The sequence below is a fragment of the Musca domestica genome, unplaced genomic scaffold (assembly GCF_030504385.1).
Source record: "Musca domestica strain aabys unplaced genomic scaffold, Musca_domestica.polishedcontigs.V.1.1 1029, whole genome shotgun sequence".
Taxonomy (NCBI): domain Eukaryota; kingdom Metazoa; phylum Arthropoda; class Insecta; order Diptera; family Muscidae; genus Musca; species Musca domestica.
In genome coordinates this window covers 4,345-76,433 of record NW_026712118.1, presented here as the reverse complement: position 1 = coordinate 76,433, position 72,089 = coordinate 4,345, and the positions used below count along the sequence as shown (strand labels likewise).

At 31.3% G+C, this 72,089-nt stretch overlaps 1 protein-coding gene, 1 non-coding gene and 1 pseudogene across 3 annotated transcripts; 1 reads left to right on the top strand and 2 right to left on the bottom strand.

Moving 5' to 3' along the window:
* Nucleotides 1–43: 43 nt before the first annotated feature.
* Nucleotides 44–1,208, bottom strand: LOC131804850 (succinate--CoA ligase [ADP/GDP-forming] subunit alpha, mitochondrial-like; annotated as a pseudogene).
* A 1,753-nt stretch (nucleotides 1,209–2,961) lies between these two features.
* On the bottom strand, nucleotides 2,962–3,498 carry LOC101889755 (ligand of Numb protein X 2). Its single transcript, XM_005184903.3, has one exon. It carries the CDS (start codon nucleotides 3,415–3,417, stop codon nucleotides 3,019–3,021), a length of 399 nt encoding a protein of 132 aa, XP_005184960.1. The 5' UTR covers nucleotides 3,418–3,498; the 3' UTR covers nucleotides 2,962–3,018.
* Nucleotides 3,499–28,044: 24,546 nt separating this feature from the next.
* LOC101888595 (uncharacterized) lies at nucleotides 28,045–54,345 on the top strand. 2 transcript variants are annotated; one of them, XR_009343364.1, is made up of 4 exons: nucleotides 28,138–28,182; nucleotides 28,562–28,722; nucleotides 49,001–49,039; nucleotides 52,871–54,320. It is a non-coding gene; the product is annotated as an uncharacterized LOC101888595 (transcript). The 2 variants fall into 2 exon arrangements; XR_002194703.2 differs by having other exon boundaries at nucleotides 28,045–28,722; nucleotides 52,871–54,345.
* The last annotated feature ends 17,744 nt before the right edge of the window (nucleotides 54,346–72,089 follow it).

Sequence of the window (72,089 nt, the reverse complement as noted above, 5' to 3'; positions counted from 1 at the left end):
AAGTTCCTTTAATCTTCTTTTCTCTAAGATATGATGGCCTTCAAATGGAACATATCATACGGCTCTATAAATGGACATTCATTAGAAATTGAAAAACTATCCTTAAAGCCGCTATATTGACTAATTTTCGAATTAATGGATTTGACTTCAATTAAACATTTCATTTACATTTCATGTCCTCGAATCTTTTTCTAACAAAATTCTTAAAAATACAAAGAAAAAAATTATTTTCATTTTTAAATTACTTCATTTTACTTACACTGGCGAAAACGGGCAGGCCCAAATGGGTGGTACCGCCTTTCTTGGGTGAAATACCACCAACCAATTTGGTGCCGTATTCCAAGGCCTGTTGGCTGTGGAAGGTACCTGTTTACCGGTAAAACCTTGGCAAATGACACGAGATTCACCGGTCAACATTAAGTTGGCACGTGTCTGATTGTATTGGGAGTTGTGGCGGACGGCGGCAACAAGTCCATCTGAAACAAAGGAAAGCAGAAAAAGGAAAGGAAAATTAATTAAAATCTAAAAATATGTTTGAAAAACAACACACATCTCCCTTTCTCTGATCTGTTGATCACTCTCAGGGTAAAACAACAAATACACAATCACTTTCAATTAGTTTGCTTTCCCACAAGCAAACAAGAAAACTAACAACAACAACGATAGCAAAAATACAAAAAAATTAACAAAAAATCACGGTCATTGGATATTTGACATTCCACTTGTTTTTTTTTTTTTGTTCGCTATTGTATCATATGCCAACTATATAGAGGCCCTGTAGAATCCAACGAATTTCCACATATTATTGGAGTTTGCCACCAAATTTACACCTTGCCCACTTTTGCTTATCTTCCAATAATTATTTTTAATTTACTTTTAATTAGCCACCGGTTATGTTATCACAAATATTTCTCCTATGACGTTATATAATTTCTCTTGCCAAATTCATTGGAGATTTCATCTTTTTTTCTTTATCATTTTCTATTCACTGTTACACTTACCGCGTACTTTGAGCAAAACTCTCGAGCTGGCAGCCATTATTTGTTTTGCAAAATGAGTTTTTTTATATGGCCCTTGGCTATTGTTTTTAAAAAAATATGCAAAGTTATGCAAATTTTCTTTTCTACTCGTAAATTTCGCCTCTCTGCCTCGTTCGTCGTCAAATCGAACCAACTTTTTGCCACAAATGTCAAAATCGTTGGAGGTTAGAGATGAGTAAGTGGCTGTGAGAGAGAGAAAAGGAGCCGAGAAAACGGGTAACCGTTAGTTATCGATAATGATGGCACATGATTAAAGTAGCTGGTGGGAAAAATAACAATTAGTTATTTTGATAATAAATAAAGATTATTTAACATTCTTATAACAAATATATGTATTAAAATATATTCAAGTAATTTATCAAATACTCTAAAAATAGAATACCGTTAAACCATAAATAAATCAAAATGAAAAAACTGATTACTCTCAAAGTGGCTGTTGGTTCAGTTAACCGATAGTAGAATAATCGATAGCAAACATTGACCTGCAGTCAGTTAATCGTTAAAAAAAAAATTAAAACGCGAAGCTTCAGAAAAGACTTTAAACAATTTTCTGTGTTTTAAATACATAATTTCACCAATTAAAGATAAAATATTTAGCATTTATTATTTTCCCAGAGAAAAATAGGCAATTGTGAACTTCCGTGAGTTATAAAACATTGATTTTTAGTGCATAAACTTGAGCCTTGATTGGGAAACAATTTAACTCTTGCCTGGCAAGTAGTTAACAGTTTTTTTTTTTCAATTGTGAGTTGTTAGCCGAATAAAGCGTTCTTCAAATGGAGTGGTTCTTTATTGCGCCAAAAAAGGTAAGTGTTTTTTTTACAGAGAAATTTACAGAAACCAATTTATAATTCATGTTTAGTTAAAAGCTGATTATATTTTTAAGCTGCAATGTTGCACAATTGCCTTTGAACTAGCCGTTAAGTGGGAATACCTAGAAATGCAAGACGGTATTGATGTATTTCAACACCCTCGACAACATGCGAAAACAAAATAATGCCAGAAAGAGGTGTACGTTTAATACCTTGCAGTACTTTGGGCAGATGGAAGAGGTGCGGTCTCAAAATGTCCATGAATACATTCTATGCAAAAGGTAGATTTCAACAAGAAATTGTGTTTTGAGGGGCTATTTCAAGAAATTATGCTCTTAAATTTCCTCTCTGTACGATAGTATACCATAACTTGAAATGCAAGAATGTATTGATGGAGTTCAACACCCTCGAAAACATACGAAAAATACATCAATAAGACATTTCATATCAGAAAGAGATGTACTTTTGATATCCCACAAATGTCGATAAGAATCTTTTGCATCTTTGCTATAGACAAAGTCTACACAAATTTTCCAATCATAGAAATTGTTGTTGCGGTCCGCATTAATGCATCATCATTCATTGTTTTCACTTGGTTATCTATCCACAAACGTTCCCATCTAATGTGTGGAAAAAAATTCTTATAAAATTTTTTTTTTTGGTGTGCACTGATTAATCTTTGATCTCTGTTGTTTTTTTTTCTGTTTGTGTTACACATCTGACCGATTGCAACAAAATCATCATTTGTTTTACACCCACAAAAAGTGTCATTTGGTGGAACACACACACTAATGATCATGATTATCATTACAAAAATTAACATGATTATTATTATCGTCGTCATCATCAGCGTCTAACAAAGTTCAGCAAACTTGGGGAGAGGTAGCAGTTGTAGCGTCCAGTCTCTTGCACATTACAAATTCATAGTTATGATCATCATCATGAATATCATTGTCAATGGTCGACAGCGAATGTTCTACTACAATCTTTAAATAAAATCTATTTAATTTGCCAAAGAAAATTGAGGACATCAAGGATTCTCGCAACCTCTTTTACCACTAAAAGCTACCTTTTTACAACTTTCTCATGGATTTTTCAAAAATAGCAAATTTTACATAAAATGAATAACTGATTTTAATTCGAAAAACAAAATATATGCATGACCATTAGACATAGATACGAAATAGATCCAAATTGTTAATTTTCATTTTACAAATGGGACATTTGCTATCCACATGTATAAAATGTTTAATACATTTCTCACAAAATATATGACCACATCGCGTTGAGGTGGGCTGTTGCTTTATACAAGATTCCAAACAAATGGGACACGTGAGAGTTATATAGGGACCGCTGGGGTGTCTATAGGATTTTCTTCTTTCTTTGCCAAATGGAGATTTGCAGAATTTGATGGGTTGCGGTGCCGGCAGGGTAGTGGATACCAAAATTACATCGTCATCGGCTTCGTTTTTGTTTTTGTTTACTGGGGATGTTGTTGGAGTTTCAACACTATTTGTTAAATCAATTATGTTCGGAAGACGATGAGGCGACTTTTGGTTATTCATGTTGGAAAGAAATATGAATGGAAAACAAAAAAACTACCGGAAAATTTTTGAAAGGAAGGCAATTTGATTGGAAAAACTTATTGATATTTTTAATTTATTGTTTTTAGATTTTGAGGTGAAATTTAAATTGGAGGTAGTTCTATAAACTGCAATTAAGTATAAATACCGAAATACCAAGAAGAATGTGGTTGGGCACAAACCACAGTTTAAGCAAATTTGAACATTCCGAAGAGAAGGTGTAGGGGAAAAAATAATTGTATTTTACTATGGCCCCTTACCTCACCATTTTTTTCCTTGCCACGCATTTGTCGTGACAAATCGCTAACAAACCGCATATGTTTTTGATAGTTTGGCTGAGATGTAATTCTATAAAACTTTGTTGCAATGCGTGTTTTTTCAACAACATATAGTGGGTGTCGAAATTAAGTATGAAGAATAGCCACGATGATATGGTATCATGTGACATAGAAAAATATTGCCGTGGACTTAAAAAGTATTTTTCCAAAGGAGATCAATGTTCGTGGATTTAAAAAAAATTTTTTCCAAAGGAGATCAATGCTCGTGGATTTTTAAAAATATTTCGAAAGGAGATCAATGCTTGTTGATTTAAAAAAAAAAAATCCAAAGGAGGTCAATGCTCGTTGATTCTAAAAAATATTTTTCCAATGCTCGTGGATTTTTAAAAATATTTCGAAAGGAGATCAATGCTCGTTGATTTAAAAAAAAAATCCAAAGGAGGTCAATGTTCGTGGATTCTAAAAAATATTTTTCCAAAAAAAAAAATTTCAATGGTCGTGGATTTTAAAAATATTTTTCCAAAGGATATCAATGCTCGTGGATTTTAAAAAATATTTTTCCAAAGGAGATCAATGCTCGTGGATTTTTAAAAATATTTTTCCAAAGGACGTCCTGATCAATGCTCGTAGATTTTAAAAAATATATTTCAAGGACGTCCTGACCAATGCTCGTGGATTTTAAAAAATATTTTTCTAAAGGAAATCAATGCTCGTGGATTTTAAAAAATATTTTTCTAAAGGAAATCAATGCTCGTGGATTTTTAAAAATATTTTTCCAAAGGAGATCAATGCTCGTGGATTTAAAAAAAAATTTTTTCCAAAAGAGATCAATGCTCGTGGACTTAAAAAAATATTTTTCCAAAGGAGCTCAATGCTCGTGGATTTAAAAAAAATTTTTTTTCCAAAAGAGATCAATGCTCGTGGACTTAAAAAAAATATTTTTCCAAAGGAGCTCAATGCTCGTGGATTTAAAAAAAAATTTTTTCCAAAAGAGATCAATGCTCGTGGACTTAAAAAAAATATTTTTCCAAAGGACATCAATGCTTGGGGATTTTAAAATAATATTTTTCGAAAGGAGCTCAATGCTCGTGGAAGAAATAAAATACGTATTATTCCCAAGATGCTATGGACCCCGGACGTTGTCTCATGGGCTTATTATAATTAATTTAAGATGCTGGGAACACGTAAAGGGTGATGAAAAGAACATTTCGAGTTGGAATGCAGAATAAAATCAAACCTGGTATGATGTTGATGAGTAAGCTTTTGATTTTTTTCATAATCTGTGGGAAGCCTTTCCAGCTGAAAAATACAAGAATTGCAGGACGTCAATAGAGGCCTTGGAAAGGCTAAACAGTGTGTAAAAGCCTATTGCTCCAATGCAAAAAGTGTCTTCACCTAAGAAACTGTTAAATTTCAATTCGAAGGGCTGCAAAAAGATGACTAAATATTTGAAACAATTCTCTGGCATTGGCAGAGGCTGGGATATAAAATCCAAAAGGAATTTTGGGGAATGTAATTGTCATGGAAAAAAGGGAGAATCTCTCTTCGATTTTTTCGAGGACCAATTCAAAGTGGATTTTATAAAAAATATTTTTGGAGGACAGATTAAAAGGAGATTTTTTAAAGAATATTTTTTCAAGAAACAGACGCAACGTGGATTTTTTAAAGAATGTTTTTTTCAAGGATTTGTGCAACGAGGATTTGCTGAAGAATATTTTTTTATTTGGTTATCAAATCAAAGCGTATTTTTAACGAATATTTTTTGGTGGGACCAACTCAAAGTGCATTTTTTAAAGAATATTTTTTCAAGGACCAAATCAAAGTGGATTTCTTAAAGAATATTTTTTAAGAACCGGTGCAACTAGGAATTTTTAAAGAATATTTTTTTCAAGGACCAGAGACAACGTGAATTGTTTAAAGAATATATTTTCAAAGGACAAAAACAAATTTGAGTTTTTTGAAGAATATTTTTTCAAGGACCAGTGCAAGGTAGATTTTTTAAAGAATATTTCTTCAAGGACCAGAAACAAGTTTTTGAAGACCATTTTTTCAAGGACCAGTGCAATGTGGATTTTTTAAACAATATTTTTTCAAAGGACAAGAAACAAATTTGAGTTTTTTTGAAGAATATTTTTTCAAGGACCAGAAACAACGTGGATTATTTAATGAATATTTTTTTAAAGGACCAGAAACAAATTGGATTTTTTAAGAATATTTTTTTAAACGACCAGAAACAACGTGGATTTTTTAAAGAATATTTTTTCAAGGACCAGACAAAACGTGGATTTTTAAAGAATATATTTTCATAGACCAGAAACAACGTGGATTTTTTAAAAAATATTTTTTTAAGGGATCAGGAGCAATGTGGACTTTTTAAAAAATATTTTTTTTGGAGGACCAAATCAATGTTGATTTTCTAATGAACATTTTCCAGGACCAGAAAAACGTGAATTTTTTAAAGACATTTTTTTTTCAAGGTTCAGAAACAACGTGGAATATATTTTCAAGGACCAGAAACAACGTGGATTTTTTAAAGAATATTTTGTTGGAGGACCAGTGCAACGTTGATTTAAAATTTTTTTTTTTGGAGGACCGAAGGAACTGGTATTTTTTAAAAGAATATGTTTGTGAAGGATCAAATCTAAGTGGAGATGGACTATCAATCAATAATAAATTTTAATCCTTCACTTAATATACCCTCCACCATAGTATGAAGGGTATATTAAGTTTGTCATTCTGTTTGTAAAACCTCGAAATATACATTTTAGACCCCACAAAGTATATATATATTCTTGATCAGCATAAAATTCTATGTCGATTTAGCGATGTCCGTCTAGCTTCCGAACGAAATGAAGTAGATTGATAACATTTTACTCAAATGTATAATATGTCTGCAGAACTTTTGCTATAGAAAATGGGCCATGTAGGTCCACGTTTTGGTATAGCCCCCCATATAACGGTACCTCCCGATATTCGGTATTTTGTTGATTTTAGCGACATTATTCACCGGAATGGTTTCAAATTTGGTATTGGAAGTTCGAAATGAATACTACAGCCTGTGACAGAAAATTGTCTGTGCAGGACCACGTCTTCGTATAGCCCCTGTATAAAGGTACCTCCCGATATTTGGTATTTTGATGATTTTAGCGACATTATTCACCGGAAATGTTTCAAATTTGGTATTTGAAGTTCGTAATGGATACTACAGCCTATGACAGAAAATTGTCTGGACAGATCCACGTCTTCGTATAGCCCCCGTATAACGGTACCTTTCGATATTTTGATGATTTTAGCGACATTGTTCACTGATTTTTTTTTCAAGTTTCGCATTTGAATATTGTAATGGTTTATGACAAAAGTTGCCTATGCAGGTCCATGTTGTCGTATAGACGCTAATATAACGGCTACATTCGGTATTTTTAAGATTTTAACGGATTTAACGGATTTTATTTTGAAAATTGCCAAATTCGTTCCAAATGTTGGAAGTTATTCAGCTTTTTATTTATTTTTTCGACCTGGCCGACTTTACTGCTTTCTTATTTATTTTTTTTTTTAGAATCGGAAAATTTCATATGATTGTTCTGCCTTATTGCGCCCATGTGCATACTTTCCTTTGGCACTTATGGAACACAATATTTTTCCCACCCAGCCAAAGGGGTGTAGTAGACTGGGTGTGTGTGTGCGTCTGATTGTTTGTGGTTTTCCGTTGTGCTGGCCTATATGATCGCGTGCCCACTTTTTAGACTTAATGTGTCAACGTTAGATGATGCTGCTCCTGTCGCAGCTACTGCCACAAAATGATTTCACTGATAATGAAGACAACGATGATGATGATGATGATGCCTCAGACTATGGCAATAGAATTGATGGTGATGATAATGATAATGATGAAGATGATTTGTTGTTGAAATTTTTCGTGTTTTTGCTCAGCCCGAGCGTAAAGCAGATCTTGTATTCTTTTTTATTTTATTTTTTGTTTTGTTTTATTTTATGCCTGCCTGCCGTTTGTTTTTTCTGTTTCAAATATTTTTTTGTTATTTTATTTTAGTTGTCTCGTGCACTTAATAACGTCGATGGGTCGGTTTGTTTTCCATTTGGTTCGATGCGGTACTGAAAATTAACAAAAAAGAATTAAATATATTTTTATTTTTGTTTACTCGTCGTAGTGACAAAAATATCGGTGGAGGTGATAAAGAAAAGGAGTTCCTTGGGAAAAAAATCCAACAAGAAATATTTGAAATTTTGAAAATCTCAAAAAATTAAAGGAAAAAGTGTGCATTCGGCAATTGAAAAAATTGTTTAGAAAATCATTTGAAAATTTTTCAAATTAAAAATTTAGTGAAAAAATATCCTTTAAATCTCCTTACCATGGCGGAGCAACAACAGGAAAATCTCAATCCCTTTGGCGTAAGTTAATTTATCAATTTATTGTTTTTAATAATTGATCTTTCTTTGCTGCCAATTTGTTTTGCCCCTCCTCAAGACGACAAGTTGAACAGCTGGTTTGATGGGGGAATCCGTACTAATTTTAGATTTTAACGTTAGTTTTTATATTTTTTCTTCGTTTATTTGTTGTTATTTTCAACAACAACAACTACAAAAGGCGAAAATGTCATGCATGTCATGACGTACGTTATGTAATGAAGTGTGTCTGTGGGAATTTTGAAAGAGTAGCAGGTTTATATATATATGTTGACAAAGTTTTCTTCACTCATTAGCGTAGAGCATCGGTATTTCATCGGCAAAGAGGTGTATAACACTAGGCAACAAAGATTATGTGGACTTTTTATAAACAGGGTAAAGAGACCAAAAAATGGAGGGTTTTAAAGAATATTGTTTTCTTATCCAAATTCGACCAATAAACGTGGATTTTTTAAAGAATTTTTTTTTCGACCAATAAACGTGGATTTTTAAAGAATTACTAAAAATACGTGGATTTAAAAAAAAAATAATTTTCGACCAAAAAAAAAGTGAATTTTTAAATAATACTTTTCGACCAAAAAAAAGGAACGCGGATTATTGAAGAATATTTTTCCAAACCCAAACCAACCAATAAACGTAAAGATTGATTTCGACCAAAAAACTTGGATTTTTAAAGAATATTATTTCGACCAATAAACTTGGATTTTTAAAGAATATTATTTCGATCAATAAACGTGGATTTTTAAAGAATAAACGTCGATTTTTAAAGAATTACTTTTCGACAAAAAAAAAAAAAAACGTGAATTTTTTAAGAATACTTTTTTAAACTCAAATCGACCAATAAACGTGGATTTTTGAAGAATACTTTTTTTAAAACAAATCGGCCAATAAACGTGGATTTTTGAAGAATATTTTTTTAAACCCAAATCGACCAATAAAAGTGGAATTTTAAAGAACTAGTTTTCTACCAAAAAATATGGATTTTTAAAGAATTACTTTTCGGCCAAAAAAACTGTTTTTTTAAGAATTATTTTTCCACCAAAAAATATGGATTTTTTAAAGAATTACTTTTCGGCCAAAAAACCTTTTTTTTTAAGAATTACTTTTCGGCCAAAAAACCTGTTTTTTTTAAGAATTACTTTTCGACCAAAAACCCTGGGTTTTTTAAAAATTACTTTTCGGCCAAAAATCCTGCTAATTATTCCAAACCCGTTCCCTTTGCTGTGGTTTCGCTAGACCAAAAAACGTAGATTTGTAAAGAAAATTTTTCGGCAAAAAAACCTGGATTTTTAAAGAATTACTTTTCGACCAATAAACGTGGATTTTTAAAGAATATTTTTTCAAACCCAAATCGAAAAATAAACGTGGATTTTTAAAGAATTACTTTTCGACCAAATAAACGTGGATTTTTAAAGAATTACTTTTCGGCCAAAAAACCTGATTTTTTTAATAATTACTTTTCGGCCAAAAAACCTGATTTTTTTAAGAATTACTTTTCGGCCAAAAAAACCTGATTTTTTTAAGAATTACTTTTCGACCAAAAAAAACGTGGTTTTTTAAAGAATATGGATTCGACCAATAAACGTGGATTTTTAAAGAATGTGATTTCGACCAATAAACTTGGATTTTTAAAGAATATGACTTCGACCAAAAAAACGTGGATTTTAAAGAATATTTTTTTCGACCAAAAAAACGTGGATTTTTAAAGAATTACTTTTCGGCCAAAAACCCTGGGTTTTTGAAAAATTACTTTTCGGCCAAAAACCCTGGGTTTTTGAAAAATTACTTTTCGGCCAAAAATCCTGCTAATTATTCCAAACCCGTTCCCTTTGTTGTGGTTTCGCTAGACCAAAAAACGTGGATTTTAAAACAATTACTTTTCGACCAAAAAATTGGATTTTTTTAAGAATGACTTTTCGACCGAAAAACGTTGCAAAAAAAAAAAACTTAGAACTTAGATTTTTTTCGACCAAAAAATGCGGATATCTACAAAATTACTTTCCGATCAAAAAAAAGGAAAATTTTTAAAGAATTACTTTTCGACCAAAAAATAAAAGTGGATTTTTAAAAAAATTTCTTTTTGACCAAAAAAAGTGAATTTTTAAAGAATTACTTTTCGACCAAAAAAAAGTGAACTATTATAGAATTACTTTTCGACCAAAAAAAAAAACGTGGATTTTAAAAATACAGGGTGAGATAAACAATTAATTTTATTGAATGAAAGCAAAAACTTTAAAGAATTACTTTTCGACCAAATAAACGTGGATTTTTAAAGAATTACTTTCGACCGAATAAACGTGGATTTTTAAAGAATTACTTTTCGACCAAATAAACGTGGATTTTTAAAGAATTACCAAATAAACGTGGATTTTTAAAGAATTACCAAATAAACGTGGATTTTGAAAGAATTACTTTTCGACCAAATAAACTTGGTTTTTGAAAGAATTACTTTTCGACCAAATAAACGTGGATTTTTAAAGAATTACCAAATAAACGTGGATTTTGAAAGAATTACTTTTCGACCAAATAAACGTGGATTTTTAAAGAATTACCAAATAAACGTGGATTTTGAAAGAATTACTTTCGACCAAATAAACGTGGATTTTTAAAGAATTACTTTCGACCGAATAAACGTGGATTTTTAAAGAATTACTTTTCGACCAAATAAACGTGGATTTTTAAAGAATTACCAAATAAACGTGGATTTTGAAAGAATTACTTTTCGACCAAATAAACGTGGATTTTTAAAGAATTACTTTCGACCGAATAAACGTGGATTTTTAAAGAATTACTTTTCGACCAAATAAACGTGGATTTTTAAAGAATTACCAAATAAACGTGGATTTTGAAAGAATTACTTTTCGACCAAATAAACGTGGATTTTTAAAGAATTACTTTCGACCGAATAAACGTGGATTTTTAAAGAATTACTTTTCGACCAAATAAACGTGGATTTTTAAAGAATTACCAAATAAACGTGGATTTTGAAAGAATTACTTTTCGACCAAATAAACGTGGATTTTGAAAGAATTACCAAATAAACGTGGATTTTGAAAGAATTACCAAATAAACGTGGATTTTGAAAGAATTACTTTTCGACCAAATAAACGGGATTTTGAAAGAATTACCAAATAAACGTGGATTTTGAAAGAATTACCAAATAACGTGGATTTTGAAAGAATTACTTTTCGACCAAATAAACGTGAATTTTGAAAGAATTACTTTTCGACCAAATAAACGTGGATTTTTAAAGAATTACTTTTCGGCCAAAAAACCTGATTTTTTTAAGAATTACTTTTCGGCCAAAAAACCTGGGTTTTTTAAAAATTACTTTTCGGCCAAAAATCCAGTTTTTTTAGGAATTACTTTTCGGCAATTAACAATTACTTTTCGACCAAAAAATTGGATTTTTAAGAATGACTTTTCGACCGAAAAACGTGGATTTAAAAAAAATCCTTTTTCACCAAAAAAAACTTGGATTTTTTTCGGCCAAAAAATGCGGATACCTACAGAATTTCTTTCCGAACAAAAAAAGAAAAACAAAAAAACAAAAAAAGGAAAATTTTTAAAGAATTACTTTTCGACCAAAAAATAAAAGGGGATTTTTAAAAAAATTATTTTCGACCAAAAAAAAAAAAAAATGATTTTTTAAGAATTACTTTTCGACCAAAAAAAGTGAATTTTTAAAGAATTACTTTTCGACAAAAAAAAAAAACGTGGACTTTAAAAATAGAGGCCGAGATAAAAAAATAATTTTATTGAATGAAAGCAAAAAATGTCGGAAATAGCATAGGTTTAGATTTGTCCGAATTGGTCAACATTGACACGAATTATGGCCTTCAAACGTCCAATGAAACCGTTACACGCTGCCCGAATGTTGCTCTGCGGTATTTTGGCCCATACCCGTTGAAGTGCTTGCTTGAGGTGATCGACACTTGCTTTCTAAAATATTCCAGACACAATAGGCCAACAGAAGAGTATCCGGAGATTTTGGTGGCCATTGTGCGCTGGAAATGAAGCGAGGAACCTCATTTCGTAACCATTCTTGGGTGGCGTGTGCTGAGTCCGATGTTGCTGAGTCCTGTTGGAATGACCAAGGTTTGCGGCCAAAATGTTTGCGTGCCAAATACACCCTTCAGAATAGTTTCGCGATAATATTTGGCATTTATTCTGATGCCACGGTCAATTAATACGAGTGGAGAGCGACCATCGTCCGTTATGGCGACGCACATCATCACCATGACCGCCGGCGCTTAAGTTCTGGTGCCCAACTGAAGGTGCACATTTTCAGCTGACCTCTTTGGTAAGTGAACACCGTCATTTTGTTTGTTTACAATTTGCTGGACAACGAATGTTTTCTCATCGGAGACGGAGAAAACCACATTTGGCAGTTCACCACATTCGGCCAAGCGAAGCAACTCTTTAGCTCTTTTCAGTCTATTTTCTTTCAGTTTCGGTGTAAGTTCTTGCACTTTTTGGAATTTCAATGGCTTTACCCCGAGCTCATTTTTGAATATTTGCCGAATGGAATATTTCGATATGTTCAGCTCACGAGCCACTGCGACGCGGGTTTCGATCAAGTCGCTTTTTTACTTTTCGAACCATTTCTGCTGATCCACTTCTGTTCACTTCCTTGAAGTCGGGCTACGCTACCAGTATCACAGTAACGAGTTATGGCCCGAGACACAAAAGATTTATTCACACTTAAATGCTGGAGTACTCTAACGATAGCCACTTGATTGGTGGTTTTCCAGCCAAATATAAAGAAATCATCCTATCACGCTTGACTTCCGAATCACGAATAACTTTTTTTTCTGGAAAATTCTCACCAAAATGCTTTTGTACGCTTGTAAACAATATAATGAGCTGTCACTGGAATAATTTTAACAGATGTCGGACGAGTAGCAGTCTGAAGTTGGTTGAAGTTTTTTCATCTCACCCTGTATACCATCTTTCTTTCTTTGAGCGTTTTGTTTTTCAAAAATATTGAACTCTATTTGGATGAGGTACCAGAAGAAATGCTTCGATCTCTACCATCTTTATGACAGATCTTGTATTGATGGAAAAAATGAGATGTGCCAAGTGTGAATGGAATTGGATGTTAATTTGATGTTTTATGAGCTTCATGAATATTCAAAATGTTGACCCTTTGTAGGAGAGGTACAAGAAAGAGTAGACCGATATATTCCAACTTCACACCAGACCTTGGGTTAAAAAAAATATTGTGATGTGCGTAATTTTATGAGAGTTAAAATTATTCAAAATTTTGACCCTTTGTGGGGAAGGTACTTGATGGAGTGTACCGATATTGTCCATTTTCGCACCTGACCTAGCACTGATACAAATATTAGGATTTGCAAAGTTTGAGCAAAATCGGATTATCCTTTCTCTTCCTGTGCAGAAAAAATATATTTTTTGAAAATGTTGACATTTTTTTGTGGGGAGGGGGGTACAAGAAGGAGTGGACCGATATTGCCCATCTCCGAACTCGATCTATGTTTGACCATAATATTCCGATGTACCAAGTTTGGAGTAAATGGGATACACCCTTCGAGAGTTATCGTGCACACCAGCCAGACAGACAGGCGGGCGGGACATCGCAAGATCGACTCCAAATTCCTGAAACGGATTTGGTCCAAAGAGACCTAGGGACCATTATTTCAATGAGGCATTATTATTTGGCCTTATCAAATGGCTGAGGGTATAAAAATGTGGGTTTTAAAAGAATTACTTTTCGACAAAAAACCGTGGATTTTTTCGACCAAAACATTTAATTTTTTGAAAATAATTTTTTTGTAGCACATTGTCGTTTTCGTCTGCCATCCTCAATCCCAATATCTCTCGAACATAATTATTTCAATAATTTAAAGTGACTTTTGAAATTGTTTTGATGCAATTTTCCTCTTTTGGCCAGAAAACAAAACAAATGAATCGCTTAATTCTTTGTTGGCAAAGGTAGGTAGGTACTTTGCCGCTATTTTGTCAATTATCCGCTTTCAGAAATAATTTTCAAACAAAATTTCCCAGCATTTTGATCAATTATGTCGTATGATTGGCACTTGGCTGTCAGTTCGACGGTCTCTCTCACTTCGTGGTCTTCCTTAAATGTGTCGGTAAACGAACTGCCTGCTGCTGCCGTTGCTGTTGGTCGTCGGTGTAGGATTGGTGTTTATTTTTGGTCGCCTGATATAAATAAAAGAACAACAAATTTTTCATTTGAAAATTTTCATAATTTTTCCTTTGTTTTTCCCCAAACGTGAACTGCTGAGAGGTGCTGGGGGGAGGGGTAATGGTATGGCTATACTGCATAAATATTTGAATTTTTTTTGATGTTCTCTTTGTAAATTATTTTTTTTATCACACTTTCTTGGTTGCCAAAAATTATTACGCCTAAATTATGGCGATATTTTCGCCCAGATATCATTCGGTTATAACTTTTTTATGGAGGGAATTTTTTATGTGTGAACAGATTTTTTGTTGGCAAATAATGCAGATACTCAGAGGAATTAGTAGCTTAAATTTGGCTGTTTAATTGCCAACAAAATAAATCACCAGAAATCCTGTGGGTCTTTGAGACAAAATTTTTTTCTAAACAATGCAGGTTGATTGGACCGGGTGAATGGGTTAGTCTGGGTCCTTGAAAAAATTCTTTAAAAAATTCACTATTTTTTTTTAGCCGTATGGCCAAAGAGGGTATATATCTTTGATAAGGCGAAAATATGTCTCTTTGAATTAACGGTTTTAGACCTTCACTTTGGACCAACTCTGTTTCAGGACATTTGGAGTCAATCTAGGGGTGTCCGTCTATATATCTGGCTGGATGGTGCTCGGGAAAACTCTTGAAGGGAATATTATTATCAGAATATTATTATCAAACTTACATCGAGTTCGGAGATGGGCAATATTGGTCCACTCCTTCAGGAACCTCCCCCAAAAAAACGTTAACATTTCCACCAAAGATAATTTGCCTCACAGAACAAGAAAATATTACCAGATGTTGTGCAAACTTTCCAAATCCTTATATTTGCATCAGTGCTGGGTCTGGTGTGAAAATGGACAATATCGGGCCACTCCATCAAGGACCTCTCCCTCTTTAAGGGTCAAAATTTTAAATAGCCACCACGAGTCCGATTCCAAAATTCTATTTTTTTCATATTCCAATAATTCTACCAAATCAATCTTTGCATGAAAATGAAACAGATCAGATCAATCCTCCTAGACCACTCCTACCTGGACAATATCGGCCCACTCCATCAAGTACCTCCCCCACAAAGGGTTAAGATTTTGAAAAAGTATAAATTTTATAAAAGTGGAATTAACAGTTCAATTGTCTTGAAATTTCTCACATCCCAATATTTTTATTTAACCAAAAGCTGGTGTAAATATGGTAGATATAGGTCCACTACTTTTGGTACCTCTCCCTCAAAGGGGTCAACATTTTGAATAACCAAAACGCTTATAAAATGCGAAATGAGCTTTCAATTCCTTTCAAATTCAGCACATCTTAATATTTCTTTTAGCACAAGATCTGGTGAGAAAATTGGATGTATCGGTCAACCCCTTTTGGTACCTCCCCCACGAAGGGGTCAAAATTTCAAATAAAAATGAAGCTCATATAACGAGAAATGGGCATTCGATTCCTTTCAAACTCGACACAACCCAATATTTCTATCAACACAAGATCTGCTGTGAAAATGGAATATATCGGCCAACCCCTTCTGGTACCTCCCCCACAAAGGGGTAAAACTTTTGAATAACCATGAAGCTCTTAAAACACGAAATTAACATTCGATTTCATTTAGACTTGGCACATCTCAATATTTCTATCAGTACAACATCTGTTATAAATATGGTGGAGATCGGACCATACCTTCTGGTACCTCCTCAACAACGGGTCAAAATTTTGAATAACCAAAACGAGCATAAAATCTGAAATAAGCCTCTGGTTCTCTTCAAATTTCACACATCTCATTATTTCTACTCACACAAGATCTCCTGAGCAAATGTGATATATCGGAGCACTGCTTCCGGTACCTCTCCCACAAAGGGGTAAAAATTTTGAATAACCATGAAGCTCATAAATTGCGAAATTAACATTCGATTTCATTCAGACTTGCCACATCTCAATATTTCTATCAGTACAACATCTGTTATAAATATGGTGGAGATCGGACCATACCTTCTGGTACCTCCCTCACACCGGTCAACATTTTGAATAACAAAAACAATCATAAAATCCGAAATAAGTATCCGACTCTCCTAAAATTTCACAAATCCAAATATTTCTATTAACACAAGATCTGGTGGGAAGATGAGATATATCGATCTACACCTTCTGGCACCTCCCCCACAAAGGGATCAAAATTTTGAAAATCTAGGAAGCTCTTAAAACGCGAAATTAACATCCGATTTCAATCAGACTTGCCACATCTCAATATTTCTATCAGCACAAGATCTGTTATAAAAATGGTAGTGATCGGACTTCACCTTCTGATACCTCCTCCACAAAGGGGCAAAAATTTTGAATAACCAAAATCATAAAATCCGAAATAAGTATCCGACTCTCCTAAAAATTCGCACATCCCAATATTTCTATTGACACAAGATCTCCTGAGAAGATGTGATATATCGGAGCACTGCTTCTGGTACCTCCCCTGAAAGAGGATTAAAAATTAGAATATCCATGAAGCTCTTAAAACGCGAAATTAACATCCGATTCCATTCAGACTTGGCACATCTCAATATTTCCATCAACACAAGATCTGTTATAGAGATGGTAGCGATCGGACCATATCTTCTGGAACCTCCCCCATAAAGGCTCGAAATGATGAATAATAAATACGGATGTCAAAATATGTTTAAATAAACGGACAGTAGCCAAGGGAATAGATCCGTCGGCAAAACCCGGCTGATACTTTTTAACTTGTCTAAGGTTTTTTTTAAAGCAGATCTTTTTCCAACAAAAAAAAAAAAAAAAAAAATAGGACAGCTTAAACAATTTTCACCAGAATATTAACCATTCTTGGACTGTTGTTTTTCTTAACTAAATTGCTATGTTTTTAAATTTCTGAGAACATTTTTTTCGCTACAAAAGATTTCTCAGCCCACAACAAATAGTGGTTTATTCATTTTCCAGTCTATTCCGAATAATCCATCACCTCCCACAAACGGAATGTCAAGACGTTGGCGAAAAATCACCTCTGTCAGTTGTTAATTTAATTCCTGTGTCATCTATTAATTTTTTCCTACGAAATTTAAATGTCTTTTGTTTAATTCCATCTGAGTTGCAGATCTTCGTCATCATCATCATCATCGGTGTGGCCATAAAGTGAGACCCACATTCACCGGCCAAACGATATTTACATAGACCTCAGAGTAAAGTAAATATTTGCAAAGAAAATAAAAAAAAATGTAAATAAATAGCGGGTGGAAGATCACCGTTGCCCACGCCTCTCTCCCTTTCTCTCTCTTTTACTCACAATGTTGACTGATTCAAATGAAATGTTATTTTCTCCCCCTCATCAAACAATTCTCCCGCTCTCTCTCTCTCTCTCTGAGTGATTATTTGCCAACTCATTTGTTTGAGAAGTCAGACATTTTATTGCCTCAATGTATTTGGAATTATTGGTCATTTGTTGTTTCGGTTTTCGTGTTTTGTTTAAATTGTTGAAAATAATTTCTTTGTCATTTGTGATAATTAATTAATAAATAAATGGAAATGAGTAATTAATTAACCAAACGGACAAAAGGTACATATTGGTGCATATTTATTCTAATTTGAGACGGAAGGCAGTAAACAAATATTGTTGAAAGATCCAAATTGGAATATGTTTTTAAAATTTTTACAAAACATTTAAAATATAAATTGGAAAAAATATTTATAAAAAAACATTGAAAAATTTTTTTTTGCAAAATTAAGGAATAAGAAAAAAATACAGAAAACGTCAAAATTGAAAAAGAATTAAATATGGAAATCTACGAACAAAAAAAAAAATAAAAAAAATGTTTAGAAAATCCAAAAGTATGAAATAAATTACAAAAAAAAAAAAAAAAAAATAAATAAATAAAAATAAATAAAAAATAAAATCAAAATTGAAAAATATTAGAAAGCACACGAATAAAAAATAAATTTAAACAAATTTAAAATTAAAAAAAAAATAAATAAATGTTGAAAATCCAAGAGTAAGAAAATAATGTTACAAAACAAGTAAAACAACCTATAAGTTCGTCTGGGCCGAACTTTGAATACCACCTCTTGGAAAGAATATGGCCATTTTCAAAAAAAAAAAAAAAAAAAAAAAAAATCCGTTAAAAATTCTGTTAAAATCTTAAAAATACCGAATGTAGCCGTTATACATCATCAAAATACCGAATATAGGGATATACTATTATATGGGGATATACCAAAACGTGGACCTGCACAGACAATTTTCTGTCAGAGGCTCATCGAAATACCGAATATCGGGAGGTACCGTTATATGGACCTATAAGAAGACGTGGACCTGCACAGACAATCTCCTGTCATAGGCTGTAGTATCCATTACGAACTTCAAATACCAAATTTGAAATAATTCCGGTGACTAATGTCGCTAAAATCATCAAAATACCGAATATCGGGAGATACCGTTATTTGGGGGCAATGCGAAGACGTGGACCTACCCATTTTTAATACTAAAAGTCCTAGACATAATGTACATTTCAGTAAAATTTTATCAACCTAATTCATTTTGTTCGGAAGCTATAGTGACAGGACGGGCGGATAGACGGACGGACATCGCTAAATTGATCAAGAATAGCTTGTGGGGTCTAAAATGTAAACAAACTTAATATACCCTCCATATTATGACGGAGGGTATAAAAATCAAAATTAAAAAATCTGAAAAAAAAAAAACAAAGCTAAAATATATCAGTCGGTTTTACCGAAAGATGTATACCCTCATCCGATATTTGTTTATTTTACTTGCGTTTTGAATATTCCAAATTTTGATCTTTTATGGAGGAGATTCCGAAGGAGTCCAACATTTTTTTCCAATTTTATGCCAATAATTGTTAATAAAAATTTTAATCTTTTGTGGGGGAGATAACAGAAGGAGTGGACCGATAAATTCCATATTTACATCAGACCTCCGGTTGAGCGAAATATTTAGATACATCAATTTTGAATTCAAATTTGAGAATTGCTGATTTGTTCCGTAATGTATGCGAGATATAAATATTGAAATTTATTTTGTGGAGGAGGTTATCCAAAAATGTAACACCTTTAAGAGGGAGCTACCAGAAGGGGTGGGCCGATATCCATCATTTTCACACCAGATCTTGTGTTAATAGATATATTGGGATGGCCCAGATCGAAAGGAATCGAATGCTAATTTTCCATTTTATGAGAGTTATAATTATTCCAAATTTTAACCCGTTGTGGGGAAAGTTCTACAAAAAATTGACCGATATATCTCTTCTTTAAAGGAGATTTTGTGTTGGGCTGTATGAAATACAAAGAGAGTTGGATGCTTGATTAGCGTTTTATGGGCGTTTTGGTTGGATGGTTTTTTATGGAGGAGGTACTAGTAGGAGTTGCCCGACACATATACCACGTTCACAGCATATCTTGTGTAAGTAAAAGTATCTGAATGTCTGAACTTTAGAATGAATCGGTGCTTATTTCGGATTGTATGAGCTCTCGAAGGGAGAATCCGATTTGGTCCAAACTTTGCATATTGTAATATTATTGTCAAACTTAGGTCAAACTTAGTGGGGAGATGGGCAATATCGGTCCACTCCTTCTGGCACCTACTCCACAAAAGGGTCAACATTTTCAAAGAAAATATTTTGCTGCACAAAAAGAGAAAGGATCCTCCGCCTTTGCTCCAACTTTGCAAATCCTAATATTTGCATCAGTGCTAGGTCAGGTGCGAAAATGGAAAATATCGGCCCACCTCCATCAAGTACCTTCCCCATAAAGGGTTGAAGTTTTGAATAACCAGAACGATTATAAAATCCGAAATAATCATCTGCTTCTCTTCAAATTACACACATCATTATAAGATTTGGCGTGGAAATTGGATATATCAGTCCACTCCTTCTGGTCCCTCCCCCACAGCGGGTCAAAATTTAGAATATCCATGAAGCTTATAAAACTGAAAATAACATCCGATTCCATTCAAACTTGGCACAGCTCAATATTTCTATCAACACAAGATCTGTTATAAAGATGGTAGAGATCGGACCATTCCTTCAGGTACATCCCCCACAAAGGGTCAACATTTTGAATAACCAAAACGATCATAAAGTCGGAAATAAACATCCGGCTCTCTTCATATTTCACACATCACAATATTTTTAATAACCCAAGGTCTGATGTGAAGGTGGAATATATCGGTCCACTCTTTCTGGTACCTCCCCCCACAAAGGGTCGAAATGTTGAATATCCATGACGCTCATCCTATTCCATTAAGATTTGGTATATCTCATTAAGATTTGGTATATCTCAATAATTCTATCAGCACAAGATCTGTTATAAAGATGGGAGGGATCGGACTATTCCTTCTGCTTCCTCTCTCACATAGGGTTCTAGATTTATGGAAAACAAAACGCTCAACGAAAGTGAAATAAACATCGAACTCTCTTCAAATTGCACACAACCAAGTATTTAACGCAGGATCTGTTGTGAAGATGAAATATATGCGAACCCCGTTTGGTACCTATCTTCCCCATAAGGGGGTCAACAGTTTAAATAATCATAACTCAAGGCTGGAGCTATACATCTGCCAGCAAAACTGACTGATACTATTTTACTTGTTTTTCACAAAATTAGGTCAATTTCTCCCTCTAAATATTATTCGCAGACCATCATGTTTTATAGGCTTCTGCCCTGTCATAAACTCTTACCTCAGCAAAATTTCGTCGAATACGGTCTAGAATTTTGACATATAGAGCGATTGCAAAATCAGTAAAATTTTCGATTTTTAGTCCATTTCAATCCCGAATCCATGCTAATCCCAACCCCATGCTAAATTTTGGATCGAAGGACGGACACACATTTCTATATCGGCTAAGCTCGGCAAATTAGGAAGATCGATATTTAACATCGTAGATCTGCGACAAATATTTCCAGGTGTTACAAACTTTTTGGCCCAATCAAACTTGTAATACCCTCAAACACATGTAGGTTATAAAAGCATGTCTTTGCAACTTTAGATTTTTTTTTTGAATTAGAAAATTAAGACTTGTCTGGATTTAAAATTTTGAAATTTTCCACGTTTAGTTAAATCGTCGTCACATATTTTTATGCCTTCCGTACCAACGACGAATGAGTAATATTTTGCAATTAACAATTATCATTACTCATACGCCCTGGAACACTACAATGCAACCCCGAATATTTTCGTTTAATTTTACTAATTATTTTAGTTCATAAACAATTCTAATAATAAAAACTCAAATTACCCTCTCTAGGCGAGACAGATAATTTAAAATTTTCATCAGCATCTCACCTCATAAAACATTGTTGCAGGAGGTGCCCAACATCAACGGCCCGCCACAGGCCATAAATGCAAATGCAAATCGGCATCATAAAAATTTTGCCAGTTGCCATAAAAATAAAAACACAAAAACATAAAGATATCACAGCTAACTGGGTGCTGCTGCTCTAAAGATATGCTCCACTGATAGTCGACGGCGGCGTGGCTTATTAACCCAAAATGCCACAAATAAATGATGAGAAATGCAATGAGGCAAATGAATGCAAAGAATTTTTTTGGTCGGCAATTTTGTGAGAAATATGATATGAAGGTGTATTTGTGTGAAAAAATATATAAAGCCGAGAGGGACTTCATATTCGGTTGTGTCCTTCAGGGTTCAATAGCCTTGGTATTTACAAAATATTAAAGAATTTGTTAATTTTTTTTGTTTAATTTTGAAAAAGAAATTTAAATCCTTTAAATAAAGATGGCACATAGCAGAGTCAAAATATTTACAATGCAAAAATATTGTCAAGGTCAAAGACTATACGGCTGAAGCAAGAATTTTTAAATTTGTACCCGAGGGCCAGTCTTGGTGCGTACGGTTGTGATAAATTTGGATTTTTGGAATCTCGTTCGAAAGGATACGAAAAATTAAATGCTTTGTATTGGACGAATGGAATGAAAAGATTTATGATATTTGGAATGAAAATACTGATCAAGAGTAGAAGAGATGTACCAAAGGGTTTTTGGAAATTCGAACTTTAAAGTTACGAAAAGTTAAAAAATGGCACTAACTTCTAAAATAGTACCATTTTGTACTGTGCGAATGGTTAAAAGCTTGAAATTTGGTATAAGAATTAAGGTTGGAAAGTATTTTAGTACAAAGTGTGCGAACTATGCTAAATGGCACCAGATTTGGAACAGTTTGATTTAGGGTGAACGGATAAAGCTGGAATCTAGTTGTGAAATTTGAAGAGAATGGGATGCTTATTTCGCTTTCTGTGAGCGTTTTGTTTTTCAAAATCTTGAACCTTATGTGGGGGGTATATTAGAAGAAATGGTCCAATCTCTATCATTTTTAGCTCTACCATATAACAGATCTTGTGTTGATGGAAATATTGAGATGTACCAAGTCGTGGATGTTAATTTCGTGTTTTATGAGCTTCATGATTATTCAAAAATTTTACCCTTTGTGGGGTAGATACCAGAAGGAGTGGACAAACATTGCCCACATCCGAAATCGTTCTAAGTTTGACAATAATATTAGGATGTACTAAGTTTGGATCAAATCGGATACTCCATTTGAGAGTTATCGAGCCAGACAGACGGACGGACGTCGGCTCCAAATATCCTGAAACGGATTTGGTCCAAAGTGACCTAGGATCTTAAACGTTATTTCGATGAGACACATTTTGGCCGTATCAAATGATATATACCCTCTGTAGCCATATGGCAGGGGTCCATATCCCTGATAACCTGCCACGTGTTGGATTTAAGAAAAAAATATTTCATTTTTTTACCAATGGATTTTTTAGAATTTTTTTCTGGCGATATTCCAAGAAATTAATTTCATTTCATTTTTCTGGAGTCGTGTATTTTTAAGATTTTGTAGATACTTTGATTTTTTTATAACCTCCACCATAGTATGGGGGGTATATTAAGTTTGTCCTGCCGTTTGTAACACCTCGAAATATAAATTTTAGACCCCACAGCGATGTCCGTACGTCTGTCTGTCCGTCTGTGAAAATCACTCTGGCTTCCGAACGAGTTATAGAAGGTTGATACAATTCTTTCTATAGCTCCCATATATATTGTTCATTCGATTTGTTATATTTGTTACCCAATATCGTCATATGCACTCCGTATCAACGATATTCAGGGAAATATATCAAATACAGTTCAGAAATATTTTTGCCAAATTTTATCGAGATCGGTTCAGATTTGGATATAGCTCCCATATATATATCTTTATCTGATTTCAAATTAGTTGTGCACCAAATGGGCAATACAAGTCCGAATTTAAAATATACAAATGCTTCGGCATATTTAGTCCTTTCAACTTTAAATTATAATTATAATCATAGCGTGTATGATTAAATTCTCCCATAACAATTTTTAATTGTTATACGGAGCTCTACTAAATATTCAAAATGGTGTAGGGTATCATAAAGTCGACCCGCCCGACTCTAAGACATCCTTTACTGGTTATTAATTTTTTAATGGAATTTTTTTGGTATATTTTTAAGGCATTTCAAATAATTAAAAATCTCAAATTGTTTTTTTTTTAAATTTTTAAATATTTTTTTATTATTATTTTTTTTTTTTAAATTTTTAAATATTTTTTTATTATTATTTTTTTTTTTTGAAAAAGTTGTTTTGAAGCCATAAAATTTTTTTTTCCAATTTTTCATTTTGATTTTTAATATTTAAAAAAATTTAAATAACTCACAATCATATCCCCCCACACGTATACGTGCCGTCATTACGCATACGCGCCCTACCCACATAAAATAGAGTGTGCATGCATAGCCAAACATTTAATTTTTTAATAATCTTCCAAAAATAAACAGAATAACAATATTTGCCTTGATTTTATCATTTCTTTTCCTTTTTTTTTTTTCAATTAACATTTGAACTTGTTCGGGCGATTTTTTATTGACCGAAAATTTGTAAATTAAAAATTAAATTGCAATTTTATTGGTGTGTGGTGGTGGATACCCGCAACAACAACAAAAATAATAACCCAAACAAATGACTAACCAAATGGAAACAATTTATCTCACTTTCGAGTTCATATGGTTGATGAATTTACCCGGCTGTTTGAATGACTGCCTGGCTGCCTCTCTGCCGGATTGGATGACTTCGTTCTCTCAACGCAACCATATTTCCAAGGCATAAATCTTGGCATCAAGATTTATAATAGCTTTGCTATTGCGGCGCAAATATCCAAGGAGTACAAAAGAAGTATCAAAAAAAAAGCACAGAGACAACAAACGACATCAAACGGCGCAAAAAGCAAATACGAAAAAAATAATAACAACTGCAAACAGTCATAACGAACGATTTCGAGGAAAAGATATATCTGCCATAGCAGATATTTTCTTCTTGAACACAGACGGACTGGTGGGAGCAAGTCAACAAAATGAAATGCAGGCCAGCCGCAAATAAATGACAAACATAGAAAGCAAATAATTCAAATATAATCACCATAAAAACACTCTTAGATCTCCTCGAAAAGAGTCGAAGAGAAGAGAGCTAAGAGACAAAGAGTTGGAAAAACAAAATATGTTTCCTATAAGAGAACATTTACTGTATTAACAAATCAAAAACAAAGAGACAATTGTTTTTTGAATTTCAATAAGAGTTTTTCCGAAGAGAACAAGAGAATAAAAAATACACATTTTTTCAGAGTAATGATAATGAGAGAAAATATGTGAATTTATCGATCTCTTAAGCGAAGCACAAAAAACGTAATGATTTGTGCACCAATGATTTCCGTCATGCCGGTAGTTTATCGCATCAATGCAGTGTTGCCATTTACTTTAACACTCAATGCGGCCCCTTAAAATAGCCGCCACAAACCCATATTTTTTTAGGAATTAAATTTTTCATAAAAATCGAAAAAAGAATTCGATCTGTTTGAAATTTTGAAGACTGTAAATTTATATCCGACTTGAACATTTCTTTATGTCATTTCAAGACGTGATTTGTTATTATTATTGTTTTAATCTTTTTAGGGCATCCTAAATTTAAATTAAAAAATATTTTTTTAATTTAAATGGATTTTCTAAAAATATAAGAAGGCATCTTAATTGAAATTTAAATAAAATATATTTTAAATTTTTCCATGTCGTGTCATTTTTTAATTTTCTTTGAAATATTACAATATCTAAAAATATTTTTTTGAGTCCATCTAAGTCATTGAATTATTTTTTAAGTCCACCCAATTTGAGCAATTTTTATACCCTCCACCATTCTATGCAGGGTATATTAGCTTTGTCATTCCGTTTGTAACTCCTCGAAATATTCATGATAGAACCTACAAAGTATATATATTCTGGATCAGCGGCACTAAACGGAAGCGGACTAAAATTATGCACACATATGCATTTTGCCAGTAGGGAAGATAAGTTCGTAAATGGATGCCCACGTCTTCATATAGCCCCTTCCAATATTCGGTATTTTGATGATGTTTCGCCAGAATTGTTTCAAATTTTGTATTCAAAGTTCGTAATGTTTACTACAACCTATAATAAAAAATCGCGTACGCAGGACCAAGTCTTTGTAAATCCACCATATAACGTTACCTCTCTATATTTTGTGTTTTGATCATTTCAGCGACATTATTCACCGAAATTGTTTCAAGTTTGGTGTATGAATATTGTAATGGCCTATGACAAAAATTGCTTATGCAGGTCCACGTCTTGGTATAGATCCCAATATAATGGTAACTCCCAACATTCGGTATTTTTAAGATTTTAATGGAATTTATTTTTCACTTCTTTTTTTTTGAAAATTTTCAAATTTATTTTAAATGGTGGGTGATGATGCTTTTTTGCTTGTTTTATTTGGAATATTTCTTCATTCATTCCAAGTAATGATTTTTTTTGTAGATTTTTTGAATGTATATGGATTTTTTAATTTTATTTTACGAATATTATTTTAAACTGGTTTAAGTTATCCTAAATTGAAATTTAAAAAAATAATCATAAATTTTTAAAAATATCAAAGTCTTGAATCCAGCCAAGTCATTGCCATTCCAAAATTGAGCGATTTAAAAAAAAAAATAGTTTTAATTATATTTTATGAACCCATCCAATATCGCAGACTATTAATTTTTTTCAATTTTTAAAAATATTTTTGGAGCCTTGTGTTTTTATTAAAAACAGTTTCTCAACTCCACACTAATTTTTTGTCGTTATTTTTTGTTTTTTTTTTAATGTATTTTTAAGGTTTTTTTTGAAATGTAATTTTTAAAAATATTATTTGAATATTGCATAATTTTTTAAATTTGAAGTAAGTCATTCTAGGTCTTGAAATATTTATAAACATTAAAAAATGTCTTTGAGGCCATCGAATTTTTAAAATATTATTTAAAAATATTTTTTAAGTTTGTCAGATCTTTGATTTGTTTTGAAAATTTTTTTGCTAATGCATTTAAAAAATATAGTGGATTTTTAAAAATATTTTATACCTATGTTTATTATAAGTTTGATTGGGGTAAAAAGCTTGTAACGCCTAAAATTATTTGTCCTAGACCCTTCATGTCTAGGACTAACTTAAAAAATAAGAGTTTCTTATAGTCTTAGCTGAAAATCGTGTATTTTATTAAATCACTTTTGGTAAAAATATCAGGATTTTTTAGTTCCAATCACTTTTGGCCAAAAAATAGGTATACTTAGATTCTCTTTGCAAAATTTTTAGATTGTTATAAAAGGTTATAAAAATTTGCCATGAAACTCCTGATTAAAATGGTGAATTTATTAAATATTTTTTCAAGGGTTAAGATCCGACGCATTTTTAGAATTTTTATTCTTATATTAAAAATAGTAGATTTTTTAGGAAAAATGTTTATGAAATTCTTGTCAAGATATCGTTTGTCTGATATTATTCAAGATTTTTTCCGGAAAAAAATCCTAAAAATCTTAGATTTGTACAGTGATATTTTTTTGAATATATATCGCGGATTAAAAAAAACTAAGGAAATTCTTCTAAAATTTTTTAATTAAAAAAATCTTTTGTTGGCAATTCCAAGAATTTTGAACGTTTTTCGAAAATTTCAAATATTGTAATTTTTTAAAATTTTTAATGGTCGCAGATTTTGTAATATAAAAATGTTTAGTATTTTTTTAACAACACATTTTTGGTCTATTTTTATTCGCAAACTTTCCAGCCGAAAAATAAACGTTTTCTAAGGACTTCGGAAATATATCAAAAATTTTTCGAAATTTCTAATTACTGATTTTTTAGGCATTTGAAATTGACAATTAAGGATATGGATAAACAAACCTATTTTTTGTGGAATTTCAAGAAATGTGTAAAATTATTCGAGAAATGCGTGGAATTTTTTCGGACTTTTGTTTTAACTTTTTTTATAACAACTTTTGCAAAGCATAATATTAGAACATAGTTTTTGAATTTTTAGAATATATTTTTAAAATATTTAGATTCTGTCATTTTTGTTGGCAACCTTGCCTGTTGATCTTGTCTGATTCTCTTTCTCATTATCTCTCTCTCTCTCTCTCTCTCTTCGAACTTTGTTTTTAAATTATTTGTTGAGTATAAATTTTAAGAGATCTCGTCTCTTTTCTTACTTTGTTTACTTTTATTATTATTTGTTTGTTTGTCTGTCTGTCGCCGAGCAGCTGAATTCGCTTTTCGCCCTGACCTAACAACAACAACAAATAGGGAAAAAAAACACAATAATAACAACAACAACAACCAACTGAAAATTCAAACAGACAAAAAGCGTTTTGTTTTATGAGTCTTTAGTTGGGCGATTGAAAAATTTTGAAAACAATTTTATTTTCAGAATCAACGTGGTCCGGTAAACAACCCTCAAAAAAGAAATAAATAACGGCAAACGAGTAACTAGATTTTGAATTGGATTTCCGATCAATACGTGGCGGTTTGCAAAAAAAAAAAAAAAAAAAAAAAATGAAAATAAAAATGAAATAAAAGTGATTTGAGAAAATAATAAAACTTAAATAAAATAGATTTAAATGTGAAATAAAATTTATATTTTTTTAAAAATAAAAAAAGGAGTGGATAAAAAAAAAATAAAAATTTAAAAAAAAATATTAAAACAAATACACATGAAATTTGAAAATTAAAAAGATATTCCAAGTGAAGTGCAAAATATTTCAATTATCAGACTCCTCGTTGTGTCTGACCCTCTTCAATTGTTAAATGTTGTTAAGAATTTTGCAATAAATATTTTTTCCTTTCTTATCTTTTGAAAATTAGTTTAAATTGTTGATATCTATATTTGAAAAATACACAACAAAAAATAGATTTACCCAAAGAATTCAATTTTTTTGAAAAGCGCCAAGCAAATAGAATTGTTGATCGTGTAAAGTGTTGAGTTTTGAATGAGCCCAATGAGTGGTCTACGTCATCAGCTAAAGGTAATGATTTGCTTGATTTCATTTTCTTGTTGTTGTTGTGTTTTTTTTTCTCTCTTAAAATTAAATGTTTATAATTATTTTTGCCAAAACAAAATGTTTAAATTTTGAATAATTATTGTGATGAAATCGCATTATTAATGATTTAAATGATTGGTTGAAGGGGAGGGAGGGGGAGGGATGAAAGGGGGTAGCACTTGCACCAGCGGGTATCTGCTGCTCATAATTATTGTTTAAATATTGTAAATAAAATTATTTGTTGTCTTAATAGTTTAGATAAGGATTTATGGCTATTGACATGGTTGTTGTTTGCCATTGGGGGGATGTGGCCGTTGGATGGCCAGCCGGTTGTAATGGGGGGGGCTTTGCGTCAATGATTTTTGGATAGGCAGAAAAAAGAAAAGGAGGAGGATTCAGGGAGGAGGAGGATTCAGGATTTTAGAAATGTATGGGGTTTAAGCTGTGGCAGGCTATTGGTAGCCCGTCCGTCCGTCCACCTTTCCGTCTGTTGTAATCACGCTAGAGTCGAAACGAATAAAGATAGGAAGCTAAAATTTTGCACAGATCAGTTTTTTGTCTGCAGGTAGGTTCAAGTCGAAGATGGGCTATATCGGTCCACGATATCGTATAGCCCCCATATAACGGTACCCCACGATATTCGGTATTTCGATAATTGTAGCCAAATTTTTCAATGAAATTTCCTGAAAATCTACACAAGGAGTTTTTTCTGAGTACTTTACCCCCTGGAAGAGTATTGTCTATATAGGTCGACGATATCGTATATCCCCCATACAACGGTACCCCCCGATATTCGGCATTTTGATGATTTTAGCTAAATTGTTTGAATGGAATTGTTTAAAAATCCATGCGAGAAGTTCTTTTTAAGCACTTTACCACCTGGAAGAGAAATGTCTTTGTGGGTCCACGTCTTCGTATAGCCCCCATATAACGGGACCTCCCGATATTCGGTATTTTGATGATTTTAGCGACATGATTCACTGGAATTGTTTCAAATTTGGTATTTGAAGTTCGTAATGGATACTATAGTCTAAGGCAGAAAATTGTCAATGCAGGTTCAGGTCTTCGTATAGCCCCCATATAACCGTACCCCCCGATATTCGATATTTTGACGATTTTAGCGACATTATTCACTGGAATTGTTTCAAATTTGGTATTTGATGTTCGTAATGGGTACTACAGCCTGTGACAGAAAATTGTCTATGCAGGTCCACGTCTTCGTATAGCCCCCATATAACGGTACCTCCCGATATTCGATATTTTGACGATTTTAGGGACATTATTCACTGGAATTGTTTCAAATTTGGTATTTGATGTTCGTAATGGGTACTACAGCCTGTGACAGGAAATTGTCCATGCACCATATATCAGTACCTCCCTATATTCGATATTTTGATGATTTTAGCGACATTATTTACCGGAGTTGTTTCAAATTTCGTATTTAGAATTCTTAATGAGTACTACAGCCTATGACAGAAGATTGTATGTGCAGGTCCACGTCTTCTTATAGCCCCCATATAACGGTACCTCCCGATATTCGATATTTTGACGATTTTAGGGACATTATTCACTGGAATTGTTTCAAATTTGGTATTTGAAGTTCGTAATGGATACTATAGCCTAAGGCAGAAAATTATCTATGCAGGTTCAGGTCTTCGTATAGGCCCCATATATCAGTACCTCCCTATATTCGGTATTTTGATGATTTATTCACATGATTTTTTCAAGTTTCGTATTTGAATATTGTAATGGCTTATGACAAAAGTTGCCTATGCAGGTCCACTTCATCGCATAGATCCCGATAGAACGGCATTTTTCGGTACTTTTAAAATTTTAACAGAATTTTTAACGTATTTTTTTTTTTTGAAATTTTCCAAATTCGTTCCGAATGGTGGAGGGTATTCAAAGTTCGACACGGCCGAACTTACTGCTTTTTTACTTGTTTAAAAGTTCATTCCACGACTTTACAAAAACCTAGAATTTTTAAAAAATACTTTTCAAAAACCTTTCTTGACCCTGGATTTTTTAAAGATATTTTTAGAACTATTCATAAAACAGGATTTTTTTTTTAAATATTTTTTTAGGATTGTCCACAAATGTGAATTTTTTCAAAAACAGTTTTTCGAGGACTACCCACAAAACGTGGATTTTTTATTTAAATTTTTTAAGAGCTATGCACAGACTTCGATTTTTGAAAAAATATTTTTTCATTTTTGTCTTAGGGAAATATTTAAAAAAAAAAATTCCAAGGACTTTCCATAAACGTGGATTTTTTTTTAATATTTTTCATGGATCCTCCGCAGACTTGATTTTTTTAAAGTATTTTTCAGGACAATCGTATTTTTTTTAAGAATAGCTTTTCAAGGCTTTTTTTTGTAACTAAATCAGATAATGTTAGCAAATATGCACTCTGTAAATTTTCGAAGTCTCACTTCTACCAAAAAGTCGAATTTTCGACAGTTTCGAATTTGACTTTTTAAACCAAAGTTGACTAAAATCGATTTTGATGTTAGGGTTTTTGAGGTGTACGATGACAAAGAGTCAAAACATGTGCCATCGAAATAACGGATTTAGACCCTAAGTCTTTTTTGACGAAATCAATTTCGGGACATTTGTCGTCGATTTAGTGGTTCCCCACCGTCTCGCTGTCTGACTGTCTGGTTCGCATGATAACTCTCGAAATCTGGTCTAACCTTGTATATGGTAATTTTTTTATTTATAAAACTTGGATCTAGTTTAATCCTTGTCCTTTTTTAAATGGTTAACCGCAAAAATGGTTAACCGCTAAAATGGAAAGAATTGATTCCATGTGTCTTGTTAGTCCTTGAAAAAAATCTACGCTCACTGTTGGTAATTCACAAAATATTTTGAAAAAAGCCCTTTAAAAATAATTAAAAAAAACCACCGATCTTTTGTCTTTGAAAAATATATTTACAAAAAAAAAGGAATTAAAAAAATATCTTTAAAAAATCCAAAAAGATCCTAGTCGATTTTAGTCCCTTTTTTAAAAATCGCATTGACCTTTGACCTTTTTAAAATTATTTTTAAAAACAACGATACCTTTAACTCCTCAAAAAAAAAAAAATATAAACACATCCGTGTACGTACAAAAATCTACGCTGGTCCTTGAAAAAAAAAAAAACATTTAAAAAAAATGTTGGTCCTCAAAAAATATTTTATAAAAAATTCATAAAGATTTTAGTTGATATTCGGTTGTTAAAAAACATATTTTTTGAAATAACACTTTCACTTTAGATCTATTGAAAATTGATCTAATAAATCTAGGGTAAGTGTTGGCCCTTGAAAAATAATTATGAAAAATCAACGTGTTCTCCTTGAATTATTTTTAAGAAATCTCATGAGATCCCACATGAATTTTGGTCCTCAAAAAATATGTTTAAAATTCCACGTTGCTTCTAAGTCCTTGAAAAAGATTTAAAAAAAATCCAGGAAGATCCTTTAAAAGATGTATTAAAAAAAATTCGGGAAAGGTCCTACATGAGTTTTGTTCTTTGAAAAAAATATCTTTTAAAATTCCACGATGCCTCCAGGACCTTGGAAATTATTTTCAACTTACTTTCAATTCCTCAAAAAATATGAAAAAAAAAACTCCTTGTGCATTATTGGTCGTTAATCTTTGAAAAAAAAAAATCCAGGAAAATCCTTATAAAAACCGAACTACTTGATTTTGGTGCTTGAAAAAAAATATATCTATTTTTTAAAAAAACACGATACATAAATGAAAAAGATTTTTAAAAATTCACGGTATTTTTAACTCCTTAAATTTTTTTTAAAAAATTTTTGTAAAAAATTCCAGGAAAACCCTTAAACAGATGTATCAAAAAAAAAAAAAAAAATCCGGGAAGATCCTACTTGAGTTTAGGTTTTTGAAAAAATATTTTTTAAAAATCCACGTTGCTTCTTAGGCTTTAAAAAAATATTTACAAAAATCTACGTTGACTTTGGTTTTTTGGTTTGGAAAAAAATTTTAAAAACAACGATACATAAATGAAAAAGATTTTTAAAAATTCACGATATTTTTAACTCCTTAATTTTTTTTTGTAAAAAATCCTTGTGAACAATTGATCTTTTTTAAAAAAATCCAGGAAAATCCTAAAACAGATGTATTCAAAAAAAAAAATCCTGGAAGATCCTACTTGAGTTTAGGTTTTTGAAAAAATATTTTTTAAAAATCCACGTTGCTTCTTAGGCTTTAAAAAAATATTTACAAAAATCTACGTGGACTTTTGGTCCTTGGAAAAAAAATTTTAAAAATCCATGTTCTCAAAAAAAAAAATTTTTTTTAAGAAAAATACAAAAAGATTTTAGTTGAAAATTCTAAAAAAATTCAAGGAAAATCCCTTACCAGATGTATTAAAAAAAACATAAGCCGGGTAGAAACTACTTGAATTTTGGTCCTTGAAAAAAATTTTTTTTTTTAAAAATCCACGGGAAGATCCTACTTGAGTTTAGGTTCTTGAAAAATATATGTTTTAAAAATCCACGTTGCTTCTTAGGCTTGAAAAAAAAAATATATACAAAAATCTACGTTGACTTTTGGTCCTTGGAAAAAAATTAAAAATCCAGGTTCTCAAAAAAATTTTTTTTTAAGAAAAATACAAAAAGTTTTTACTTGAAATTTCTAAAAAAATCAAGGAAACCCCCTTACCAGATGTATTAAAAAAAGTCGGGTAGATACTATTTGAATTTAGGTCCTTGAAAAAATATTTTTTTTTTTAAAAATCCACGTTGTTTCTTAGGCCTTCAAAAAATATTTACCAAAATAAACCTAGAATGTTGGTCCTTGAAAAAAAATTAACTTCCATGTCCTCAAAAAATATTTTTTTACGAAAAATACAAAAAGATTTTAGTTGACGTTGACTTTTGGTATTTTTTCAGCATAAAATTCTATGTAGATTTAGCGATGTCCGTCCGTCTCTCCGTCTGTGGAAATCACTCCAGCTTCCGAACGAATTAAAGTAGATTGATAAAATTTTGCTCAAATATATGTTATGTCTGCAGGACTTTCGGTATTGAAAATGGGCCATGTAGGTCCACGTTTTGGTATTGCTCCCATATAACGGTACCTCCCGATATTCGGTATTTTGATGATTTTAGCGACATTATTCACCAGAATTCTTTTAAATTTGGTATTTGAAGTTCGAAATGGATACTACACCCTAAGACAGAAAATTGTTTGTGCAGGTCCACGTCTTCCTGTAGCCCCATATAAGGGTACCTCCCAATATTCGGTATTTTGATGAATTTAGCGTCATTATTCACCAGAATTGTTTCAAATTACGTATTTAGAGTTCGTAATGGGAACTACTGCCTATGACAGAAATTTGTCTGTGCAGGTCCACGTCTTCTTATAGCTCCCATACAACAGTACCTCCCGATATTCGGTATTTTGATGTTTAGGCGACATTACTTAACGGAATTTTTTCAAATTTGGTATTTGAAGTTCGATATGGATACTACACCCTAAGACAGAAAATTGTTTGTGCAGGTCCACGTCTTCCTGTAGCCCCATATAAGGGTACCTCCCAATATTCGGTATTTTGATGAATTTAGCGTCATTATTCACCAGAATTGTTTCAAATTACGTATTTAGAGTTCGTAATGGGAACTACAGTTTGTGACAGAAAATTGCCTATGCAGGTCCAGGTCTTCGTATAGGCCCCATATATCAGTACCTCCCTATATTCGGTATTTTGACGATTTTAGGTACAATACCCATCGAAATTGTTTGAGATGTGGTATTTGAAGTTCGTAATGGATGCTACAGCCTATGACAGATAATTGTCTATGCAGGTGCAGGTCTTCGCACAGCTCCGATAACGGTACCTCCCTGTATACGATATTTTGATGATTTTAGCTACATTATTCACCGTTTATTTCAAGTTTCGCATTTGAATATTTTAATGGCTTATGACAAACTTGCCTATGCAGGTCCACGTCTTCGTATAAACCCTACAACGCCGCATTCGGTATTTTTAAAATTTTAACAGAATTTTTAACGGATTTTTTTTTTTGAAAATTTCCAAAATCGTGAAGGGTATTCAAAGTTCGGCCCGGCCGAACTTACAGCTTTTTTACTGGTTTTGAAATATAAATTGATTATTCATATCTTTCTGGGTAAAATTTGTAACACAAATATTTAAACAAATCCATGTTTGGTTTTTTGTTTTGTTTTAATTTTCCCAGAAATATTCGTTTTTTTTTTTTTTTTTTTTTTTTTTTTTTTTTTTTTTGTAAAAATATAAACTTCAAAATTTCGATTTACATATATTTACGTCGATTTATTATTATTATTATTTTTTTGTTTATTGTGTGACCGTGTTTTTGTTTAATATCTTTATAATCTGCTGTTGTTGTTTTACTTTTCTTTCTCTTCATATTTTTGTTATTATTTTCTTTATTTTATTTTTTTTTTTGGTGGGGGATACGAAATATTCAGTTAAATATTTTTTGGCAAATGTTTATGAGGCGTTGTTGTAGACACAGCTGTGGTGTGAGTGTGTGTTTGTGTGAGTGTGTGTATATTTTGGTCTGAATATGTCTGTCGCTTTGTAGGTCTCCCTGCCAGCTTCGGCTGTTGGTTTGGTTGTCCGTCCGTGTGTGTGTATTTTTAGCCATATTTACCCTAAGCGTCGACGTTTTCGTCGTCGCAGTTATCGCGGTCATTGTTGTAGTTGTTGCTGTTGTTCCTGCTATGTTTTTTTTCATAAATCTATTATATTTGCAATTTTTCCCAGCTATTTGTTTATAATAAAGCATCGGATAATTTTTTTTTTGCTTTGTTTTGTTTGGTTTTTTTTTTCTTTCCATTTTTTTTTGCTTTATAAACTGGCTGACTTATTCACTCTCTGTGGCTGGCTGGTTGGCTGTTTCCTCCTGCAAAATTCTGGGAATATTATTTTTGCGTGTTTTTTTTTTTCATTTTTTTTAATTTAGTTTTTTTTTTTTTGAATGGGTATGGATGGTGTTTCAATTTTCATAAACAATGGGTGCGTAAACATAATTTTTATTAAAAAAATCGCTTAGCAAAAAGTTCTGCCAACCTGAGTTGAAAGGAAAAAAAAAACGGAATTTTATTATTCGATTATTAGAGAATGTAGCAGCATAAACAGGGGTTTTATGGCTCAATGTCAACTGGAAAATGAATTATTTTTTTATGAATTTTTTTTAAAAATTCGTAAAAAATATTTTTTAATGATCAGCAATTAGTAGATTCTCAATATAACGTTTTGAGATCTAAAATGAATTTTCGAAAAAAAATCAATATTTTTTTTTGAAAATATTTTCCAAGGATTAAGAAAAAATAAAATTTTCAAGGACCAAAAGTCAACGTGGATTTTTTAAAAATATTTCTTTTTTTATTATTTATGAATTATAAAAATTCGTAAAAAAATATTTTTTAAAGATCAGCAATTAGTGGATTCTCAATATAACGTTTTGAGAACTAAAACTAATTTTTGAAAAAAAAAAAATAATTTTTTTTTTGAAAATATTTTTCAAGGATTTAGAAAAAATAAATTTTTCAAGGACCAAAGGTCAACGTGGATCTTTTAAAAATATTTTTTCAATGAATCAAAATTCTCCTGAAAATAATGCGCATTCTGAATCTCCGTAGTCAGAGATAAGCCATAGTCTCCATACAGGGTGAGATGAAAAAAACTGCAACCAACTTCAGACTGCTGTCATTTCTAAGCCACTCGTCCGATAGCTGTGAAAATTATTCCAGTGACAGCTGATTATATTGTTTACAAGCGTACAAAAGCATTTTGGTGAGAATTTTTCAGAAAAAAAGTTATTCGTGATTCGGAATTCAAGCCTGATAGTGTGATTTCTTTATATTTGGCTGGATTCTTTAATAAAATTTTTTGAGTAACATGAATTGTCAAAAAATTGCATTCAAATGGGGTTCAAAATCGAATTTGCTTCCCCCCTCCTCCCTGGTCACCTAAAAATTCCCATCGCATTGTCATTCATTCATTCATTAATTGATTACTTTCAAAAACGTATTTTCTTGGCGGCTTATCATCAATGACGTCTCCATAGCCCACATGACAAAGACACCGTCCGTCCGTCCCTCTACCCAACTGGTGATTCCAGCCAAAGCAAGTAATGACATTGTAATTTACACGTAATTGTCATTTCGAAACAAAATACGAAATTAATTCTGATTTCGAATTTTGATTAAAACGTTTTTGATGGGCGGGCGATTGTGTTTTGGTGCAGCAAACACCAGGAAATAATTAAATTGAAATCGAAAAGAAACACACACACACGAAGCTAGTGCCAAGGTCGTGGTTTCTGGTGAGACGTGGGTCACCCACGTCTTGTGGTTGACAATAGTGACCCATTAAAGACGTGGCCAAATTTGGAAATAACGTTTAGTTTTTTTTGGAGGGATTACAAAATTGTCGTTGTTGGAATTTAAAAAAAAAAATTAAACACTTTTTTGTAATGCTAATTGAATTAGAATTTAAAGGAAATGATTAATTATGTTTTGCGGCTTTGCATATAAGGAAGGTAATTAATTTACCTGGTGGATTTTAAAGAAGCCATGACAAATTGAGGTCGGATTAAAGTAAGACATCAATAAAAACCCCAAGGTTAAAAATATTTAAATATAAAAATATTTTTAAAAAATCCACGTTTGCTGCCGGCCATGAAAAAAATATTTTTAAAAAATCCACGTTTGCTGCCGGCCATGAAAAAAATATTTCTAAAAATCCACGTTTAATGCCGGCCATGAAAAAAATATTTTTAAAAAATCCACGTTTGCTGCCGGCCATGAAAAAAATATTTTTAAAAATCCATGTTTGCTGCCGGCCATGAAAAAAATATTTTTAAAAATCCACGTTTAATGCCGGCCTTGAAAAAATATTTTTAAAAAATCCACGGTCCTGAAAAAAATATTTTTAAAAAATCCACGTTCATTGCTGGCTGTGAAAAAATATTTTTAAAAGATCCACGTTTAATGCCGGTCCTGAAAAACATATTTTTAAAAAATCCACGTTTATTTTTCAAGGACTGTGAGAACCACAAATGTGGATTTTTTAATTTAATTTTTCAAGGACTTTGAGAACCAGAAACATTGATTTTTTAAATTAATTTTTTTTTAAGGACTCTAAGGACCAGAAGTATTGATTTTCTTTAATTAATTTATTCAAGAATATTCAGACCAAAAACATGGATTTTTTAAATTTAATTTTCAAGGACTTTTAGTCCCTTAAACGTGAATATTTTTAATTTAATTTTCAAGGACTTTTAGAGCAAAAACCCTGGATATTTTATTATTTATTTATAGTCATGAAAAAAATATTTTTAAAAAATCCACGTTTATAGCTGTTTATGAAAAAAAAAGTATTTTTAAAAAATCTACGTTTATGCTGGTCATAAAAAAAATATTTTTAAAAAATCCACGTTTATAGCTGTTTATGAAAAAAAATATTTTTAAAAAATCCACGTTTATAGCTGTTTATGAAAAAAAATATTTTTAAAAAATCCACGTTCATTGCCGGCCATGAAAAAAATATTTTTAAAAAATCCACGTTATTGTCGGCCATGAAAAAAATATTTTTAAAAAATCCACGTCGGCCGGCAATGAGGCCATAAAAAATATTTTTGAAAAATCCACGTTTATTGCCGGCCATGAAAAAAAAAGTATTTTTAAAAAATCCACGTTTATTGCCGGCCATGAAAAAAATATTTTTAAAAAATCCACGTTTATAGCTGTTTATGAAAAAAAAGTATTTTTAAAAAATCTACGTTTATGCTGGTCATAAAAAAAATATTTTAAAAAAATCCACGTTTATAGCTGTTTATGAAAAAAAAATATTTTTAAAAAATCCACGTTCATTGCCGGCCATGAAAAAAATATTTTTAAAAAATCCACGTTATTGTCGGCCATGAAAAAAATATTTTTAAAAAATCCACGTCGGCCGGCAATGAGGCCATAAAAAATATTTTTAAAAAATCCACGTTTATTGCCAGCCATGAAAAAATATTTTTCAAAAATCCACGTTCGCTGCTGGCCATGAAAAAAAATATTAAAAAATAAAACTATTTTTTTTTTTCATAAACAGCTATAAACGTGGATTTTTTAAAAATATTGTTGTCATGGCCAGCAGCAAACGCGGATTTTTTTAAAAAATATTTTTTTCATAAACAGCTATAAACGTAGATTTTTTAAAAATATTTTTTTCATAAACAGCTATGAACGTGGATTTTTTAAAAAATATTTTTTTCATAAACAGCTATAAACGTGGATTTTTTTAAAAATATTTTTTTTCATAAACAGCTATAATCGTGGATTTTTTAAAAAATATTTTTTTCATAAACAGTTATAAACGTGGACTTTTTAAAAATATTTTTTTCATAACCAACTATAAACGTGGATTTTTTAAAAATATTCTTTTTTTCATAAACAGCTATAAACGTGGATTTTTTAAAAATATTTTTTTCATAAACAGCTATAAACATGTTTTTTTTTAAACAATATTGTTTTCCAGGTTTATTGATATAAAAGTCTTTAAAAATTAAATTAAAACTATCCACGTTTAAGGGTCTAAAAGTCCTTGAAAATTCAATTTAAAAAATGCACGTTTAAGGGTCTAAAAGTCCTTGAAAATTAAATTTAAAGTCCACGGTTAAGGGTATTAAGATTCTTGAAACAATAAATTAAACAATCCACGTTTGGGGTTCTGGGAGTACTTGAAAAAATTAATTTAAAAAATCCACACTTGTGGTTCTTAGAGTCCTTGAAAAAAATAAGCACACATGGGGTTTTCAGAGTCTTTGAAAAAAAAAAAAATCCATTTAAAAAATCCATGTTTTTTGGTTTGGTCTGGTTCTCAGAGTCCCTGAAAAATGAAAATCCACGCTCAGAGGTCCTCCACAAAAATTCATTTAAAAATCCACAAACCCACGCTCAGAGGTCCTTCAAAAAAATGAATTTAAAAAATACACAAATCCACGCTCAGAGGTCCTTCAAAAAAATGAATTTAAAAAATCCACAAATCCACGCTCAGAGGTCCTTCAAAAAATGAATTTAAAAAATACACAAATCCACGCTCAGAGGTCTTTGAAAAAAATGAATTTAAAAAATCCACGCTCAGAGGTCTTTGAAATAAAAAATGAATTTAAAAAATCCACGCTCAGAGGTCTTTGAAAAAAATGAATTTAAAAAATCCACGCTCAGAGGTCTTTGAAATAAAAAATGAATTTAAAAAATCCAGATTAAAGTAAGACATCAATAAAAACCCCAAGGTTAAAAATATTTAAATATAAAAATATTTTTAAAAATCCACGTTTATTGCTGGCTCTGAAAAAAATATTTTTAAAAAATCCAATTTAATTACGGTCCTGAAAAAATATTTTTAAAAAATCCACGTTTAATTACGGTCCTGAAAAAATATTTTTAAAAAATCCACGTTTATTGCTGGCTCTGAAAAAAATATTTTTAAAAAATCCAATTTAATTACGGCCCTGAAAAAAATATTTTTAAAAAATCCACGTTTAATTACGGTCCTGAAAAAATGTTTTTAAAAAATCCACGTTTATTGCCGGCCATGAAAAAAATATTTTAAAAAAATCCACGTTTATTGCCGGCCATGAAAACAATATTTTTAAAAAATCCACGTTTAATGCCGGCGCTGAAAAAAATATTTTTTACAAATCCTCGGCCCTGAAAAAAATATTTTTAAAAAATCCACGTTTATTGTCGGTCCTGAAAAAAATATTTTTAAAAAATCCACGTTTATTGTCGGTCCTGAAAAAAATATTTTTAAAAAATCCACGTTTATTGTCGGTCCTGAAAAAAATATTTTTAAAAAATCCACGTTTATTGTCGGTCCTGAAAAAAAAAATCCACGCTCAGAGGTCTTTGAAATAAAAAATGAATTTAAAAAATCCACGCTCAGAGGTCTTTGAAAAAAATGAATTTAAAAAATCCACGCTCAGAGGTCTTTGAAATAAAAAATGAATTTAAAAAATCCACGCTCAGAGGTCTTTGAAAAAAATGAATTTAAAAAATCCAAGCTCAGAAGTGCTTCAAAAAAAAAAAAAAAATTAATTTAAAAAATCCACGCTCAGAGGTCTTTGAAAAAAAAAAAATAATTTAAAAAATCCACGTTCAGAGGTCCTTCAAAAATTAATTTAAAACATCCACGCTCAGAAGTCCTTCAAAAAAATTAATTTAAAAAATCCACGCTTGAGGTTCTCAGAGGTCCTTGAAAACCTGAATTTAAAAAAATCCAAAATAAAAAATTAATTTAAAAAAATACACGCTTGTGGTTATCAGAGTTCTTGAAAAATGAATTTATTTAAAATTAATTTGTTTCTCTTTCCTTAAAATTTTGCATTGTCAGCCAATTTATGGTCCCAAAATTGTTGGCATTTTCAGCATCCTCATTAGAAAACTACAACAACAACAGAATTGGCCGAATATTGGCTGATCCCATCTTTCAGCAGAGGCCCATCATTCTTGTTCATAATATTTCATGTGTGGCATTTTCGGACAAGACCTGTGCCCCTTTTTCTCCTCCACACCCTCCCCCTCCCCTTTACAAATTTATTGTTGGCAGTCGACTGCATTTTGTTTTGGCCCAAAAAATTTATAGTTTCTCCTTTAATGAGATTTGAAATTTACTGAATATGAAATAAAAATCAATCAACAACAACAAAATATAGTTGTTGTTGTTGCTGGGTTTTTATTCACATCCAACTCAACTCAACATCACAATTATGGGAACTTTTCAACAACCACTTAAATTTTGTTTTTGACAACTTATTTGACTTTTGATATATTTCTCGATGAGACTGAGAGACAGGAAGGTGGGAGAGGGATGAGCGTGAGACTGCATCTAAAGTTGTTGGAGGCCCAAAACAAATTTGAAAAGAAAATTTCAAACAAAACGTAATTTTTGCGGGTTGTTGTTGTTGGGGGTGTTGTTGATTTTGTTATTTACTATCCCAAAAAAAAAAAAAGAAATCAATAGCCGCATCTAATAATGCCAAAATCGTTTTTGGCTTCCTTTCATTTATTGAAAATATTGCCAAAAAAATTATTCAATTTTATTTTTGCTCTTTGATATTTTTTTCGATAATTTTTTTTGAAATTTCCTTTCGCTTTCTTTGCCGAATAAATGAGTGTGCTGCGATTGTCTGTGTGTTTTCTGAATCTGTGTATTTTCATTTATCGCGGTTATTAATTTCATGTTTAATCGCTTGACTTTTGATTTTGAAAATAATTTTGAAAAAAAAAAAAATATTTGTTTTATTCTGCGTTTCAGATCAAAGGTCATATCTCCATGAAAGAAGTACTGAAAGTCTTCAATTTTTATGGATAAAATACCTTCTATGGTTTAGTTAGCTACAGACGACCTCCGGATGGTCTTCTAGAAGGTGTTCTATTTATAGAAGATCTTCTATTTATAGCAGACCTATAGAGATCTTTTATGTAGACAGGAAATCCAAAATGTCCTCTAACCTTCGAAGACCTATATTAGGTCTTTCACCTCCTGACCTTCTTTCTAGAGAATAACAGCAAATAGTCTCCCCTATTACTCATCCCAACCTCATTTGCCATAATTATTTTTTTTGCGAAGACCCCTGGAAACCTCAAACCAGTTTTCCTTTCAGTTTTGCTAATTGAAATAAAAAAACATTAAATTAATTTAGCGATAAACAAATAAAAGATACTGCATCGACAAGTGGGGTGTGGGCCAAAATAAAAATAGATTTGGCAAACAAACCGAAATGGCCGAATAATAATAATTAAAATAATATTATGTTTATATTGGCCGGGAAAAAAACTTTTGAAAATTATAAACAATTGCGGGTGAATTAGAAATTCACACCTAATTTAGAAAATTATTTAAAATTTTTTAAAGTTCTTGGGTAGGGGGTCGACTTTGTTTGGCAAGAATGAATATGACAAAAGGGCATGTTGATGGGTATGGTGGCCTGGACAGGGAAAATAGTTTAAAAAAATCACTCGGACTCTAAGAACCCAAAGCGTGGATTTTTTAAATTAATTTTTTTAAGGAATCTCAGAACCACAAGCGTGGATTTTTTAAATTAAATTTTTTCAGGGACTTCGAGAACCACAAGCGTGGATTTTTTAAATTATTTCTTTTCAAGGACTCTGAGAACCACAAGCGTGTATTTTTTAAATTAATTTTTTCAACTACTACAAGAACCACAAGCGTGGATTTTTTAAAATAAAATTTTTTAAGGGCTCTCAGAACCACAAGCGTGGATTTTTTAAATTCATTTTTTTTCAAGGACTCTGAAAACCACAAGCTTGAATTTTTTTTTAATTAATTTTTTTCAAGGACTCTGAGAACCACAAGCTTGGATTTTTTACATTCATTTTTTCAAGAGAATCACAAATCATAAAAAAAATATTTTTAAAAAATCCACGTTGATTGCCGGCCATTTTTTTTAAAAAATCCGCGTTTATTGCCGGCCATTTTTTTTAAAAAATCCGCGTTTATTGCTGTTCATGAAAAAAATATTTTTAAAAAATCGGCGTTTATTGCTGGTCATGAAAAAAATATTTTTAAAAAATCGGCGTTTATTGCTGGTCATGAAAAAATATTTTTAAAAAATCGGCGTTTATTGCTGGTCATGAAAAACTATTTTTAAAAAATCCACGTTTATTGCTGGTCATGAAAAACTATTTTTAAAAAATCCACGTTTATTGCTGGTCATGAAAAACTATTTTTAAAAAATCCACGTTTATTGCTGGTCATGAAAAACTATTTTTAAAAAATCCACGTTTATTGCTGGTCATGAAAAACTATTTTTAAAAAATCCACGTTTATTGCTGGTCATGAAAAACTATTTTTAAAAAATCCACGTTTATTGCTGGTCATGAAAAACTATTTTTAAAAAATCCACGTTTATTGCTGGTCATGAAAAACTATTTTTAAAAAATCCACGTTTATTGCTGGTCATGAAAAACTATTTTTAAAAAATCCACGTTTATTGCTGGTCATGAAAAACTACTTTTAAAAAATCCACGTTTATTGCCGGCCATGAAAAAAATATTTTTAAAAAATCCACGTTTATTGCCGGCCATGAAAAAAATATTTTTAAAAATCCACATTTATTGTTGGTCATGATAAAAAATATTTTTAAAAATCCACATTTATTGTTGGTCATGATAAAAAATATTTTTAAAAAATCCACGTTAATTGCTGGTCATGAAAAACTATTTTTAAAAAATCCACGTTTATTGCTGGTCATGAAAAACTATTTTTAAAAAATCCACGTTTTTTGCTGGTCATGAAAAACTACTTTTAAAAAATCCACGTTTATTGCCGGCCATGAAAAAAATATTTTTAAAAAATCCACGTTTATTGCCGGCCATGAAAAAAATATTTTTAAAAATCCACATTTATTGTTGGTCATGATAAAAAATATTTTTAAAAAAATCCGCGTTTAAAAACTGGCCACGAAAAATATTTTTAAAAGATCTACATTTAAAGTTGGCCACGTAAAAATATTTAAAAAAATCCACGTTTATAGCTGATTATGAAAAATATTTTTTTTAAAATCCACGTTTATTGCCGGCCATGAAAAAAAATATTTTTAAAAAATCCACGTTTATAGCTGGTCATGATAAAAAATATTTTAAAAAAATCCACGTTTATTGCTGGTCATGAAAAAATATTTTTAAAAAATTGACGGTTATAGCTGCTGATGAAAAAAATATTTAAAATTCCCTCAAAAAAAATTCCCATCCACCAGGCGCCAGAGAGGTTAACATCTATCTTCTGGCTGTCCCGATGTTGCCATTATTTATTAGACTGCCGCATAACAGATGTCTGGCGTTGGCATCGTGTTGTAAATGTACGTCTGCAATTGTTCTATTTTAATTTTGAAAATTTCTATATTCGATTCGAATCTGAGAAAATCCCCAAGAAAACAATTCGCGAACATTTTTCAAATTGTTAAGCATGTATTTAATTGGTAAATAATTTATTTGGCAACGAAACATGTTGTTGATTATGGGAGGGGGACGACAGAAAAAAAGTATTTCCTCAAAGACCGTGGGAAAAAATTTGAAAATAAATTGTGGGTTTCTGCGGGCTTTGCGGGATTTAAAAACGTCCTTTCCTAGATACCCGGTTTATGTACAGAGTGAGATGAAAAAACTACAACCAACTTGAGACTGCTGTCATTTCTAAGCCCCTCGTCCGACAGCTGTTAAAATAATTCCACTGACAGCTCATTATATTGTTTACAGGCGTACAAAAGCATTTTGGTGAGAATTTTCCAGAAAAAAGTTATTCGTGGTTCGGAATTAAAGCGTGATAGTGTGATTTCTTTATATTTGGCAGGAAAACTACCAACCAAGTGGTTATCGTTAGAGCACTCCGGCATTTAAATGTGAATAAATCTTTTGTGTCTCGTACCATTGCTCGTTACCGTGATACTGGTAGCGTAGACCGACGTCAAGGAAGTGAACGTAAGTGGACGGAAAACAGCAACATCAGCAGAAATGGTTCGAAAAGTAAAGAAGCGACTTGATCGAAACCCGCGTCGCAGTGGCCGAAAAATGGCTTGTGAGCTGAACATATCGCAATAATCCATTCGGCAAATATTGAAAAATGAGCTCGGGCTAAAGCCATTGAAATTCCAAAAAGTACAAGAACTTACACCGCAACAGAAAGAAAACAGGCTCAAAAGAGCTCAAGAGTTGCGCTTCGCTTGGCCGAAAGTGGTGAACTGCCGAATTTGGTTTTCTCCGTCTCCGATGAGAAGACATTCGTTGTCCAGCAGTTTGTAAACAACAACAACAACAAAATGATCGTGTTTACTTGCCAAAGAGTTCAGCTGAAAATGTGCATCTTCGGTTGGCCACCAAAACTCAAGCGGCGGCGGCCATTGTGATGGTGTGGGCCGCCATAACAACCGATGTTCGCTCTCCGCTCGTATTAATCGACCGTGGCATTAGAATAAATGCCGAATATTATCGCGAAAATATTCTGGAGGGTGTATTAAAGCCTTGGACACGCAAAAATTTTGGCCGCAGACCTTGGACATTCCAACAGGACTTCGCTCAGCAATCGCACTCAGCACGTGCCACCCAAGAATGGTTACAAAAAGGAGGTTCCTCGCTTTATTTCCAGTGCACAATGGCCACCAAAATCTCCGGATACCAATCCGTTGGACTATTGTGTCTGGAGTATTTTGGAAATCAAGGTTGGCACTAAAAAAAATACCAAAGTGTCGATCACCTCAAGCAAGCGCTTCGCCGGGAATGGGCCAAAAAACATCGCAGAACAACATTTGGGCAACGTGTGACGGTTTCATTGATCGTTTGAAGGCCATAATTCATGCCAAAGGTGACCAATTCGAAAAAATCGAAACTTATTCTAAAATTTGATGCTATTTCCGAAATTTTTTGCTTTTATTCAATAAAATTATAAAAAAAAATGTTAACAAGTTAAAAAGCACTAAGTTCGGCCGGGCCGAACTATGAATACCCTCCACAACTTGGAACAAATTTGGAAATTTTCAAAAAATAAAATCCTTAAAAAATTCTGTTAAAATTCTAAAAATACCGAACATAGCCATTATATGGGGGTCTATACGACGTGGACCTACATAGGCATTCGTTGTCATAAGCCATTACCATATTTAAATTCGAAACTTGAAATAAACGGTGAAGCTAAAATCATCAAAATATCGTATATAGGGAGGTACCGTTATATCGGAGCTGTGCGAAGACCTGGACCAGCATAGACAATTTTCTGCCATAGGCTGTAGCCTCCAATACGAACTTCAAATACGACAACTCAAACAATTTCGGTGGGTATTGTACCAAAAATCATCAAAATACCGAATATAGGGAGGTATTGATGTTTGGGACCTATACGAAGACCTGGACCTGCATAGACAATTTTCTGTCGTAGACTGTAGTTCCCATTACGAACTCCAAATACGTAATTTGAAACGATTCTGGTAAATAATGACGCTAAAATCATCAAAATACCGAATATTGGGAGGTACCGTTATATGGGGTCTATACGAAGACGTGGACCTGCACAGATAATTTTCTGTCATAGGCTGTAGTATCCATTTCGAATTTTAAATACCAAATTTGAAACAATTCCGGTGAATAATGACGCTAAAATCATCAAAATACCGAATATTGGGTGGTACCGTTATATGGGGGCCATACGAAGACGTGGACCTGCACAGACAACTTTCTGTCAGAGGCTGTAGTTCCCATTACGAACTTTCAATACCAAATTTGAAACAATTCCGGTGAATAATGACGCTAAAATTGTCAAAATACCGAATATCGGGAGATACCGTTATATGGGGGCTATACGAAGACCTAGACCTGCATAGACAATTTTCTGTCTTAGGGTGTAGTATCCATTTCGAACTTCGAATACCAAATTTGAAACAATTCCGGTGAATAATGTCGCTAAAATTGTCAAAATACCGAATATCGGGAGATACCGTTATATGGAGGCTATACGAAGACGTGGACCTGCACAGACAATTTTCTGTCCTAGGATTTAGTATCCATTTCGAACTTCAAATACCAAATTTGAAACAATTCCGGTGAATAATGTCGCTAAAATTGTCAAAATACCGAATATCGGGAGGTACCGTTATATGGGGGCCATACGAAGACGTGAACCTGCACAAACAATTTTCTGTTTTAGGGTGTAGTATCCATTTCGAACTTCAAATACCAAATTTGAAACAATTGCGGTGAATAATGTCGCTAAAATTGTCAAAATACCGAATATCGGGAGATACCGTTATATGGAGGCTATACGAAGACAATTTTCTGTCTCAGACTGTAGAATCCATTTCGAACTTCAAATGCCAAATATGAAACAATTCCGGTGAATAATGTTGCTAAAATCATCAAAATACCGAATATCGGGAGGTACTTATATATGGGAGCTATATGAAAACGTGAACCTGCACAGACAATTTTCTGTCTTAGGCTGTAGTATCCATTTCGAACTTCAAATTCCAAATTTGAAACAATTCCGGTGAATAATGTCGCTAAAATCATCAAAATACCGAATATGGGGAGGTACCGTTATATGGGGGCTATACGAAGACGTGGAACTGCACAGACAATTTTCTGTCTTAGGCTGTAATATCCATTTCGAATTTCAAATACCAAATTTGAAACAATTCCGGTGAATAATGTCGCTAAAATTGTCAAAATACCGAATATCGGAAGATGCCGTTATATGGGGGCTATACGGAGACGTGAACCTGCACAGACAATTTTTTGTCTTAGGCTGTAGTATCCATTACGAACTTCAAATACCAAATTTGAAACAATTGCGGTGAATAATGTCGCTAAAATCATCAAAATACCGAATATAGGGAGGTACTTATATATGGGGGCCATACGAAGACGTGGACCTGCACAGACAATTTTCTGTCTGAGGGTGTAGTATCCATTTCGAACTTTAAATACCAAATTTGAAACAATTCCGGTGAAAAATGTCGTTAAAATCATCAAATATTTCGAGGAGTTACAAATGGAATGACAAAGTTAATATACCCTCCATAGTATGGTGGTAATTTATAGAAATTTTGGCGTTTGATTTTTTTGCATTTTTTTTATATCACCCTGTAAGGGAGCCATTTCTAAATTTTTACCGATTATCTCCAATTTAAATAGGGCCAAGCTTAGCAATAATAATCTACAAAATTCAATTTGCCAAAGTATCTCAATTCCCTCAGCCACCATAGCCATTTATTCTCTGCCCCCGGTATTAGTAGTTCGTTCACATACACACATATTCACACACATATGCGTGTGTGTGTAAATTATTACATTTCACATTGTATTATTGTTATTATTCTTCATTTCGTTAGATAAATGCAAAAACATTTTTTTTTTCATTATTAATTAATAAGTAATAAAAATTACAACAATAACAACAATGGCATTATATGAAAATTCCTCTGGCCAGATAATAATGCTCTGCCGCCATCGCCAACGTCGCAGTCAACGTCAGCTTTGATATGGCCGTTATAATTTGATTGCGCTCAAAAGTATGCAACATTTTATTACGCAAAATAAATTGCATTTAATTGAAATTTATTGATTTTTATTATGAATCGCCAGCCAGCCAGACAAGCGCTCACGCTTGCCGGCATTATGCGAAGTAATATTTTGTTTTAATTTATTGTTATTATTATTTTTGTTGTAATATAGTAAATTAATTATTATTTTTTTTTTTAATTTCAGATGCTGGGCACAGCATTGCTGGGGAAGCGCACACCAAAGGTGAGTATTTTCGACGATGCAGCCTTGTTTGAGAACATGGGTCGCTTGGAAGTTTCGGACTGTATCAGACGGATTAGAAGTAGAAAAAATTTTAGTTGGAACAATTTTCGTTTCAAAAGGTACTCATGAGACTATTTGAGATTGGTTGCCGAGAGGTTGAATTTAGAGAACGAATTTTTTAATGGCTATTGTAAGTGAAGATAAAGGTCAGTAAAGTAAAAATCTGCGGAACTTCTCACGATAAAAATCTCCACTGAAGATCAACAGTTCCGAATTTTTTACGAAAATTAAAATTAATTTTTAAATTTAAATTTGTATAATTTCTATAATCCACAGAACAGAGTTCAAATAATTCGGAGCTTTTTAGAAAATTGAATGAGAGACTTGGATAGGTAAGAATTTTCAGAAAGGTATTGAGGGCATTATTGTAAAATTTTTTTAAACCATCTTACACGTAACGCCGATGTATATTAGATCGAACTGTTTTAGAAGAAGTTTGCAAATTTTCAAAATAATTTCTATCAATAAATCGTAGATTTTTAGGACTTTTTAGATGAACATCTCAATTTTTAAAAAATTTTTTCCATGTAAAAAAATTCTGGCCATTTTTCAAGGAATTTCTTTTCAAGTTTTTGGATTTTTCAGAAAGTTTTCAAAGACATGGATTTTTAAATCGTTGTTGCAAAATGGTCAGGCCTTATCCCTTTATTGTTGTTTTTGTAAAAACAACGTTTGTTTTATGATTTTATACCTATAGACTTAAAGCGAACAGTCGATGATTTTTAGGGACTTCAGAAGCAAAGACAATTTGGTAGTACCCATTTTTCAAACTTAAAAAAATCGAGAGTTTTTACATTTTTTTTTATGAAATTTTTTCTTTTTAAAAAAATTCTGAATTTTTCAGATTTTTGCAAGGATTTTCGATTTGGTTTCAATGTGTGCGTCAAAGTTAGACCAGAAGTAAAAATATTTATTCAATGACGTCAGGCTCAAAAATCAAGGACGTTTTAAGGACTAAAAAATTATTGATTTTTATTTTTTTATACCCTCAGCCATATGGAGAGTGTAGATCATTTGATGCGGCCAAATCATACCTCATCGATATAACGGACCCTAGGTCTCTTTGGACCGAATCTGTTTCAGGAAATTTGGAGTCGATCTAGGGGTCTCAAAAAGAGTATCCAAGTTGATCCCAACTTGGTACCTCGTAATATTATTGTCAAATTTAGATCAAGATCGGAGATGGGCAATATCGGTCCACTCCTTCTGGTACCTCCCCCACAAAAGGTCGAAATTTTCAAAAAATATATTTTCTGCACAGAACGAGAAAGGATGATCCGATATTGCTCGAACTTTGCAAATCCTAATATTTGCGTCAGTGCTACGTCAGGTGCGAAAATGGACAATATCGGATAACTCCATCAGGTACCTCCCCCACAAAGGGTCTAAATTTTGAATAATTACAACTCTTATAAAATGTGAAGTAAGAGTACGATTGTCTTCAAATTTCACGCATCCCAATATTTTTATGAAGCCAAGGTCTGGTGCTAAGATGGAATATATCGGTCCACACCTTCTGGTACCTCCCCCACAAAAGGTAGAAATTTTCAAAAAAATATATTTTTTTGCACAGAACGAGAAAGGATGATCCGATATTGCTCGAACTTTACAAATCCCAATACTTGCATCAGTGCTACTTCTGGTGCGAAAATAGACAATATTGGATCACTCCATCAGGTACCTTCCCCACAAAGGGTCTAAATTTTGAATAATTACAACTCTTAAAAAATCTGATATAAGAGTCCGATTGTCTTCAAATTTCACACATCTTAATATTTATATTAACCCAAGACCTGGAGTTAAGCTGGAATACATCGGTCCTCTCCTTCTGGTACCTGCCCCACAAAAGGTCGAAATTTTCAAAAAATATATTTTTTTTTCACAGAACGAGAAAGGATGTTCCGATATTGCTCGAACTTTGCAAATCCTAATATTTGCGTGAGAGCTAGGTCGGGTGCGAAAATGGACAATATAGGTCCACTCTATCAAGTACCTCCCCCACAAAGGGTCAAAATTCTGAATAATTACAACTCTCATAAAATGTGATGTAAGAGTCCGATTGTCTTCAAATCTCACACATCGCAATAATTTTATTAACCCAAGATCTTGGGTTAAGATGGAATACATCGGTCCACACCTTCTGGTACATCCCCCACAAAAGGTCGAAATTTTGAATATCCATGAAGCTCATAAAACGCGAAATTAACATCCGATTCCATTCAGACTTGCCATAACTCAATATTTCCATCAACACAAAATCTCTTATAAAGATGGTAGAGATCGGACCATTTCTTCTGGTACCTCCCCCACATAGGATTCAAGATTTTGAAAAACCAAAAACTCTGAGAAAGCGAAATAAGCATCCAATTCTCTTCAAATTTCACACATACGAATATTTTTGCTGACACAAGATCTGTCGTGAAGCTGGTGGTACCTCACCCCACAAAGGATCACCTCGGTAAGGGGTAGAAAAAATTAAAGTCTCTCCCTGTTACTGCGCAGGATTTTACCAAATCCATAGCAAACCGGAATTCAGATTTATCCCCGAGGCGGTAGATACTCAATTCGCTTTATAAAATTATGGGAGCCGTGGTGATAAGGCCCTAATTTTTTTTGAGTGCATGAGTTGTTTTTTTTTTCGGAAATTGTAAAAATACATGCCATGTCCATCGCCTACGACAATATCTGTTTCATAGAAGTTCCTTTAGTGACACAAGCACTAATTTTTCAAAGAAGTCTATTCAATGATATATTAAAAAAAAAAAAAAAGAGCTTGCCTCTTAGATGGCTTTGATGCAGAGACGGATACACAATCAGCAGAAAAAGAGGAGAGTCGATTGAAAGAACTGATTTAGTAAAGGTTTCATAACGTGGCTCATCAGCAGACTTTCCTCTCTCCGCATAGCGAAGAGTAATTGATTCACAAATCGGCGATAGTTAGATAGATGCTAGACACCGTAGATGGCCTTGTGGCTGAGTCGGACACCTATCTGTCAGTGTGTTTCTGACCACTTTCTCTTATGAATTCTTAGGTTCTTTTTTTCGTATTTGACCGCTGCAAGTGGCAATGTCTTGATATCTGTAGATATTTTAGGCTTTGCAGACACCTACTCAAATTCGCATTGATTAGAATCCTCTTCTTAAAAAATTCTGCAATTCCTTCTAGATTCTTGCATTTTTTGGTAGGCACCAAAAGATTTGGCGGGCAGCCCTCTTTACAAATTCTTATTTTCCGAAACATAGTCCTTGACCCCTTGTGGAGTTTTGGATGACTTTTGCATCCATTTCTGTGTCGGTGAGACTAGACTTTCAAAGATCTCAGATGAAGCACACTTCTGCACAAAATTTCATAGAAAGGTTATTTCCAGGCGGGTTGAATTTTTTTTTGATGAGTGTGTCTTTCCGGTATTTCAAGGCTATTTGGGAAGTTTTTTCTTGGATTTCAGTCTTTAGGTCAAAGTCTTACGTCTAGGATTCCAATCCTTAGGGAAACATATCTGTATAAACTTAAAACCTTGAGAATTATTGATATTGGAGGTCCCCAAGGCATGACCTTATAAACATTGAGACGAAGCACTGGCATATTCGTCCCGCCAACCTATAGATGGGCAATTAGATATGTAGGTCCAAGTCTCTTCCCTCTGAACCGTTATTGTCGGCTGCTCATTTCGAAAATCTCAGTCAACCAATATATTTATTGGTTTATCGGCCAAGTCCGATAACATTTGTCTAAAATATATAATCATATAACTTTGTTGTTTTTTCTTTCAGTCTGTGAAAAAGAAACCCTTTACAGATGTTGAATTATCAGGTAAGTTAATCTACAAAAAATAATTTACATACGCTATAAATAATGGATTAAACGTTAAAATCCTTCGAATGAAAGTGGTTTTTAGCCAAAATGAATAATTTATAGAAAAATCTCTTTGAATTGAAGCGATTTTCGGTGGCACAAGGTGTGAACACCAAATTACATTTCAAGAAGTAATTAATGGTAATCGACTTAGGCAAAGCTGGTTCGCCATGCAACAAAGTGAAGGTTGTGAAATTACTAAAATACGAGAAGGTGTAAAACTGTTTTGTGGCAAAAAAAAACCTGAAGAAGTCAAGGATCACCTATGAATAACCCAGGGAACATTTGTTTTATGTTTTGTATTTTAGAGGATAAATATTTAATTTAATCCCCCATAGTTATGTTTTTTATTATACCAGTCCAGAAATGAATATTAATTCTTCAATTTAAATATTTTTTACTTTGACAAATATTCGATTTTTGCATTTCCATAATGTTGAGGGCAATCCATGACTTTCAATACAAATTTATAACTGAAGTATAGATGGCGTTTGTTAAGTAAGTCAAAATAAATATATAAAAAATGTAAGGGGTATAACCTTGTCTATGTTTCCTGGTAAAGCCTACCTAGTGCCATTGTGGTAGTGTTTTTTATTAAAAGCTCATACACCAATGATCTATGTATGAGTACAAAATCATTAATGTTTAGAGGGCGCTTTTTATGATTTATATGATTATAATTTCTCTCATAATATTTGAATATTTTGTAGTTAAAATTTTCCCAAAAAAAATTATTTCTAAAACTTCACTTAAAATGATCGTATGACCAATAGAAAAGTATCCGAAATATTGCACATGCAGTGGCCAGATGTTCTTTAAAAAAAATATTCTAAGAAATACACAGATAGTTCTTCAAAGAAAGAATTTAATGTAGGAATTGAAATAAAGAGGGCGTTGTTCGTTGAATTTATCACTGAGGGTTTGAGGGAATTATCACTGGGTAAAATCGCCGGATTTTTACTTCTTACTATAAAGTAATAATCGCTGTATCAGTTTTTATTAGTTCACAGAGCATAAAATTACGAAAAACATAAATTTACTGTTGGAATTGAAATAAAGACGGCGTTGTTTGTTGCACTTACTACTGGAGATTTGGGAGGAAATCCTGGGTGAAATCACCGGATTTCAACTTCTAACGATAAAGTAATGATCGCTATAGCAGTTTTTATTGGTTCATATAACCTTAAGGTATAGAAAATATAAATTTCCTGTTGAAATTGAAGGAAAGAGGGCGTTGTTCGTTGCATTTATCACTGAGGTATTGAAGAAGAGAGATAATTTTAATTTTATTTCTGTTTCAAGACAGTTTGACCCCTACGATATATCTATGATTAATATCTAATTTTTTATTAGTTCACAAGGCTTAAAGGTGTCCAAGATTGAAGTTTCCTTTGGGAATTTAAATATAGAGGTCGCTGTTCGTTACATTTATCTCCTAGGTCGATTTTAAAGAACTTTTTTCCAAGGAATAATAATCATCGTGGATTCTTTTATATATTTATCTAAGGATTAAATCAGGTCGATTTTTAAGTACCTTTTTGGAAGGATAAACAGCCATAGTGGATTTTTCTAAAATTATTTTAAGGACCAGTAACGCCATGGATATTTTAAATAATATTTTTTCTAGAACTAGCAGCTACGAAGATGTTTTAAGGAATGCTTTTTCAAGGATAAAATCATATTAATTTATAGATTAATGTTTCAAGGACCTGTAGCAACGAGGATTTTTTAGAATATTTTTTTTATTCATTTCTTGATTCGTTTCTTACGTTTAAATTTGAAAAATAGAGGGCGTTGTTCAAATAATTCTTTTATTTCCGGCATTGTTAAATGGCATAGTTAAATGTCTTTTCAGAATTGCTATAGCCGGGAAATTTAAGGCAATTCGTTCCTTAACGTAGTAGCAAAGCTATTAACTATTATTAACTATTAACATTGACATATAGATGGAGCTGTTCGAACCTTTGTTTTGTTTCCTATTTCAAGTTTTGTAGTTCATTTTTTTTTCTAAATTATCATTGAAACAATTTCTAGGAAATTTTAGTCATTGGTTATTCGATGCTTAATGCAGTAATCTAAAAATAATTAAATCGCGATGAAAATTGAAATATAGAGGGCGCTAGTCATGACTTTGTTTTATTTTCAGTTTCCCTCATAAAGTAACTTTAATAAATTGCCATTGAAAATGTTTGCTGGGAAATTCAAGCCTTTTTTCTTTTCTTAATTTCCTTAATAATATATCAAGTTCACATATCTCGCGGAATGCATGTTAGATTGTAATTCTTTATTATTTTTTTTTTTTTTCATTTTATTTTGGATATTTTTCCCCTCCTTTGTTGCCATTATCGTGGCAAAAAAAAATTATCCGACATGAAATCAAATTGTGTAACTATTAAATGTAAATGCAATGTAATTTTTTTGCGATAAAACTATTGTTGAGGAAAACAACGACTTATTGAAAAATCCATCGCACACACATGGCAAACATATGAGGCAGGGAGGTAGACAAAATGGGGTGATTTGAAACTAAAATTAAAAAAAAAAAATTAAAAAAAAATTGTCGAAGTGATTTGGTCGTGATGGGTCGATATAAATCTCACTTAAAGGTCCAAAAAAATATAATCTCCTAAGGTCATATTATCCTTCTAATGAAGATCCCTTATCCTTAGGAAAATTGCGAAATATTGAAATCCACCTACGCCGCTGCTCCAATGAAAAAGACTTTCACTTGTTTTTCTTTTTTGTCTGATTTTCTTAATTCGCCAACGAATTGCTAGGTCGTGGTCTCTTGCGGTAGGTGGGGATTATTCGCCAAAATGCATTATTTTCTGCGCCTTTTCTCCTCAGCGTCATTGCTCAAAGAAAAAAAAACAAATTCTTAATTTTGTTGTTTTACAAAACAACAACAACAATTCGAATATATCGTAAAACTTCCGCAATTGCATGTGAATATAAGTTCGTGTATGTTTTAGAATTTTTTCTTCTTGGGAGAAACTGAAATGCTTAGAGCTGTCTATTGTTAGAATATTTTTTTTTAATTGGCTGAGAAAGTTTAAATTAACAATTTGTTTGTGCGGATTTGATACGAATTCAATTTTTGATCTACGTATTTTGAGTAATTGCTGTGTTTATTTTTAATTTTAGACAATTAAAAAACATAAAAAAAATAGAAACGCAATAGGAATCTAAAAATATAATTTTAGAGAATAATTTTTCAATTGTCCAATAAACGTCGATTTTTAAAAAAAAAAATTTTTCAAGGATCCAAATAAACGTGGATTTTTTAAAAAATGTTTTTCAAGCATCTAAATAAATTTGGATTTTTTAAAAAATATTTTTTCAAGGATCCAATAAACGTAGATTTTTTAAAAAATATTTCTTCAAGGATCTAAATAAACGTGGATTTTTTAAAGAATATTTTTTCAAGGATCCAAATAAACGTGGATTTTTTAAAAGAATATTTTTTCAAGGATCCAAATAAACGTGAATTTTTTAAAGAATATGTTTTCAAGGATCCAATAAACGTGGATTTTTAAAAAAATATTTTTTGAAGGATCCAAATTAACGTGGATTTTAAAAAATATTTTTTCAAGGATCTAAATAAACGTGGATTTTTTAAAAAATATATTTTCAAGGATCTAAATGAACGTGGATTTTTTAAAAATTACTTTTTTCAAGGATCTAAATAAACGTGGATTTTTTAAAAAATATTTTTTCAAGGATCTAAATAAACGTGGATTTTTTAAATAAATATTTTTTCAGGGATCTAAATAAACGTGGATTTTTTAAAAAATATTTTTTCAATGATCCAATAAACGTGGATTTTTTAAAAAATAATTTTTCAAAGATCCAATAAACGTGGATTTTTTAAAAAATAATTTTTCAATGATCCAATAAACGTGGATTTTTTAAAAAATAATTTTTCAATGATCCAATAAACGTGGATTTTTTAAAAAATATATTTCCAATGACCAAAAGGAACGTGGACTTTTTACAAAATATTTTTCCAAGGACTAAAAGGAACGTGGATTTTTAAAAAAAATATTTTTTCAAGGACCCAATCAAAGCCTATTTTTTAAAAGTTATTTTTTCAAGGACCCAATCAAAGCATATTTTTAAAAAATATTTTTTCAAGGACCCAATCAAAGCATATTTTTTAAAAAATATTTTTTCAAGGACCCAATCAACGCATATTTTTTAAAAAAATATTTTTGCAAGGATCCAATAAACGTGGATTTTTTAAATAATTTATTTAATAAAATTTATAAAAGTATTTTATCAAAATTCCTATGGCTGGCTCGTGTATCCAAAATTCCTAATCAATTTTTTTCTTCAATATCTGTTAATTATCAACCAACAACAATAGAAAATCACACAACTGCCTTTGTTAATAAAAAGCCAGACAACAACAATTTTGGAAAAAAAACTCAATCAAAGAAAAATATTTTCAAAAAAACAAGTGTTAATGAAATAACAATTAATGCCGCCCCGCTGCTGCTGGCAACACCCACATTCGTGTTTTAATGTTCTGCTATTCATTGGTGGTTAATCAGCCGGGTGGCAAGTGTTGGCCACATTTTTTTTGGTTGGTTAACCAAAAAATCAAACAAAAATGTAAACAAAACTCAATCACGTGCAAGCCATTCTGGTTTTGGCTAAAAATATTTTTTTCTGGGCCAACAAATTCCATAATCCCATTTAATGGCTGGCCTAGATGCATGTCATCCCGCAAAATAATAATATTTATTATGCTTGCCTAGATAAGGGTATGGGATGTTTATTCTGTGGTCTGGCTGGTTCGTGGAAAGCCAAGGTGCAGTAAATGCAAATATTTATGGCGATATACATTTTTCTGGGTACCCTGCAAAAATCAAAATGTGGGGCCATTTTTTTGGGGGGTCAACTTTTTTTATGGGTGGTTAGAGGTGTTATTTTTGTAGGATAATTAGAATTTGTTATGAATTAAACACAAACATTACATCCTGTAGATATATCACCTTTTATAGGTCTTTTGTAGGTACAACCCCATATAACGATACCTCCCAATAATCGGAATTTTGATGATTTTAGAGACATTATTCAGCCGATTTGTTTCTAATTTTGTTTTTGAATTTACTCCATAGACGGTCTACTCTTTGAATATTCATAACAGAGTCAAAATTTATTTAAATAATCGAACATTGGCTGAGGGTATACATCTGCCAGCAAAACCAACTCATACTCTTCAGCTTGATTTTATGAAAATTAAATAAAAATAATAAAATTTTTTTTTTCTTTCAAAAAATTTAAAAATTTTTTTTCTCAAAATAACCACAAAAACATTAAAAAATAACAAAATTGTGTTATAAAAATATTTTTTTTTTCTAAAAAATTGCACAGAATATTTGCTATTTTTATCAGAAATTTTGGCGTGACATGCAAATGCGTAACAAACAACAGCAACAAAAAATACCAACAACAGCAATGATGATGAACACATTTTTAATAGGCCCGAAAATATAAATAAACCCAAATCTTCAAAACTATTTTCAACTCATTAAATCCAACGCATTCTAGAATCTATCAAGAAAATTTATGGGGGTCTAAAAAATGTAACACTAAAATAATAAAAATACTGCAGCACCAAATTCATCAGCTTCATCATGACAGTGTTTTTGCCGGTCATAAAATGCACAAAAAATTTGAAAAAAAATATTCAGATCATCGCTTTTATGTGCAGTCATGCAAAATACGCAGCATCTAAAAATATTACGATGCGTTTTAGAATACAAAAAAAAAAAAAAAAAAAAAAAAAAAAAATATATATATATATATATATATATATATATATATATATATATATATATATATATATATATATATATTGATTGAAAATTAAAAAAAAGTAAAAAAAAATAAATATAGAACTATTAATAAAAAAAATAAATACAGAAATAAATTTGGAATAGCAAAAAATAACAAAAAATTAAAAATATAAGAAATTTTATTATTATTATTAGTTCCTAAAATTAAAATTTTTTAAAAAGTGTTCTTTAAAAAAACAAACAATTATTGAAATTTCGGTACTTTTTAAAAATTTTTTAAAAAATCCATGTTTTATCGGTTAGAGGATTCTTGAAAAAATGTATCCTACAACCCACACAATTTCGGCAGATGGTCCTTAAAAGAATATTCTCAACAAATCCAGAATCGACAAAAAAAAAAAACAGATTAACGCTTTTGGGTGGAGTCATGCAAGATACGCAGTATCAAAAAAAATTATAATGCATTTAAGAATACAAAAAAAAAAATAATACTAATAATAATATTAATAATAATAATAATAATAATAATAATAATAATAATAATAATAATAATAATAATATAATAATAATAATAATAATAATAATAATAATAATAATAATAATAATAATAATAATAATAACCATAATAATAATAATAATAATAATAACAATAATAATAATAATAATAATAATAATAATAATAATAATAATAATAGTAATAATAATAATAATAATAATAATAATAATAATAATAATAATAATAATAATAATAATAATAATAATAATAATAATAATAATAATAATAATAATAATAATAATAATAATAATAATAATAATAATAATAATAATATTAATAATAATAATAATAATAATAATAATAATAATAATAATAATTATAATAATAATAATTATAATAATAATAATAATAATAATAATAATAATAATAATTATAATAATAATAATAATAATAATAACAATAATAATAATAATAATAATAATAATAATAATAATAATAATAGTAATAATAATAATAATAATAATAATAATAATAATAATAATAATAATAATAATAATAATAATAATAATAATAATAATAATAATAATAATAATAATAAATAAGAAATAATAAATAATAATATAATGCAAGACGGTGGATAAAAAATAAATAAATATAAAATATTAATAAATAAAAATCTTTATTTTTATGACATGAAAAAAATTTGTTGCCCTTTAAAAAATACACTGATGGTCGTTAAAAAAAAATTAAAAAAAAATCTTGAAAAAATATTCTCTTAAAAAATTGTTGGACTTTTGGTACTTTTTTAAAATTTAAAAAAAAAAATAAAAAAAAAATTAAAATTTTATTTGTCACATGATTCTTGAAAAAATTAAAATCCACACAATTTCATCAGATGGTCATTTGAAAAATATCCTCAAAAAAAACTACGATAAAAAATTAAAAAAAAGGTTACACGGTCTTTGACAAAAACAAATTAAAAAAATCCTTGAGTTTTTTTTTTTGAAAACAAGTTTTTTAAGTTTTTTGAAATGTATTAAAAGAATGAAAAATACATCTTCGAATTTCACCTAAGGCAGCACAGGTGTGAAGTTTTGATGGATTTTAAATAATTTTTCGAAGCTATTCATAGGAGGCACGAATGTGGATTTTTAAATTTTATTTAGGGTATTTGGATTTTTGGGAGTTTTTTTTGTAAGGATTACCGAGGATAATAATCCTGGATTTCTTAACCTTTTTTTCCAAAGGAATCCAATCGCAAAAAATAACATTTACATCTCTCTCTCTGACCTGAAAAATCTGAGGTTGTGCCTACTGACGGTCCTTTAGAAAAAAAACTCAAAATACACGTTTGTTTCCTGATTGTTAATCTAAAAAAAAATGTCCAAGTTGGTGCCAAATTAGAAATCTTTAACAAAAGTTCTTAAATGCTTCAGGTTTGTGTGTCTGAAACAGAATTTTTAAAAATCTAGATTTTTGTCTTCTTTATATCCCTTGATTTGTCAGGTCTTCCTTTCGGAAAATCTTCTAAAAATCCACGTTTATTCAATTTTCAAAGCAATTCTTGAAAAAAAAATCCAAGGTGATCCTTTAAAATATTCGTTAAAAATTTTCCAGGATTTCGCCAATTATGGTGTTTTTTTCAGATTTCTTTCAAGGACCCACAGATAAATAATTAATTTTTAAATATTTTTGTTTTTTGGACCATTATACCAATAAAACAATATTCTTAAAAAACTATTTTAAAATTATTTGTTTGTTGGTCCTTGGAAGTCCACCGGATTGGTGTAATGGTCCTTAAAAAATATTTAAAAATTAATTATTTATCTGTGGGTCCTTGAAACAAATCTATAAAAACACTATAATTGGTGAAATCCTTGAACATTTTTTTTACCTGGTACATCGGTACATTTTTATTTTATTATTCCTCGTTCATTCCTAAGCTGGTCCATGAAAAAATCTTCATAAACTTGTTTTTTTTACCCCAGAATGCAACACGCTCCTTTTGCCATTCCTTATAAAATGAGCCGCTTCATTAAAAAATTGATTGTTTTTAACAAATCTTATCAGGTAATTTTTTAATTTTCCTCGCTATAGGTGGGACTTATCAAATAAAAACACAAAAAAAAACGTTTCATATTGTTTTTGATTTATCCACTTCGTAATTAATTAATAAAACTAACACATATGCACAGTGAAAATTAAAAAAAATATATGTACAGGGTGAGATAAAAAAACTGCAACAAAGTCAGACGCCATAATTTTTATATTTTTTTTTAAATTTAATGTCGGAAATAACATCAAATTCGGGAATAAGTTGAGACTTGTTCGAATTGGTCACTTTTGGCACGAATGAAAGCCTTCAAGCGGCTAATGAAACCGTCACACGATGCCCGAATGTGCTCTGCGGTATTTTGGCATTTTTTAGTGCCAACCTTGCTTTCCAAAATACTTCAGACACTATATTCCCACGGATTGGTATCTGGAGATTTTGGTGGCCATTGTGCGCTGGAAATGAAGCGAGGAACCTCATTTTGTAACCATTCTTGGGTGGTGGTGGTACGACGGTCTTGAGTCCTGTTGGAATGTCCAAGGTCTGCGGCCAAAATGTTTGCGTGCCCAAGGCTTTAATACAACCTCCAGAATATTTTTGCGATTTGGCATTTTCGGCATTTATTCTAATGTAACAGTCGATTAATACGAGCGGAGAGCGACCATCGTCTGTTATGGCGGCCCACTCTATCACAATGACCGCCTGCGCTTGAGTTCTGGTGGCCAAGCGAAGGTGCACATTTTCAGCTGACCTCTTTGGCAAGTAAACTCGATCATTTTGTTGTTGTTTACAAACCGCTGGACAACGAATGTTTTCGCATCGGAGACGGAGAAAACTAAATTCGGCAGTTCACCACTTTCGGCCAAGCGAAGCAAGTCTCTAAGGCTCTTTTAATTCTATTTTCTTTCTGTTGCGGTGTAAGTTCTCAGAGCTCATTTTTCAATATTTGCCGAATAAAATATTGCGATATGTTAAGCTCACGAGCCTTTTTTCGGCCACAGCGACGCGGATTTCGATCAAGTCGCTTCTTTACTTTTCGGACCATTTCTGCTGATGTTACTGTTTTCTTCCACTTCGCCCACCTCCTTGATGTCAGTCTACGCTACCAGTATCACGTAATCAGTAACGAGAGATGGTACGAGACACAAAAGATTTATTCACATTTAAATGCTGGAGTGCTCTAACGATAGCCACTTGGTTGGTGCTTTTCCAGCCAAATATAAAGAAATCACACTATCACGCTTGAATTCCGAATCACGAATAACTTTTTTTCTGGAAAATTCTCACCAAAATGTTTTTGTACGCTTGTAAACCATATAATGAGCTGTCACTGAATAATTTTAACAGCTGTCGGACGAGTAGCTTAGAAATGACAGCAGTCTGAAGTTGGTTGCGGTTTTTTTTTATCTCTGTGCAGCCACAATTTAGGATTTTTAAGAATTTTCTGTCAGAGGCTTCTTCAAGAATGTCCTTCAGAGGTCTCACTAGGAGACGGAAACATATATTTATTATTATTATTATTATTTTTTTTTTTTGGAAATCTTTTAAGGATTTTTTAAGAGACCTTCAGAGCAACGTACGGAATTTTTTTGAGAGTTATTTTTTTATTATCTTATTAGAGTCAATAACTCGATTTTTGAAGAATTTTCTGAGACGCAAATGTTAAGTTTTCCCTAATATTTTTCCAAAGGACCATTAAAACTTCAATTCTTTTGATAGACAATCTGGAGTCACAAACAGGATTTTTTTTCTAATTTTCCCGTAAAAACTCCAAACCCAATAAGAAAGTAAAAGTCCACATTCATTCTCAAGTGCCAGTGGGGTACCCATATATATTTAGGATTTTTAAGATTTTTTTTGTCAGAGGGCTCATCTGATCCACAATTGTGAACTTTAAAAAATGTCTTTCGCATGGGAGACACAAAAAAACAGCAGTTTACGAATTTAAAAAAGGAGATTTTGTAGGATTTTTCTAAATTACCATCCAGATGTAAAATTTGGATTTTTTATACATTTTTTCTGATGGTTTATGTGTGGCGCTAAAAGAGATTTTTTTTCCTAAAGGACAGCACACCATTTAGAATTTTTAAGAAATTTTTGTCAGAGTGTTCTTTAAGAATGTCTTTTAGAGGCCTCATCAGGAGACATAAAGATCTAGTTTTTATTATTTTATTTATTTATTATTATTATTTTATTTATTATTTATTTAAATAGTTTTTTTTAAGATTTTTTTTTTTTGGTACCTTCAGAGCCACCTACGGACACTTTTTTTCGAAGTTATTCTCTTAGGGATCATTAGAGTCAATGACTCGATTTTTAAAGAATTTTCTGAGATACAAACATTGATTTTTTCCAGACTTTTTTCCAAAGGATCATTAGACCATTAAAACTTTTGATAGACCATCTGGATACACAACACGATTTTTTCATTTTTCTGAAAGAACTCCAAATCCAACAAAAACAAAAACAAACAAAATTAAAACCCACCTACATTCTCCAGTGCCTGTATGGTACTTATATTTATTGGCATTAATCATAGATAAAACATTAAAAAATATTAAAAAAAAAACTGAGAGAATTTTCCACGAAGATAACATGGCTTATAAAAATTTAGGGACCATTTGGGCCATATTTGTGGATTTTTAAGGAAGGTTTTTAAAAGGACAGTCCTTTCTGCCGTATAATTATTAAGGACTTTTTTTTTTGGAAGACATCCAAATCCGAAAAAAATAAAAATCGTAACACTTTCTATAGGGGACACCAATAACTGTTGGTATTAGTCATAGAAACAGAGAGTATTTTCTAGGAAGATAACATGGCTTATAAAAATTTAGGGACCATTTTGGCCACATTTGTAGATTTTTTTTAAGAAAGATTATTAAAAGGACTATCTTAGCCGTATAATTATTAATTTTTTTTATTGGGGCCATGATAATGGGAATATTTTTTAGAATTGTTCTCTTGGGGATTAGCAGAGCCAGAAATGTGGATATTTAAAAATATTTTTTTTGGCGTGGATTTTTTAAGATTTTTCCCCAAGGGGCCATTAGTACAACTATTATTATTATTATTATTATTATTATTATTATTATTATTATTATTATTATTAATATTATTATTATTGTTATTATTATTACTATTATTATTATTATTATTAATATTATTATTATTATTATTATTATTATTATTATTATTATTATTATTATTATTATTATTATTATTATTATTATTATTATCATTATTATTATTATTATTATTATTATTATTATTATTATTATTATTATTATTATTATTATTATTATTATCATTATTATTATTATTATTATTATTATTATTATTATTATTATTATTATTATTATTATTATTATTATTATTATTATTATTATTATTATTATTATTATTATTATTCTTATTTTTATTATTATTATTATTCTTACTATTATTATTATTTTTATTATTATTATTATTATTATTATTATTATTATTATTATTATTATTATTATTATCACCATTATTATTTTTTTTATTTTGTTCGTGATGGTCAACAGGATTTTTTTATTTTTTTAAAAGACCTCAAATCAAAACAAAAAAAAAAAAAAATAAAATAAAAAAATATATAAATAAAAAAAAATTATGAATCCACTCAATTTCTGTAGTCCCTGTAGGGTACCCATATCTATTGGAATTAGTAATAGAAAAAACAATAACAACAATTTAAAAAAAAAAAAAAAAAAAAAAAAAACAGAGAGTATATTCCACGAAGATAACATGGCTTATAAAAATGTCTAGCGAAAAAAAAATAAACAAAAACGGGGCAGCATAGCTCGACCCCCCACACCCCTATCCCCTTCCATACTCACAACAACTGGAGCAAAGATAACAAATTAAAGTTAAACAAAATATTAAAAATGAAACGATAGAGAAAAAAAACAAATAATTTCAAAGTGGTGTTTGGAGAACCCATTGAACTTGACCGAAATCAGGGAAGAACATGAGTTGATCATACGCCTCACATCACGGGAAATGATGCCTTAGAATCATGGCTGACAACAAACGGCTGATCTCTTCTAGCTTTCTCTCTCTCTCTCTCTCACTCTCTTTACGAGTTTTTCTCTCTTTTTGAGGGTTTTTCTCTCCCTAGTTTTTTTATGGATTCCGAATGACTTGCTTTATTTATCTGGTTAGGAAACCAAAAATTCGAACCTTAATTTCTTTTTATCTACCTCCCCTCTGTCATTCATCCATTCAGTCATTATCATCATCGCCATCATCATAATTCTAATTAAAACAAAAACAATAACAATAAAAACCATTTAAGATTACAGTATCAGAGACGGCAAGCCGAAATAACATTGAGAGGTGAAAAAAAAAAAATAATAACAAAAAACCGAACCCAAAAACCCTTTAGCACAGAGATAAACCATGAGTCGTGAGACCTTACCCTCTCTCCCCATAACTCCCTCCTGGCCAATGAACTTCCATAAAATGTAACAACGAATTCCAGTAAGGCGGCCAGCCAGATATCCGTCCATCAACGACACGACCGTTCACGGCTGGTTCTTTTGTGTTGATGGCAGCTGAAAAACTTCAGTGTTCTTTTCAAAACGTGAGCGAGGAGTGAACAAATCAGAGGCGAAAAGAAAATATTTAAAAAAAAAAATTACACACACGGTCGGAAATCGTTGATCCCCCATAAATTTGATTTTCCGTATTATTTTGTGTTTCTCACCGGGTAACTCCACTCGACTCACTTCCGCAGTTGTCAGGTTTTCGCCCGAAATTCCATTGAAAAAAAAACACCCGAAGAGAGTTAAAATTTCTCCCCATCTGCATGTGATTCATATCGGTTTGCTCTGTGGCCTGTGTTCGATGATTGATCGCCAATTGTGATTAGATTCGTTTCGATTTTGGAATTCGACAAGCGAATAGTAGTGTTTCGGGCCAAAGTGAGGTGTTAAGTGTCGATGAGCGTGTAAAACACAATTCCAATTGCTTTTGCTGAGCTATTTTCACATTGGCGTGTTTTCCAAAGAGTTTTTGTTTTTTTTGTGGTCTGTGCTTTTTTGGATTGATACGAAAATCGAAAATCGTGTTTTTTGTTTTGACACTTTTCGATCGGCGTTCGACCGGCGTCTTCTTCTGGAGTTTGGTCAATTAATTAACACATTATTTGTTTTGTGTTTTTTTTTTTTCTGTTGACCAGCGTTGAGCGTCCATAGCTTGTTGTTGGAGGAAATATGAGCAATGATGATATTTGTAAGTAAACAAAATAATTTTTTTATTACTAATAGTTTTAAGAATGTTAAATATTTTTTCTATGGGAATTTTATATTTAGAATTTTTAAAGAAGAAGGTATGGGATCCGATTACCCTGATTTTTAAGTTTTTTTTCAAGAATTTAGTTCTGAGAGACAAAATAAATTGTTCAATATTTTTTTGGGAGTGGAGATCTTCAGGAGACGAAAATTAGTTTTTTTTATGAATTCAATTCTGAGACCAAAAAAAAAAATTTTTTTTTCATTTTTTTTTTAATTTTTCCCATAAAACGAGTTTTTAAGCATTTTTTCTGAAGTACCCTCACGAGGCAGAAAAGTGGATTTTTTTTAGGAATTTTCAGGAAACACTAACGTGATTTTTTATTTTTTTTTTCGGATGGATGGATGTGTATTATTGGTTTTTTTATATTTTTTTCCAAAGACCATCAAAGCCAAAATTAGGGATTTCTTGAAAATTTTATAATATTTTGTTTTGAAGAATCTTAAAAGTGCAAATGCTTTTAGAATTTCTAGGAGCCAAACATGGATTTTTTCAACATTCTCTGACCGTTTTTAAAGATTTGTGGAGGGTTATTTTTTTATGAAGGGTTTTTTTATGAATTCAGTTCTGAAAGACCAAAAAACAAAAATAATTTTTTCAATTTTTTTTTTTTTTGGGGGGGGGGGTGTAAGACCATATTCTCATAAAACGAATTTTTAGCATTTTTTTGGAGTGGAGTCCTCCAGGATACGAAAATGTATTTTTTAAGAATTCAGTTCTGAGAGACCAAAAAACAAAAATAATTTTTTTTATTTCATTTTTTTTTTTTTGAGGGGAGACCTTCATAATCTGCAAATCTAATTTTTCTCAAGAACCTCATATTCTCTAGAACGAATTTTTAAGCATTTTTTTGGAGTGGAGTCCTTCAGGACACGAAAATTTATTTTTTTTAAGATTTCAGTTCTGAGATACCAAAAAACAAAAATAATTTATATTTTTATGAATTTAGTTCTGAGAGACCAAAAAACAAAAATAATTTTTTAATTTTTTTGAGGGGAGACCTTCATAATACGAAAATGTAATTTTCCTCAAGAACATCATATTGCCATAAAACGAATTTCTAAGCATTTTTTTTTTTGGAGTGGAGTCCTTCAGGATACGAAAATTTATTTTTTTTAAAAATTTTAATTCTGAGAGAAAAAAAAAATAATTTTTTCATTGTTTTTTTTTTTTTTTTTTTTTTTTGAGGGGAGACCTTAATAATACGCAACTGTAATTTTTCTCAAGAACCTCGTATTCTTATAAAACGAATTTTTAAGCATTTTCTTTGGAGTGAAGTCCTTCAGGATACGAAAATTTATTTTTTTAAGAATTCAGTTCTAAGAGACCTAAAAAATTTTTTTTCAATTTTTTTTGAGGTGTGACCTTCATAAATTTGCATGTAATTTTTCTCAAGAACCTCATATTCTCATAAAACAAATTTTTAAGCATTTTTTTGGAAAAATAATTTTTTCATTTTTTTTTTTTTTTTTTGAGGGGAATCCTTCGAATGTAATTTTTCTCAAGAACCTCATATTCTTATAAAACTAATGTTCAAGCATTTTTTTTCTAAAATACCCTGACGAGACAGAAAAGTAGTTTTTTTTTCATTTTTTCCTGATGGACCATCATGTTGTGTGTCCTTGGATTTTTTATATTTTCCCCCAAAGACCAAAGCCAAGAATGAGGATTTCTTAAAATTTTAAAATATTTTTGTCGGAAGAAACTCAAAAGTGAATTTTAAACTGAATTTCACGACACGAAAATGTGAATTTGTTTTTTAATTTTTTTTCCATCGAAGACCATCAAAGCCAAGTATAGGGACTTCTCCATATTTTGAAATATTTTGTTCTGAAAAACCTCAAAAGTAAATTTAAAAATGAATTTCAGGACACGAAAATGCGATTTTTTTTTAAAATTTTGTCAAGAACCTTCAGATACGCATCGAACAAATTTTTAAGTCTTTTTTTCCGAAGAATTTTAATGAAACACTAACATGGATTTTTTTAATTTTTTCTTCTAATTGACCATCAGGATATGTATCCCTGGATTTTTTATATTTTTCTCAAAGGCAATCAAAGCCAAAAAAATGTGATTTTTTTTAAATGTTAAAGTATTTTGTTCGGAAGAACCTCAAAAGTGAATTTTAAACTGAATTTCACGACACGAAAATGTGAATTAGTTTTTTTTAATTTTTTTCCTGGTGGATCATTACCAGCATGTGTATCCTAGAATTTTTTACGTTTTTTCTAAAGACCATAAAAGCCAAGAATTTGGACTTTTCTAGTAACTTCAAAAGCTAATTTTAAAATGGATTTCATGAATGTATTTTTTTATTTTTTCCCAAGAGCCGGATCCCCATAAAACGAATTTTTAAGCATTTTTTTCTAAAGTTCCTTGACGAGACAGAAAAGTTGGTTTTTTTGTTTAATTTTTTTCCTGATGGACCATCAGGTTGTGTGTCCTTGGATTTTTTATATTTTTTCCCCAAAGACCATCAATGCCAAAAATGGGGATTCCTTCAAAATTTTATAATATTTTGATCTGAAGAACCTCAAAAGAGAATTTTAAACTGAGTTTCAGGACACGAAAATGTGATTTTTTTTTTTTAATTTTTCGCAAGAACCGTCGGATCCTCATAAATCGAATTTTTAAGCATTTTTTTCTAAAGTACCATGAGGAGACAGAAAAGCGAATTTTTAAAGAATTTTCAGGAAACCTAACATGGAATTTTTAAAAGATTTTTTTCTGGCTGACCAGCGGAATGTGTATTTTTGGATTTTGTATGTTTTTCCCGAAGACCATCAAAGCCAAGAACGGGGATCTGTTAAAGTTTTTAAAATATTTTGTTCGGGAGAACTTCAAAAGTGAATTTTGAGGATTTTTTCTATAAGGGCGATTTTTTCTGAGACACCATTGAAACTACAAGCGTCGGGAGACGTACATATGTATTTTTATGATTTTCTTTTTTCAAAAAATTATAAGATTTTATTCCAATATTTTTATATGGGACCTACACAGCCACTGACTGGGACTTTTTGATAATAGGTCTGTTAGGGATTATTAGAGTCACAAAGCCGAATTTACATTTATTTTTAAAACATTTTTCAGATTGATAGCCGCCAACATGGATTTTTAAAGGCCACAAATGTGGATATACTGAGGTTTTTTTCTGCATAATTCTTTGAGATTTTTTCAACGGCCCTTCTGAAATTTTTTAAGAACGATTGTTGAAAGGACTATAATAGTCGTTAATTTGTAAGAATTTTTTATATGGGCTATCATAATGTGAATATTTTTTAGAATTTTACTTTTAGGGATTCTCGGTGCCAGGAGTGTGGATATCTAAGAATTAAATACGTGTATTTTTCAAAAACTTTTTGTCCGGAGGCCATCAGTGCCGCAAAACATTGAATAATGTTTTTATTTTTATTAATTTATTATTATTATTTTTTTGATACCTTATCTGGAGGCACAACGCGATTTTTTTTTTCATTTTTTGCTGGAAGACCTGAAAATAATAAAAAAAAATAAAATAAAAATCCACCCAATGTAGGGTACCCATATCTTTTGGCATTAGTCATAGAAAAGCAAAAAATAAAACAAAAAACAGAAATTTTAGATTACAGATTACAGACTTACAAATAATTTTTCGGAGGAATTGTTAAGAGATTTAAAGTTAAAGAATTTACAGTTTTTTTTTTCTGGATTTTTAAGATTCTTTTCCTTAAGGATCATCAGGTTACACAAATGTGGATTTTAAAAAGTTTTTCATATGGGAGCCATCAGGTGGTATAAATTATTTTTTTTGACGGCTTTTAAAGTTTTTTTTTGTTTTTTCTGAGAGACCATTAGAGCCGCAAACATGGGTTTCTAATAATTTTTCCTGGAGGTCAATGCGATAGACGTGTTTGCGTTTTTTTCGAGGGGCCAAACATGGATTTTTTTCCAACATTCTCTGACCGTTTTTAAAGATTTGTTGAGGGTTGAGCGGAGCAATAAACTAGGATTATTTTAAGGATTTTTCCGAGAGTCCGTCAGAGCCAAAAAAGTGGAATTTTATGAATTTTTCCAGATTGAGTATCATAGCCAAGAAGCTGGCTTTTCTAAGGAACCATTTGAACCACAGTAGAGGTTCTCATAAGATTTTTTTCCTTAAAAAATCCAAGTTTATTTCTTCTTTGGTCCTTGAAAAAATATTCCTTAAAATCCACGCTTATTTGTCCTTTGGTCCTTGAAAAATATTCCTTAAAAACCCAAACTTATTTGTTCTTTGGTCCTTAAAAATTTATTACTTAAAAAATCAACGTTTATTGGTCCCTAAAAAATATTACTTAAAAAATACAAGTTTATTGGTCCTTTGGTCCTCAAAAAATCCACGTTTTGGTCCTTAAAAAATCCACGTTTATTTGTTCTTTGGTTCTTAAAAAATATTCTTTAAAAATCCACGCCAATTTGTTGTTTGGTCCTTGAAAAAAATCTTAAGAAAATGCAGGTAAATTGGTCTGAAGATACTTGAAAAATTATTCCTTAAAAATCCACTCTTATTTCTTCTTTGGTCCTTGAAAAAAAAATTCTTAAAAAATGCACGTATATTGGTCTTAAGTTCCTTGAAAAATATTCTTTAAAAAATCCACGTTATTTTGGTTAAATGGTCATTGAAAAATTATTTTTAAAAACCAAGGTTTATTCGTTCTTTCGTCCTTTTCGTGAAAAAAATTCTTTAAAAAAAATTTTTTTTTGCTCTTTGGTGTTCTGAACCTTCGAAAATTAGTATTAGTCTTTATAAAAATATTCCTTAAAAAATCCACTCTGCTCTGAAGGTTCTTTCGTTGATTTGGTTCCTTATAAAATATGTATTAAAAATCCTTTGGTCCTTGAAAAATATTTTTTAGAAATTCATTAAAAGTCCACGTTTATTCCGAGAGTTCATCAGAGTCAAAAACGTGGATTTTTAGGATTTTTTCCTTTAAAAATCAAAGCCAACTGAGGAACCATTTAAGCCACAAAAACTGTTTTTACAAGAAATTTTTCTAAGAGACTACCAATATAACTATTCTGAATGCTGATTTTTTAAATAGTCCTCCTTTCAGATTTTTCTTTGAGAGGTCGTATATTTTTAAGAACTTTTTTTGAGAGGCCTCGGATTTGATTTTTTTGTTTTTAAACTTCGATTCTATAGATATTTTTTAAAGACCTGAATTTATTTGTGAAGCTTTCTCAGAGACTAATATGCGGCATTTTTTAATATTTATGAAGTACCATAAGAACCGAAAAAACGTTGGTTTTTACAATTTTTTCTGGGACTACAAATGTGGATTATGAAAGATTTTTTTCCAAGAAGAACCACAAAACATGGATTACATTATTTGTAAGATACCAACAGAGGATGTCAATGCTACAAAACGTTGATTTTAAGAGATTTTTGTAAGTGACAATCCGTGCTGCAAACGTGGGCCTGGAGGAATATTTTCTGAGATAGGCACAGT

Excerpts from the sequence above, each read along its gene's own strand:
- LOC101889755 (XM_005184903.3), bottom strand. The coding sequence starts at position 3,417 with ATGAATAACCAAAAGTCGCCTCATCGTCTTCCGAACATAATTGATTTA.